Source organism: Pyrus communis, chromosome 13, assembly GCF_963583255.1.
Source record: "Pyrus communis chromosome 13, drPyrComm1.1, whole genome shotgun sequence".
NCBI classification, from domain to species: Eukaryota; Viridiplantae; Streptophyta; class Magnoliopsida; order Rosales; family Rosaceae; genus Pyrus; species Pyrus communis.
The window spans coordinates 2,640,216-2,712,304 of record NC_084815.1 but is presented as its reverse complement, the minus strand read 5'-3'; the positions used below and the strand labels follow the sequence as shown (position 1 = coordinate 2,712,304).

Here is a 72,089-nt window from a genome sequence, read left to right as displayed (position 1 = left end):
TGAATGTATTTTATTCACGGATGAAATCATATATTCTTGTGACAATCTGTTCTTGTATATTCATGTGAGCAACTTATCTAAAAATGTGTCGTACCGGAGGTGCATCTTGAAAGGTTGAATTCTTCCCTGTGATTGAAATATATCGTTATTTTTGTTACCCAAAACAAAATCGTTATTTCATTCCATATTTCGTGATATTGTGATCGCATATTGTAAATTACATCTCCAATATTACAGGTCTTTATAAGTTAGGAACTGTTATTTGCGCTCCAAAAATCTTATTTTGCACTTCTCACAAATGCACTTTTCTTTCCAAATATAGAAAGATTTGAGTGCAAATTGAGAATTGTGAAGTGCCAATAACAATTCCCTATAAGTTATATATTGTTCTCATAAAAACAATATTAGAGATGTAATTTTTTTTAAACAAATTATAGAATATCTACATTAAACTATGGGGAGAGGATGTGAAGGTACACTGTTTGATTTACTCAATGTAGCAAAAATAAATAATGAATACAAAACCTTTTGTGTTCGAAGTAAAATATAAGAAATACTGAGAACAAGAGAGACAAGAGAGAAGGGGAGGATAAACCAAAATATATTTTCCTTCTCATCATTACAGTGCTTATTTATAGACTTGGGTTTACATACAAAGGTTACCGTTTACATAGAAAATGTCCTAATTAATTACATATCACATATTGACCAGAAATGAACAACCACATAATAAATAATATTAAATTTTTTTATTTATTTATAGGATGTTTAGCTTTAAAAAAAGAAAGAAAGATAATACTTGTTTTTTTGTTTATGGGGGAACTTACTTGTCCCCCACTTATGATTAACGTGTCTTCACCATACGAACTTCATAATCGGAACTGTTCATACTCTGTATCATCGTCTAAAGATCATATCTGCAAAAACTCATTTAATTTGGAGATCGTTTAGTCATCTATGCATGTCAACCAATCAACGATTTTGGTAACAAAGTAATATCCTCATGATGAAGCTCCCATTTGTTTGATACATATGAATGACTAAACGGTCTCCAAATTGAATGATTTTTGTAGATATGATATTTATTTGATCATAAAGAGTGTGACAACATTAGGTATAAATGTGAGAGGAAAAAGAAAATCATCTCTCGAAATGCAGGCAAAGCATGTAAACTATTGTGTACAGTGAAGGAGGAACAAAGTCATTCGAATGGAGATAGAACACTAGAAGAATCACTTTGCAATCAAAGTGTTAGCCAACACCCTAAATGAAAAATCAACACCAATAATAATCACTTTTTACTGCCACGAATAAATAAAATTGTAACGACTAATAGCTTGACAACCCACCAAGAAACCAACCATGCTAATTCCTGAAAGCTCCCCATAAGTAACTAGTATTTCCTTTAGATAAACTATCAGTGTTAAGCTTAAGCCAAGGAAACCAAGGTATATCAAATCACATGACTAATTAATATGAAGGACTTTTCAAGGGATATGTACCCAAATAAGAAATTATACGAATATCCATATTTTTAAAGTATCCAAGATTAAACTTACCAACATTAATGAATCTAGGTTACATAGATTGGCATTGACGATGTAAAGGAAATAGTCGGTTCTAAAAAAATAAACTTAGCTTTATAAGAGATATGTGGGATACCGAAATAAAAAATTATATGAATATCCATACCTTAAGTGTATTCGGGGTTAAACCCACTAACATTACGCATCTAGGTTAAGCATGCATGAATTAACAACGATGTAATGAAATTAGCCGGTTCTATAAAATAAACATAGTACACGCTTTCCAAACAGCAAATATGGTAAGAAGGCCCGCCAAAATCTAATGATTGTGTAGCATGAAGAGAAAGGAAAAGGAGTTCTCACCGGATCCTTTTCATAGGGGTTCTATGAATTCCGCGATCGTGATTGTTCATCGTACATCACGCGGTCAGAAATTATTTCAAAATTTAAAATTTGAAATTAAATATAAATAGTACCTAATGAAAACTGACCGCACGATGTACGATAAACGGTCATGATCGCGGGATCCCTAAGAAAAGGATCCGGCGAGGATCCTTTTCCGAAGAGAAAAAGGTTTATGAATAAATGCGTCATATGTTTTAAGGGAATTACTATTGACACTTCAAAAATCTCAATTAACACTCCAAATTTTCTAATTAGAAAGAAAAATACACTTGTGAGAAGTGTAGAATGAGATTTTTGAAGTGCTAACATCAATTCCCTGTTTTAATTGTTAGCAAATCAAACAGAAAAAAAAAACTAAATGAAAAAACTATTTCTTATTCCATTTACGAAATGAAAAAAAGCAAATTACAAATTGCTAAGTCGACTCATAGGGAAATTATTATATCTTGCTAAGGCAACTTTTCTTACTGAGTCACAAGAGGTGCATTTATCAAGACATGGTTACAAGGAAAAGAACAAAACAATAAAAGGAGGTAAATAACAAAGCAATAAAAGGAGGAAAATAACGTTGAACCCTAATTAAAAACAGGAAAGGAATCCTACTTGGTATCATACTAGAAAATCCCAAGACGAAAATTGATGATAATTGTCAAGATTACAACATGATTGAAAGTGCTTTTGATTAAAGTTTTTTAAGTTCTAAAAGCACTTAAAAACACATTTTAGAAGAAGCACCAATTATGTACTTCTTACAAGAAGCACTTCAAATGTTTTTATAGGATTCATTTGCCGTTTACTAAGGACTGGTTTCAAAAACAATTTAATTAAAAACACTTTTAATCATTCTAAAATCATTTCCAAACAAAGCCTACACCTCATAAAGAATTAAATTTTGAATTACAAGAGGTGAATTCATAAAGGCCTGATTTAAAACAAATAAGAAAGTAATCTTGAATCATAGTTTAAATAAGAAATGAATCATGATTCTTATACTACTAGGAAACCCTAAGACGTAAAGTAATAAAAACACCAATATACCGAACTGTTAACTTACTAACTTTTCCAGCATGAATTACTCAACCCATTTTGCCTCTCCCCAACTTTCTAGTATCCATTATTGGAATTCTTTTTATTAACTCTGTGTTTGTAAACATTCACCCACATTTTTATCCCTCAACTTTCCTTGAACAAAGGTAGAATAATCATTGTTGTACTGAAACTTTTTTAAATTTATAAATGAAAAAAGAAAGAAAGGAAAGGGTGGCAACTGTTGGCAGCATATTGATACCTACATACAGATGGAGTAAATTTGCCATTTACCAAATTAAATTGCTTTGCTAGTGACACAAAAGATCACGTAGAATAAAGGCCAAAGCATGTTTGGCATCATGAAATGCTTTATCGATTGTTCATGTTCTATATCTCAGATAGAGAGCCGGTAGATGCTCTAGACTTGATATGTACTTCTCATCATCATGATGAAAATGTTAATGCTTGTTTTGAGCAACCTACCCATGTACTTTTCGTAGGTCATGTTTCATCAATATAAAATGATCAGTTCACTTGCATAATAAAATTATCAGTTCATTTGCATGTATGTGTGTTTGTAAATGTGTGAAATTAAATTTTTGGGGGTACGAATATTTTTTCTTTTCTTTTAATCTAGCCGATCTGGAATTATAGTTAGAGCAAACGAAACCTAGACAAGGAAATGGAGAACAAAATACTATTATGGTTTAATAGCATTGTTTTCTATTTGTAACCCAACACCTAACTCCCAGTATCGTTATATTATATATATATATATATATATATATATTATATAAAACTTCACAAAGTAACTAGTTTTTCATCAAATTACATTTCTTTGCTTAATGTGTGTGACCGACTGTTTGGACCCAAAATAATATTGTTGGGCCGAGAGTAGGTTTATGCGCGGCCCAAAGTACTATGGGTTGTCTGGTGATTCCGGGCCATTCAGCAGGGATGATCGAGTCATATCACAAGAAGGAGTAGTTCAGATAAGCAAAGGGATCGAGGAAGTCCTAATGCAATTAGGATTCTCAACCAACAATGAATAAAGCCCTAAAAAGTAGTGAGTTCAAAGTCCTAGTGGGAGTAGGGTTGTTCGAAGCAAAGTTGGAACAAAACATGAAATCCTAGTCCGCATATGAGTTTAATTCAAACTCAAGAAGGAGTTGGTGCTATAAATACAAGACATCATGCAACAATTCGGGACCTCCAATTCAACATGCAATTGCCCTGTGCAAACCTCTCAAACAACTTGAGATTTTTTTTATTTTCTTTTTCTCGCCGACACACCTTCAGTTTGGATAAACAGAACTTTGAAGGCAACCGGCGAACACCTTCAGTTTGGATAAACAGTATTGTTGTCGTAGAATCAGCCGATTGAGGAGCACCTTAAGTTTGGATAAACAGCACTGCGTCGAGGTCGACTGGTTACCTATCCAAGTCTCAGTCGAGAAGGGTTTTCGAATCCTTATTGGCAGAGGTCATCTTATTAGCCTTTCCGGCGAAATAAGGTGTTACGAGTTACGACATTCGGCATACTGGACACCGAGTGATTTTATGATTGGATACTCACAAGTGAGTTTCAGAGCTCGGCATTCTAACGGCCGAACCACATACATCACCTTTGAATACTTGTGTCCGTACAGTCTGGTGTCGATTCGACGTGCTTATACTCTTACGAATATAATCACTGTGACCGAGTCGGGCGCCAACGATTTGTGAACTTCGCAAAACTAGTAGCCTTCTCTTCAGGCTAAAGAATCCAAAGGCCGAGATTTGTTCCTTCCTCGGCCGTAGTCACAAGATAAAGAAGTCAGCAACGCTCTCAACACAACATCAACAAATTTTACTCCTCGACTGAGCTCGGCCGATCAGTTGGCATGCCCCGCATTCAACCGAAGGACGTAGTTAGCTTATTAGTTACTTGGCCTGCGTGCCGCTTAGGCTTTGTAATTTTTAGGGTCAACATTTTGGCACGCCCAGTGGGACTTCGTGCTAGACCTTCGGAGTTCATGACCATTGAGACACGGTCCGTAAAGAAGAAAACAATCATGGGAAAGTCAACAACTGACTTACCAGTGCAAAGCCTTAGGCAAGATTTGCCTCAGGCACAAAATCCGATCATTGTTGCACCGCCCGAGGCTACAAGTGCGACACGCCGAGATAAGGAAATTTGTCTCGGTAGACAGCCTCGTAACCCAGAAATTCCCAACCAAACGGCAGGAATTTTTGTTGAAGGAATAGTGGAAGATTGTGACAAAGATGGTTGGGAGGGTTCTGATCCGCCAACTAGGTCGTTTCTTCGAAGACGACTCGATGAACAATATCGACAGGTCGAGTAGTCGATTGGCCAGAAAATGAATGATTTACTAGACGCAATACGAAGCAACAGTAATACACAGACTAGGATGCTTGAACTGTTGGTCAGTAAAGTCTTCGGAGATGGCCATGTCGGCCAACCTCGGCAGCCTTATTTTACGAATGTTCTAGTACAAGCCAAGAAAGGATCCGCTCGGCTTCAACCAATTAACTTAGAGAAAAGAGGCGGATCGGGCAATAGATCTGACGGACCAAGCCAGGGAGAAGAAGCAACATCCGTCAATATGACCAAGGTCCAAAGAATGATCGACTCGGCCCTAAAAAAAGGGCCGAAGTTCCCAAATTTCATCCACCCATACCCAGCTTATGTATAAAGGTTCGAATACCCTAAAGGCTTCAAGATCCCCGATTTTAGTATGTTCGCCGGAGAATCGTCTTTATCCTCGTTAGAATATGTGGCTTGGTTCATGGCGCAATGTGGAGACGTCAATAGTGACTTCCATAAGCTACGGCTCTTCAACTTTTCACTGACAGGGTTAGCTTTCGCTTGGTACATTAATCTCCCACCAAACTTCGTCTAGAGTTGGGAGGAGTTGGTCGAGAAATTCCATGAACAGTTCTATCGACCAGGGATGGAAATGTCTGTTTCATCGTTGGCTAGGATGGTTCAAGCGTCCGACGAATCCCCAATGGAATACTTAACAAGGTTCAAGTCGGCCAAAAATTGGTGCTGAGTACCTCTTCCTGAAGTTGAATTCGTCAGAATTACCCTAAACGGCCTGGACGTGGAATATAAAAAGAAGTTTCTGGGGGTAAATATTCGAGATATGTACGAACTTGCTCAACACGTTGAGCAATATGATTATTTGCTTCAAGAGGAAAAAATATCGAAGTCCCCATCTCGGGGAACATTATATAAGAATCCCACGACTGAAATAGTGCCGAAAGCGAGGATCCCCAATATACCAGTGTGGACGCGGCTGAAATAGTGATTGATAAACTATACGTTTGCAAGGCGTTAGCTCAAGTAAGTCCTAAAGACGCCAAGATCCGCTCGGTCGCCGAGGAGATGAGTAAAACATTGAAAGTTTATACTTTCGATATCACCAAAGCCGATGCAATTTTCGACCAGTTGTTGGTAGCAAAGATCATCAAACTTCGCCCAGGACACAACATCCTTAAGGCCGAAGAATTGAAGGGCAAAACATATTGCAAGTACCATAATTCAAACAAGCATGCTACCAATAACTGCGTTGTGTTCCGAGACGCGATTCAAAATTGGATTGAGAAGGGTAAGCTAAAATTCCCAGAGAAACAGATGGTGGTCAACGTCAATCCCTTCCCCTCGACAACAATTGGTATGGTGGATGTTCATCCCCCTAAAAACAAAGGAAAAGGGAAGGCCGAATACTTCTCGGTGCAACATGTCCGTAAGTAGAATAGTCAACCAAGACTGAAGATTGATTTATTTTCAAATGCACGATCTACGGAGCCCTCAGGGCAGGCCATCGATGAATCAATGGTTTTATATGACCATTGTAAAACACGAGTTGAACCTGAAAAGAGGGCATTTTTGGCACCAACTTCAGGCTCACCATCCATGACCGCTACAAAACCGCCAAATGAACTCAGTGCCGGTCCACGACGCCAAGTGTTTGAGAGACTCGGCCCATAGGTATAAGCAAAAGACCCGGCCCCAGTCAAACGGCGTCTTGACTTTGACACACCATTTTATAATAAAGATTATTACTCGCGTAACTCCAACAGGTTCGTCAGTCGATCGAAAAACCTTCAAACCGCCCAAGCCACGAAACCAACGTTGGTACAGTTACAATTCTCTAATTAGCCTATATATGGCGTTATCTAAGTCTCAAAAACGTCGTCTTCAGCGGATAGATTGCATGGCTCGACGAGAAGAAGCGCAGGCCAACTCGGCTACCCGGTGGCAACCAAAAGAGGCAATAAGAAGCGGTGACGATCGACCGACCCTAACTATTATGACCGAATTACTTGAAGGAAAAAAGGCAGCTGCTCGCGACCTTGAAACCACCATTGAAGAGTCCGAGAAACGCATCAAGCTCCTTCTTCGGCCTAGGGAGATGAGAGCTCGTCTCGAGCATTTTAGACAAAAAATCGAAAGGAAACTGTCTCCGCTACCACCATCGGAACCGTTAGTCAAAGTACGGCGCAATCTGCACTCTCCATTCCTCAGTGAATCCTTGGAGTACATGCGGGAATTTCATAAGAAATATTCCGTCAATGACTTATACGGACTACCGAAGGCATGTCAGGAAGCCCTCGACCTAGCATTGACTTACCCTGATGTTGAGCAAATTATCCAAAAAAATTTTGATCCAGCAATGAAAGCTAGATTCCAGCATATACGTGAGGCTCGGGTCCTCGGCTTTGAAGTTGACCCCTACACAGATATCGACACTGCCGAATTACCTTTTTCACTCGAAGATCTTCAGCATTTGCGATATCATTTCGAAGTTTTCTCGGCCGTATCTCTTTTCGGCCTTACGGCTAATGAGGAAAATCGTGTGGCGTGTTTAGACGCATACCTGGACACAAGGAACGCCACATCGCCTACGAAGAACGAGCCCGTAAAGTACTACAAGAATGAAATAAATCTTCGGCAATAAACACGCTTGAGGAAGATAACCAGAATAGGATAGATTCAGTCCATACGCCTCAAGTGCAGGTTCATACCGAAGCATTAAATAGTCCAATTGAAGACGTTCCAACGACTGATACTACGTCTACTACTCTGGAAGACGACGACCAAGACCCGATGGGTCCCTCGATCCTTGAGCATATGGAGATCAGTATGGTCCATGTCCTACCGGCTGAGTTCCAACCAAGCACCCATCAGTCAAATTTCTTGGATGGGAACGTAGTTGCCGAAGAAGCAACACAAGTGGATTTCATCGCTACCGACGACAATGGGGAAGTTCGTAAAGGCGACAACCTTAAGGCAGCCCTGGCCGAATTATTTCCCCGTTCCCCCTCTGTTAATCTCCAACATCTAAAGCCATTATACGTCATGGCTCATATTGAAGGATATCCCATTTCTAAGTTGTTTGTCGACTGTGGAGCCACAGTCAACATTATGCTGATTTCCTTCATGAAGGTATTACGTCGTTCCAATGACGAGCTTATCCCATCAGGGATAACGATGAGCAGCTTCATCAGCGACAAGTCTCAAACCATAGGAGTGCTCCCGTTGGAAGTTAGTGTTGCCAGTCGTCACCATATGACGACATTCTTTATAATTGACTCAAAGACTGACTATAATGCATTGCTCGGTCGCGATTGGATCCACCAAACTAGTTGCATTCCTTCATCACTATACCAAGTTCTCATCTTTTAGGACGACAAATCGGTCGTAGTGCACCCAACCGATAATCAGCCATTTGAGACCAACATGATTCAAGCTCGCTATTATGACGATCATGTTGGTTATATCACCCTCCAGGGTTTTAACGAGGATGGACGGCCGACCAGAATTTCGATTCAGAAAGATATCGAGGTAGGCGCTGAGACTGTACAACAGGATTCGACGAGACTTGGCTTAGCAGATCTAATTACCAATGCCGATGATTGACGCCACCAAACAAGAAAGGCGTCGGGCCGTGGTTTCGTCAACCATGAAACGTCTGCTGGCCCATTGGTACGCCATTGCCAAGCAACCACATTCCGACATAAACTTAATCGAATTTAGCGGATAAGGGCCCCGTTCTATAGTTCGACAAAGTTCAGGCCGCACCGACCGAACTCGAAAACAATCGGCCCCAGGTTAAGAACCCATTGGAAGAAATCAATGTTGGCACAACCGATGAGCCTCGACCATTGTTTATCAGTGCATTATTACCACCTTCTATGAAGGTCAAGCTTTGTACATTGCTTCATGAATTTAAAGATTGTTTCGGGTAGAGTTACCATGAGATGCCAGGCCTTGACCGAAACCTCGTCGAACATGAGTTACGCATCAAAGATGGGTGTAAGCCTTTTCGACAACCCCCACGCCAGTTCTCAACCGAAGTACAACTCAGCATAAAGGATGAATTAGTTCGGCTTCTGAAAGCCGGGTTTATTCGGACTGCTTGGTACGTCGAATGGTTGGCCAATATCGTCCCGGTGTTAAAGAAAAATGAAGCCCTCCGCATTTGCATCGATTTTCGTAACTTAAATCTAGCCACTCCTAAAGATGAATACACAATGCCAATCTCGGATTTACTAATTAATGCCGCAGCCAATCATGAAATGCTGTCCTTCATGGACAGCCATGCCGGTTACAACCAAATCTTTATCGCTGAGGCTAACGTCCACAAGACCGCATTCCGTTGCCCGAGGGCACTCGGTACCTACGAATGGGTTGTCATGCCATTCCGATAAGTTTGAGTGGCGCCGGATTTTACGCAAATCAAGGTGTCCCTTTCCACGCCACCAGTACTAGTTCCGCCTTGTCGAGGTAAACCTTTCAAACTGTACATTTCGGCAGCCGCTGAGTCCATTGGTTGTCTCCTCGCGCAAGATAACGATGCTGGGCATGAACAAGCTATCTTTTACCTCAGCCGTAATCTGAATTCGCTGGAGCTCAATTATTCACCTGTCAAAAAACTTTGCTTAGCTCTGTTTTTTGCCACTTCAAAACTTCGGCACTATATGCTCCTATCAGTTACGTAGGTCATTACCCAAACAGATGTTATTCGTTACATGCTCACTTGGTCTATCGTCAAAGGCTAAATTAGGAAATGGACAATGGCTTTATCAGAGTTCAGTTTGCAATACGTACCCCAAAAGGCCGTCAAAGGCCAAGCTCTCATCGATTTTTTGGCCCAACACCCTTCTCCTTATGGCTTTGAGGGCAGCGACGTCGACATCGGCTTAATCACAACACGCGACAGCCACTGGACGATGCATTTTAATGGTTCCAGTACCTCGACCTCGGCTGGTGTTGGTATTGCCATTCAATCGCCCGACCACTACCGTTGATATTTTTCTCTCAAGTTAGATTTCGGCTGTACGAATAATCAAGCCGAGTATGAGGCTTTTATCATCAGCCTTCACGTCCTACACAATTTACGAGCAACCCGTGTTCTCGTCCTTGGTGATTCTAAACTAGTGTTTAACCAACTCAAAGGCATTTTCCGTTGCATGAGTTGTACTTTGGCGCCCTATCACATGGTCGCCATCTATTTGGCCGAGTCGTTTGAACGAATTACATTCGAGCACATTTCACGTATTCGAAACACTGACGCCGACGAACTCGCCCAAATCACCTCTGGAGCATAACTCACGGGGCTCAAGCTAAGCCGGGTAACACCCACAGTCCTGCGATCGTACCCAGCCTTGGTCAATCAGCAAATTATCCTGAGCAATCACGTGATACACACAAAGGTGATGTCGTTACCATCGTTACTAGAGCGGGGAGAGCCCGTAGAAGTATGTGCCGTCGAGACGCTACCGGACGATTGGAGAAAGACAATTCTACGATATCTCGATAACCCCAACAGGAAACACGACCGGAGAACGAGGATCCACACCACGAATTACATGTCATACCAAAATGAATTATACTGAAAGGGTGAGGATGGGTTGCTATTACTGTGCCTCAGCCCACAAGAGGCTGTCAGAGCAATGGCTGAAGTACATGAAGGAATTTGTGGAACTCACCAATCAGGACGCAAAATGCGCTGGTTGCTCCGACGACACGGCTACTTTTGGCCAAGTATATTAAAGGATTGCATCGAATACGCACGAGGATGCATACCGTGCTAGATTCATGGACCAGTGCAAAGTGCCCCGGCCGAATTACTCCACTCAGTTACTAAACCATGGTCGTTCAGGGGATGGGCAATGGACGTAATCGGCAAAATCACACCATCATCAGGAGTGGCAAAACACGCGTGGATAATAGTAGCAACCGATTACTTCATTAAGTAGGTCGAGGCAAAATCATACGCCGAATTAACAGCCAAAGAAGTTTGCAGTTTTGTGGAGGAAAATATTATGACCAGATTCGGCGTGCCAGAAATAATCATAACCGACAATGGCACAATCTTCACGGCCGACAGGTTTAGGGAATACGCGGTAAGTCTGAATATCCGACTTGAGCAGTCTACGCCGTACTACCCACAAGTGAACGGGCAGGCCAAAGCAAGCAATAAGGTATTAATCGGCATTCTTGAAAAAACGGTAAGAGAGAGGCCTGGGATGTGGCATTTAAAGTTAAACAAAGCATTATGAGCATACCTAACTTCACCTCGGTCCGTCACCGGAACAACTCCCTACGCGTTAACTTATGAACACGACGCTATGTTACCAGTCGAGCTAAGTATAAACTCATTACGAGTAATCGAGCAGAGTAGTTTGTTCAGTGCCGAATATAATCAAGTTATGAGACAAAAGTTAGAAGACTTAGAAGAAATTCGAATCGATGCGTGTAATTTATTAATAGCACAGAAGAAAATTGTCGAGTGAGCTTATAATCAACGCGTCAAACAAAAAACGTTCGGCGAGGGAGAATTGGTTTGGCAGACTGTGTTGCCTGTAGGGATTAAAGACCCCAGGTTCGGCAAATGGTTGTCGAATTGGGAAGGATCATTCATCGTCCACAAAGTTCTCGGCAAGGGGGCATATCATCTTAGAGATCGGACCGGTTTAATTCACAAATTGTCGATTAATAGGAAATTTTTAAAGAAGTATTATCCAATCACATGGGAAATGTAAGAATGAATATCATTGTCTTAAATTCATAAAAAGGGCGAACAGATACATTCAAAGGGCTCCTAAAAATTCTAAGGGGTCGAATGGAGGAAAGTCTCGAAGGCAGCCTTCAACTCCAGCCACCTTACTTCGCTCAAAATTATCTCAGTTTGCCTCGTCTTCTTATTAAGTTGCAGTTGCTGGATGTGCTTTACGCCGGTAGCAAAGGTCGTAAGCCGAGCCTTATTCGCCTCAAAGTCTCTCTCAAGCTCGGAAACAGTAGCTGACCTTTGCTGTTGAAGCTCAGCAATTTGACGTTGAAGCTCAGAAATCCAGCGATCAAACTCAGTCAGCTGCGCCTTCTTCGTTTTTATCGCCTCCACCTCTGCCCGACTAGCCTCATGCGCAATCTTGGCCGCCTTCAGGTCGTCCTCGGCTCGTAAAGCTTGTTTAAAAATGGTGAAGTGTTGCCGAGTCCGCTCCAGAAGGTTAGTCAGATAAGCGATATTCTCCGTGCTCAGAAAACCGCCATTGGCAAGGTCGTTCAGGCACTCCCCAACGGAGTCAAAACCCTTGCATTAGAGGACCTGAGAGGCAGAGAGGGACAGAAGCTCTTGTAACCTAACAAAAGCTCAGGCCTCAGCCACGACCTTCACTAGTTCGGCAAGGGCAGCAGAGGAACTGGCCGCGCGAGTAGTGCTCTGAAGAAGAGCATCGGGCTCGACCTCCAAGGAAGGCTGCACAAAGAGGAAAATTTGTAAGCAAAAGGAAAATTAGATGGAATGCATAACAAAGGGAATGTGTGTCTAGACCTGCCGAGAGGAGACCTCGGCCATGTCCTCTGGTTCATTGCTTGAACCTAGAGAACTTAATGGCCGAGCCCAGTACCTAAGATCGCTTCTCAATTCACGCGGCTGATGGAGGTTATCTACATTTGATGGCTACTGAGGTGGCCAAGAGATATAGACAACACCCTTCGGCGCATAAAATTGTCGGTGAAATGAACGTTGGGCACCTGACATTTAATATTTTCCTGAGTTCAGATGCGTCATAATAAAATTAATAAAGAAATGAGGGTGAGCCTTACAAAGGTCGAGGTAACTTCTTGTGGGGGAATGTTGAGGTCTTCATCTTGTGGATGGAGCAGCGTTTCGGCCGTCACCTTAGGCTCAACCAGGGCCTCTTCCCACGGTCAGTCATAGGAGGATCCGGTTGAACGGCCGCCTCGACCACAGGAAGAGGATGGACGAAAGAAAGGTTGGTTGATCGAGGGTGACGTTCCAGCGAAATTTTGTCGCTCTCGTCTCTCTCATCATCCTGAAATAAAAGCTGTTACGACTTGAAAATCGAATAAACGAAGATCATTAGCAATGGAATCATACCTCTTCCAGAATGATCGTCGGTCGTTGGATAAGGGATGCCTCGACTGGTGCGGTCGTCTCCTCCAAGACAGGTGCAATGACCGGCTCCGAAGCCACAGCTGGAGCAGCAGCCGGTTTAGCCATAACCCAGTCGTCGGTACAACCGGGGGCAATTGGTCAACTGAAGCCTGGACAGCCGGGGTGGAAGGAGAGACGACAGGAGCGGTCGCTCCTGTAGTCTGGCTGGAGATAACGTGAATCTCCCGTTCCTTCTTTTTCGCCAATTTCTTGACGCGTTTCGAAGGGCGATGAGCGTCATCTTCCATCTCGGCACCCTGATTGGGTCATTTGGTCGACAGGGTTCGCCCGGTAATTTTAATCTTCTTCGAGGAGGGGACCGACTTTTTCTTGGCCACCGCCGCGGCAATCACGTCCGCTCTCTTAGACAATCGACCATCTGAGAAAACAAGATCACATTAGAAAATGACTACCAGACAATTGAAGAAAGAAATAGAAGAAAGGGTAGCCGTCTACCTCCGACCGGCTCTTTGGATTGAGAGGCAAAGATTCTCCTCGGTCGGTTGCCGAAAAGTCTGTCGGTGATGTTTTCGACTGTAGCCCCAAAGAAGGCTCCAGTGTATTCTTCCCACCAGTAACCGAAGGTGTCCGTGCCGAGGGATTCGGGGAGAGCTGGTCGAAGGTGAAATGTTTTGCACCGATCTTGAAACTCTTTCTCAGAATCTCTGCACTCCTTCTCCGATGAACTGGAAATACGCTCTCGGTTGAGGAGGGAGCGAGAAGTGAGTAGAGGGACCGGACAACCTTGAAGGTATCCAAGTTGACGGGCCATGAAGTGGGGGTGGTAGACTTCTCAACTCGTTCGCCGAGGATCACAGCCAAGGGGAAGGTCGCGTGCTAACACGATCGACCCCCAATTCTGGCAGAGGGCAGCATCTTCACTATCATTCCAGGCTGATGATGGAAGCCTGATGGAGCAAGGGTGCTCTCGACGACGACATACTAGAAATTCGTCGTCGGAGAGGACTTCTATACCGAAAGGGTATTTAAAGACTTCTTCGGTCTGGTGAGGAGGCAACAGCCGAGATGCCAACTGAAGGTCGAGCGAAGTAGTAGGTTGAAAGACAGAGACATCCGGTCGAAGCGTGGTAAAATATACTTGTAGCCAGTGTTGGAAGACCCAGAGATGACCATTCTAGTTTGGGTCAATTTTTCCAATGGTCGCTTCGGCCAAGCAGCGGAAAAAATTGGCGAGAACGGCCAAGCTAAGCGCCAGGGTGTGACCACTGGCCAGGGCCTCGGCCACAGGCATGTTCTCGACCAAACACTTATTTAACCGGGTACAACAAATGAATTTGTTGTACCAGTAGAATAGGAAAGCTTCATGTTCTCCCTTCCTAAGACTTTCCTCGCCTCGGCTAGCGAAGTGGAGAATAAGGGTGTTGTAATTGAAGAAGTTCTTGTGTAGCTTCTGAACCTCTTTTTTCGAAGGCTCTCGACCATCTCGACTCAGTGTTTCGACGGCTCGATCTTCGAAGAGCGCCTTAAGGTCGAGATTCGACGGGTGCCCAAAGAGAGCCGCATCTATCGGGATGCCAGATTGAGGAGTCCCGAGAATAGCCAAGACGTCAAGGATAGTAGGGCCGAGAGGGCCAAAAGGAATGACCATGGTGTTGGTGGCCAAACACCAGAAACTCAGTGCTGCCATAAGGAACTCTTTATCCATGGTTAGCTTCATAGTCGAAAGCTTGATGGCGTCATAGATACCAAGAGCCTTCCACTCTTGGCCAAATAAGTTGTCCATTCGAACGACCCAAGCCACCCAGTTGGCATTGGTCGTGGGCCAGGCTCCGTAGGGCCTCGATAGGTCCCATTTTGACCAATCAAACCCTTGCAGCAAGGGTGTCAGGTAGTGAGCCTTGAAGAGAGTAATGATTGACGAAGGAACCGCATCCTTAAAGAGCGGCCCCAGGATTTGGTGGGTGGTGCTCTAGTCACCCACGAAACGCAGAGTTTTGATGACGTTCTGATCGATGCAGCTCTTGCATTTGCTGCATTCGTCGCTGAGCTTGGAAATGAAGGTGCTGGAACTCATTTTGGAATTTAGAAGAATGCTTGGGAGGATTTCTGGGGTAGGAGTTTGTTTTCTGGGGTTTAGAAAGCAAAATGGTTGAGAGAGTCTTTGAAGGTTTCTGGAAACGTGAATGTAAATAAAGGGAATTCAGGTATTTATAGGCGTTCCAGAAAGAAGATCAAACGTTTGGTATTCATAAGCGCTAAATTTTTGAATTTGAGGAAAAAATCGACCGGGAAATAGCCAATCATTTCGGATATCTGGGGAATCTTTAAGGGTAGGATCAAGGTTTTCGGGGATTTGGGACACACGATTGTGTGCGGCAGCGGTTTTAATGCATTGATGAAGAATAGACGTTTCGACGGGCCCATGTTTTCGAGGGCCATGATTGAGAGTTGTTAGGTTTATCGAAGAATCGACACGTGACAGTATGTCGGGAGGAACGAAGATCGTGCAATCATATTCCATAACTGTGCATGGTAGTGGTTATCGAGAACAATTAAGTCTAAAGGAAAAAGATGTTTTCGCTTCTTCAAGGTCGAGATCCGACCAAAGGTTGGCAGTCAATGACCTCATAAGCGAGGGGGCAATGTTTGGGCCCAAAATAATACTGTTGGGCCGAGGGTAGGTTTGTGCTCGGCCCAAAGCCGTGTCCAAAGTACTATGGGCTGTCTGGTGATTCCGGGCCATTCAGCAGGGATGGTCGAGTCCTATCACAAGAAGGAGTAGTTCAGATAAGCAAAGAGGTCGAGGAAGTCCTAGTGCAATTAGGATTCTCGACCAACAATGAATAAAGCCCTAAAAAGGAGTGAGTTCAAAGTCCTACTGGGACTAAGGTTGTTCGAAGCAAAGTTGGAACAAAACATGGAATCCTAGTCCGGATATGAGTTTAATTCAAACTCAAGAAGGAGTTGGTGCTATAAATACAAGACATCATGCAACAATTCGGGACCTCCAATTCAACACACAATTGCCCTGCGCAAACCTCTCAAATGACTTGAGATTTTTTTTTCTTTTTCTCGCCAACACACCTTCAGTTTGGATAAATAGCACTGTGAAGGCAACCAGCGAACACCTTCAGTTTGGATAAATAGCACTGTTGCCGTAAAATCAGCTGACATAGGAGCACCTTCAGTTTGGATAAACAGCACTGCGTCGAGGCCGACTGGTTACCTATCCAAGTCTCGGTCGAGAAGGGTTTTCGAATCTTTAATGGCAGAGGTCATCTTATTAGCCTTTTCGACGAAGTAAGGTGTTACGAGTTACGACATTCGGCGTACTGGACGCCGAGTGCTTTTATGATTGGATACTCACAAGTGAGTTTCAGAGTTCGGCATTCTGACGGCCGAACCACATTCACCATCAAGACATACATCACTTTTGAATACTTGTGTCCGTACAGTCTGGTGTCGATTTAACGTGCTTATACTCTTACGAATATAATCACTGTGACCGAGTCGAGGGCCGACGATTTGTGAACTTCGCAGAACTAACAGCCTTGTCTTTAGGCTAGAGAATCCAAAGGCCGAGATTTGTTCCTTCCTCGACCGCAGTCGCAAGATAAAGAAGTCAGCAACGCGCTCAATGCAACATCAACAAATTTTACTCCTCAGCCAAGCTCGGCCGACGAGTTGGCACGCCCCGCATTCAACCGAATGACATAGTTAGCTTATTAGTTACTCGGCATGCGCGCCGCGTAGGCTTTGTAATTTTTAGGGTCAACACCGACACAAATGCTATTTTTTTACCCAATATGTGTGTGAGTGTGACAGTAATACACACAAACTTTTTTACGTGTACATATTCTTTTTTGTCCACAAGCTCACCACCATGGTTGAAATGGCATAAACGGCGTAGGCAATATCTAACGACTAACCGTTGGCGCCATGGTGGCTTTCTTTGACCAAGAGGAAGCTTAAGTAAGGAGTAACTCTGACCGTAGAGACACCAATGAAGCCTTTATGAAAAGCTACAGAAGGAAGAACACCTTTCTTCCAAGCAAGGAGGGATGATTCATGACAAGGAGAAGGGATGTTTTTGTTTAAGATTTTATCTTTCATTTCTTCTTCTCAAGAAAAATAAAGAGGGGTCGGAGGTACGATTGTTATTCCCAATTAATGTTAGCACGAAAATTACTTCAGAAAAGAAATAGCACATGTGCTTCACCTCAAAAAAAATTTTGGTGAATTATATAGAATGACCTTTCTTCTCGAAAGATATTATGCCTTTTCAAACCACTCTCAAACGGACTCTTAGATTGATAGTTGATATCATACTATTAATTTGTTCCAAGACTATTTGACAAGAATTGGGAATCCCAACTTATATCAAATTCAACTGTCCATCATACAAGTGGTCGTCTTATTCTCAAACATTGTTTCCATAATTGTCAAATATTTCAGCAACGGGAATAACTAGGTATCATAAACATGGTGCGTACAAATTGTGATAAAGCACATCTGGAACGTTCAACACTCTCTCTTCTCAACTTGTTTAGTGCATATTGCTGGCCACTTGGCAAAGATTCCATGCATGAACAAAGAGTAAAAAATTAACGGAATGTGATCCATTAGTCTAATAGATAGGACATTGAATTTCAACTTATGGTCTGAAGTTCGAAACTTTCTTTTTTTCTAAATTATTATAATAGTTTTGAATCATTCTTCTTCCCTCAATAATAATAATAATAATAATAATTAGTAAAGAAAATAAAAATTTAAGGAGAAGTGCCTTCACAAAAAATAAATAAATAAACAAAAACGAAGAAAATTATGAAAATTAAACCGACCACCAATCTGTCACAGGAAAATCACGGATCATAATGTACATGTAGTATACATAAAAGGAAATCTTTTTAATCTCCAATCCTAAGAATCTAAAAACATACTAAAGAAAGAAAGTTTCAAAAGAAGCAAAAAGACACTTCAAAAGAAAAACCACCTATCAATCTTTTGTTTTTCCTTCATTTCATTTTCACAACTCTTGAATTTTGAAAACAATACGTCTATCGACAGATTCAAGAAGACCAATGTCATCAATCGATTGACATTCGGAACTATCATCGTCATCAAATGAAATGTTCAAATCCAGAGACACACAAGGGCTTGTTTCCTCTAAAGCAGCAATATCCCTATTATCTTCATCATGAGGCCCTTCTGACAATTTTTGCTTGATAGGAGGAGAGCAAGCTCTCGATCTCGAGCTGAAGCTTTCGCAGCTCAAAATAATGATAGCATCTCCAAGACCAACTTCTTCGCCACTCGAATTGGTTATCCGTCCTCGTTCAATTGCTCTCTTAAACCCCATTTGCGAGCAATAGTCCGCTTGCTCCACATCTTCGACTAAAAACACCCTATGGGGATTAGATGACACTGCCTCTGCGAATCTTTCGACATAACTGAAACTTTGCTCGTCTCTCAATCTCTTGTTCCTGCAGTTCTCGGTTGAATCAGCTCGAGTCGATGAGAAACTGCTTAGTGCAATGGAAGTGAGGTTGGTTTGGGAACCGAAAACAAGCCTAGCCAACTCCCTTGCAACTTTTAACTTAGCTTCCATATCAAGCCCCTGAAAGAACAACCATGTTTCCTGTTTAGTGCCATCATTGTAACTTCCCATCTTATTCCCTTTTCTTCTAACCATGCCTGACCTACATTTCAAGATTGTGCTTGAAATTTCGGGAATTATATCCTTCTGCCATGGGACTTTGCTCTCCAATGCAGTGCATAGGATTTTGAGATTTTCGGTATTTAGCTCCTTGAACCTCTGGATATACTCATCAGTTTCCATGACAATATCACTAGATGAGGCTGAAGTAGGGGTAGAATTGGGATTTGATGAAAGTGGTTGTTTTGGACTAGTATTGTTCTCTGGAATGTACATTCTCAAACTGGGCTGATCATCAACAGCCTTGTTGCAATTAGATCCAGATATCCAGAAATGTTGGTGCCTCCATGACTGATGCTGGTGGTGCAAATTAGGGTTTTGTTGTTGTTGCTCATATGAAAAGTTGGAAGTAGAGGATGAGGGTGAGAGAGAAGAGATTAATGTGAGGGTTTTCTCCGAGGAATTATTGGAAAGTTGTTGGTGCATTGAACCGCAAGTGGAGTTCCACTTTTTGCAAAGGTCTGAAATTGTAACAGAGTTCTGTGTACAAAAAAAGAAAACAAAATAATTGCAAAGAAAAAAGTTAGTTTTGTAGTACTTCTATTAGTGCTAGATGGGCCATATGAACGTAGATATATAGGTAATAATTGTGAATAAGTTGAAGAGGTTGAGATATGTTATAATTAGAACCTGATCATTAGCACTGCTTAGTACTTTGTTCTCGTTTTTGTACTGTTGGAGCCATGCAGGAAGGCTTGAAGTGGTGGATTCACTGTTGCAAATGCTGCTGCTTTGTTGTACATTTCGAGCTTCGGCTTCAAACTTGGCGGAGCATTCTGCGCAACAAGTGAGCTGCTTCGGATCTCCACCTTCAAGCATTTGCTTGTTGCTTCCAGTTTCAGCGATCTTACTTGTAGACTGATCACTTTGTAAGTCATGGCTGTAAATACAAGTTGATGTTAATAAAAACAATAACCTGACTACGTTAGTATTCAAGGAGAATGGGTACTGCTAAAGACTGTAATTAACAAGAGATACAGTTAAAAGAGGAGTCTTAGTAAATGTTGAAGTTCTCCTTGTTCACAATTCCCCGTCCAGTTAAAAAGGAAGATAAAAATAAAGTGCATGGTGACTTAGAGAATAGAGAGGTTCACGAATTTCAAAAAGGGAAATAGATAGGAAAAAAAAAAAAAAAAAACTTAGTCAATAGTTTGCAAATTTCCCTCAAGATAAACGGATATAAAGATTTAACACATGAACATTTTCTAAAAGAGAGTAAGGGAGATGAAATGAACGTATGCAAAAATGTTGTAAATTTTTAATTACCATTACTAATTAATTAGTTGCTTAATTTATACCTGTTGGTGACAAGACTCAAACGCAGGCTGCTTGAGGGAATTGTAAGAGGGTGAATACCCCAAACAGTCTCCAGAGATGGATGGCCAGATTTACATCTCATGTAAGTTTGGAAGGTAGCCATCCCCACAATCCAAAGCCTCCCATTCGAATGATCTCCATTGTTAATGCCACAAAGCAAGTTCCCAAGCTCCATGATCATGTGTTCCACAGGACAATAATACCCCCTTCCCTGATCACTTGAACTACTAGCCCTATATTCGCTAGTCCACCTGAGATCTCCCACATACAAGATAACGCCTTTGGTCACACAACTTCTCACTAGGCTTTTGAGTTCTTCAAGCTTCTGCTCAACCTGTACTCTAGACATCTGTCTAAAAGAGGAGAGAGTACGGGTTATGAATTTCACCTCTTTCAAAGCCTCAACAACATCTCCCCTCTCAACTTTGTCCATTACTCCTCTAACCACACCCTCAACACTAGCAAGACACTCTCCCACAACCACAATACTTTTCCTTCTTTTGTTCACTAAGTTCTGTATAACACATGCCACATCCTCTTTCCTAATACTTGGATCTACAGGCAGCACTGGCTTTCCATCTTTGACTACTCTAATTTGACTACCAATTGAAGGAAACTGATGAGGGTTGACTACCAGGAGATTACTATTGCTTTCCTTGGACTTGCTACTCACAGAAGGTGTTTGGGAATTACATATTTCTAATGAGACAGCTTGTTCTACATTGCTTTTCACTTGGGTACTAGAGAACCCAGCTTCTCTCATGACTCTACTAACACTTGGATCATCTAAGATGGAAATTATGAGTTGCTCCAACTCTATTTTCACAGCTAAGAGGGGCTGCTGCTGGTTCTCAATTGAACCACGCCTTTGGTGAGCTTGAGCACGCTTGAAAGCCGCAACCAAGGCGTTGGAGATGGAAGGGTGTTGGGGGTGAGAGCCCAACATGGGGCTAGAATTGGAAGCTGGGAGGCGGTTGAGGGCAACATTGAAGCAAAGCTCAAGGGCTTTGCATTGGAGAGGGTGAGAGTGTGATTGAAGGCAAGCGGTTCGCAACAGACCTGTTGAAGAAGAAAGCATGGTGCTTGCAACGTGGAGAGGAGTTACTTGGGCATGGCCACGATGCCTTGCTAGGGTTACTGCTTGCTTTACTATGTTTGCAGCCTCTGTGGTTAGACCTTGTTGAAGTGTGCAACCTCCTGCTCTCATCTTCAACTGTTATGATCACCGATCACCTGCCTTAATAATAAGAAAAGGAAGGTTAAATTCGATGGTGAATCTGTAGATAGAGAACTTGTTGAGATATTAGGTTCTTGGGCTGGTGATCAGTTTAGTGGATAAAGAAAGAAGTGAGGTGGATTTTGAAAGAGACTAAGGAGTGTTGGAACTCAGTTATGTGCAGCTAGATCAGTTATATATGCAGTGCAGTGGTAACGAGATTTTGTTATATAGCGATCTAGATGATAGTATTGAGAGAAAGAGAGTCAGGAGGATACACAAGAAGATCTAGAGAGAGATAGGAAAGAGAGAGTGAAGGCCAAGGGGGTGTGAAATTTATGGGAGAGAAGAGTGGTGCTTTTCTTGTAGGTGAGGTAAAAATTGGGGTCCAAAGTCGATTTGTAGTGGAAAGTGGAATGCATGTGCTAACAATGAAGCAGGACTCTAATGTTATGCACCAGTATCAAAGGCAACTCAGCTTTGCCTTCTCTCTTTAATTCTATCACACATCAAACTTGATAAAAGATATGGTATTCATTTCGAAGTGGGTCTCTCTCTTTTATGCAAAAGAATTTGTTAAATAATAAACATTAATGATAGTGTACTAACCTAGAAACAAACACCCTTATTATTTATAAAGCAAATCTTTGATAGGAAATGTTCTCCTGTCAAACATCTTTAAGTTGTATGTAAATTTTAACTATTGGTCAGATAGATTCTTACTTTAGTATTTATAATCCAGACTCAAAGCTTAATATTTACAATATGTAAGAATGTAAAGTGTTGTTCTATATCAGAAACGATGGAAAGTAAAAAGACTTTGATGTGCTTAAGGGAGTTGGGCTAGTTCTTATATTGTCAATTAGTTTTATGATAGAGTTATTGTCTTCATGGTATTAGAGCAGATTGACTCACGTATAAAAGTCCAACAGCCACACAAACTTCATATCACCCAATATGTGTTGTTTACGTGTTTGGCTTGAGTATCAACACATGTGAGGGACGTATGAGAATGTGGAGTGGTGTTCCACATCAACTGATCTACATCACTCAAATTGTGGTATCCACGTGTTTGGCTTGAGTATTACCATGCATGAGGGAGCATTTGAGGATATAAAATGTTGTCTCACATTAAAAAGTTAAGAAATCTTGCATCCGCTTATATAAAATTGAGTTAATTCCTATTTTGCAAATTAATTTTATGCTGCAATTTCAAACTTCCTTCACAATATACATTTTTATGCTGCAATTGAGTTTGAACTGCAGTGGCAAACTGATCTAGGAAAAGTGGTCTAAATTTACTTTGCTAGGTGCCTGCACTGCAGATGAGCAAATGATCAAATGATCAATCTCTAAAGACAGTCATATCCTTGTTTAACAAATATCATGTACTAACTAGCTGGTAATCTTAACGTTAATATATAATTTCATTATATATTGGTGCCACACGAGGATAAATAGTTCAGTAATAATCTTATTATCATGATATTTATTTAGGTATGATTAGGTCATACGGTTTATATTAGAGGGACTATTCCTTGTTTTCTTTTTGAACACGAGAACTGAGAAAGCATATGATATATATGGATCCGCCAAAACCGAGGGCCTGAAAAGAGAATGGGGACTATGTGTCTCAAGGAATCGGGAACTGTGTACGATTTTCTTCCAGACTCAAAGACATGGAATAAAGTTTAAAGCGTCCCACCATTTTAGTTGTACATATTTTTATGGATATACAACAAAGCAAGCTATAGCTGATGAGTGATGAGCTTGACGCTTTAAATGCCATGTGTTGCATCATGCATGGGGATTAATAACAACTCTCAGACATTCCTTCCTCTACCATTCTCCTTTATTACATAAAGTTCAGCTTTTGGACCCCCTTTAATTCGTTTTTTCATTTCAAAACAAAAAACACATAACCACCATGTAAAGGAAAAAAAAATTAATTGACAAATTACAATGATAGCATTTTTGCATCTTAATATTGCCCAGTATAATTTTCAATCACTACCTTTATTGGTGAAAAAAAAAAACCCTAGCTAGCATTTAAAAAGAACAAGGAGTAGAGCGCTTATGCTTCCTCACTTCCCCTCTTCTCTTTTTATTTATTTCTTTTCCTTGGTGTTTTCCTTGAGGGAAAAATATTCTCTTGTGATAGTTTTTCTTGTGATTTTCCTTGTGGTGATTTGATTTTAGCCGCATTCAGACTTGGGTTCCTGATCATCATCACTTTCTGCTCTTTTTTCATGCCAGGTCTACTTCTAATATACTTTTTTTCAATCTCTTATTTTGCTTAACTTTGATCATCACTAGTTTGAAGAACTTTGTTGCGATATGCTCTTATAAATGCATTTAGCCTACAAGTTCTTAATTTATGACGATATGTGATGAGTACTATGGGGCGAGACTTCGATTCATGGTGGTGGTCAAGGTTTAGGGTTATGAGATACTTTATGGTGGTGTTATTGTAGGTTGTATTAGAGTTGCTTTGAGTTTTGCTTAAATGTCGTGATGTAGATTAGTATACTTGACATGTATATCATGATGTATAATTTTTTTTCTAATGAAATATGATTTCGTATAAAAGATTATTCCTATAACATCCAATTCAAAATTAATCAACAGTACATTTAAATTTCGTTATTACTTATACGAAAAGTCCAAAAAAACTTTAATTTTAATAAAAAATGACAAATAAAGGTGTAGTGAATAGTACAAAAAAAGGTAAAAATGTAGTTTTTCATTAAAAGTAAACAATACTTAGAGTGTTTCGTTAAAACTCCCTAAAAAAATAAGATAAAAAACTAAAAGACAATGTTCCAATCCGATATTACTTTTTAAAGAGTTTATTGGGTAAGATTTAACGACTATAACCCATGAAAGTGAAAGCATTGTTAGCAAATCAAAGGGTTGAAAAGATAAAGAACTTCTTTGCAAAACTTTGAATCTTATTCTGTAGATACAAAAGAAAGAACAATACAAAACTGTGAAGAAGATTATATCACAAAAAAAAAAAAGGGTAAAATACAAAAAACTACCTCAACTATTGGTGACACACCCCGACCGAGATCAGGGCGTGCTGGCCGTCACACGAATGTGACGTAACCATGTGCACGTGCGGAAGCTAATAGAACAGTAATATAAAAAGTACGAATAATTAAAAACTAGCATGCAAGGTACTAAAACAAGTGCTAGCGTAAGTGAGATACAAATTCAGAGCAAGACTACAGCAGTCCAAAAGAAAAGTTGCGACAAAAGTACACCCGAAGGTGACCCTACGCTGGTGAGTATCTGTCAGAAAAGCCGGAAGAACCCTCTGGGAGACCACCGAAACTGCTAAGTAGCTAGAACCTGGAGGGGCGCAAAACAAAAGCGTGAGTGGGCAAAAACAAATCTTTCTAAAACCATTTAGCAAAAATACTTTCTAACCTCTCTCCGTAAAACCTGTATACTTCCCAGAAAATAAACATATATACGTATGTACAAATATGCCAGACATGCTCAAGGGTATATCAATCATGCTTAAAAATGTGCCATGTCAAAGCCTCATAATGAAATGCAAGTGCTCAGGTATAAATCACATCAATAGCATAACATCTGGCAGCCGGAGTCACCTAACGTGACCTGTACGGCTGCATATAGAGCTCAAATCTCAATTCAATAACTGAACCTGCCCACGAGTCGGAACCACCTAAAGTGGTCTGTACGACAGGCCTGGGTGTAATACATATAAACGCTCTAGTGCTACGATCACGTGAAGGCTGTGCGAATAATCGCGGGTCACCTACGAGTCGGAACCACCCAAAGTGGTCTGTACGACAGGACTGTGCACCTAACTTGGATCCAAGCTGAGCGTGTGGTGCGGGAGGTGAACATCACGTGAAGGACTGTGCCCTACTCTGGGCGGGAGCACTAACACCGAGGGTGCAGGTTATGAGCTCTCTAAGCATCTCAAACCACTACTGAAATGTAAACATGAATACCACTTACCTGGCACCTACCTGTGCGTCCATAGCACCAAATATGCATATGTATATGTGTACCACTACTAATGTATGCAATGATGCATAAACGATAATAATATGGTGCATGGCATAAAACACTTAACCCTTTTTAAACAATTTCTGGGAAAATAAATGTATATATGTATATACGGAAAAACAAAAACCCACTCACTAGTATGTGGAAGGGTCGTAGCCCCCCTGCCTCGAGTGACCACGCTCGTCCTCGGGGTACGTGTCACCTATATGCGAAATAACTATAAAAACGTTAACTTTAAAGCACATAACCAACTTCTTGTAACAACGTCTCATACATTGCTCAAAATGGACAAATGAATATACCAACGTGCTCTACACAACCTCAGGATCACAACCATATTTTTAGAAAAATTTTCCTCCGCCGCACGCGCCCCCACGCGCCGGCCAAGGCACGGCCACACACGCCGGCCACGCGCAGGCACGTGCGGCGCACACGGACGGCGTCAACTGACGCCGTGAGGAATATTCCGTTAGTTCTAATGGATTCCGTCAACGGCGTAAGGAATATTCCGTCAGATTTCACGGAATATTCCGTCACCTTCTCCGGCGACGTCGCCAGCGCCGGAAAACTGGGAAATCTTAAAATCGTGTTTTCTCACTCATTTTTCAACCATTTTTCATGATTCTTGAACCAAATTGAAGCTTAAGACTAGTAGAACCACGTTAGACCACTTTTAAAGCCTAAAAACCACGCGATCATACCTGTCTCAAAACTCAAAAACCGGCCAACTTCGAACCAGGTGATTCCGACGTCCACTTCCGTCCAACTAAGTACTCCGAGGCTCCTTGGGACCTCACTAAGACATCTATGAGCTTCAAAATCCCAAAAACGAGCTAGATTAATGTTTGCATGAACAATGCTCAAAACGGACATCGTCGAATCGACGTGAAAACGACGAATTTCTTACCTGAAATTGGTACGGTTGTGCTCCCACGAACTTCACGATCACAACTGTGCTCTTAGTTTCCTCGATCTGCTAGTGTTTAGGGTGTTTGTGGGTTTGTTCGTACGCACACAGTGGAAATGGGAGAAATGGGAACACGGGGAGAGACAGGGAGAAAGACAGAGAGAGAGGGATAGGGATAGTGTGTGTGTGTGTGGCCCAACACATGCCAACACCACACAAACAACCAAACAACATGACGGAAATGAACTAGGGGCAAATTCGTAATTTCACACGTACGTTAATATGAATTTTGGGACGGGATTTCACAATTGGTGTCACGACACTTTCATACCTTATCTTTTAAAATTGACAATGTCATACCTCATCTTACGAATTTGTGCCAATGTCAGACCTCCGTCAGTTTTTCTGTTACTTTTTCTATTAAATGCTAACGTGGCCAGAAACATGACCCATTTTTATTAAAAAATTAATTAAATATTTAAAAAAAGTAATTAAATATTAAAATAAATAAAAAAACCAAAAAACGAAGAAAAAAAACCCATCAACTCATGTCCCCCTCCCCGAAAACCCAGATCCCCTTATCTGAGTTCTCTCCCACCCAACCCTCTATCTCGTCTCTCTCTTCTCTCTTCCTGCAACCTACATTCCTAAAATCCCAAAACCCAGAAATCCTTCCCACCTGTCCCCCCCTAACCTTCCTCTCCGATGCACCGACGACAACGCTACCTCTGTCGTTGACTCCAGAGATGACAGCCACGACCCACAATCGCCCCCAAACCCTAACTCTAGCCACAACCTCCACAACAACATTCCCTTCTCCTCCTCGCCCCCGAAGTCTGTTCCTTCGACAATTTGCAAGAGAAAAACAAAATAATAACAACAACAACAACAATCCCAATAGAAAAACTCTCCGTTTTTCCTAGAAAATTATGAGATTTTCCGAGAAAATCAGAGGCATGAGAAATAGAGAGAGAGTTGTGATCTGAGAGTGGCTCTCTTTGGTCTGAGTTTCCGATAAATGGTGTATATAGGCGGGTCAGATGAGGAGGAGAGAGTGGAGGTGAAGTCCATGGCGATGGGTTCTGAGAAGGCGAAGCCTTTGCACAATCTCAACTTGCCGTGTTATTTGAAGTGGGGGAACCAGAAGCACATGTGGTGCCAGAAGGAGAGCTCTGATGCCAACGGGAGTGGCAGGGAACGGTCTGGGGTTAATCGGCGATCGTCAGCTCAGGGGATTGAGAGCTCGCCGGCGATGATGACTCGGGTGGGAATGGTTTCTGGGTTTTGGGATTTTAGGGATGCAGGTTGCAGGGAGAGAAAGAGAGGAAAGAGAGGGTTGGGTGGGGGAGAACTCAGAGAAGGGGATCTAGGTTTTTGGGGAGGGGGGACACGAGTTGATGGGTTTTTTTTGGTTTTTTGTTTTTAGTTTTTTTTTTTTTTGTTTTTATTTTTTTTAAATATTTAATAATTTTTTTAAAATATTTAATTTTTTTTTAATAAAAATGGGTCCCATTTTTGGCCACGTCAGCATTTAACAGAAAAAGTAACATAAAAACTGACTGAGGTCTGACATTTGCACAAATTCGTAAAATGAGGTATGACATTGTCAATTTTAAAAGATGAGGTATGAAGGTGTCATGACATCAATAGTTGAGGTAGTTTTTTGTACTTTACCCAAAAAAAACTACATTTTACCAAGACTTAATTCTTACGAGTTACATGAGGTTTATTTATTAAGATCTAATCCTGAAACAAATATGAGAGAAATCTTAATGTATAAAATACCAAAAATACTCTGGGTAAAAATACATTGACATTGCTAACTTTTCCAACAAACATCAGTTAATAAAAACTGACGGAGGTCTAACATTGGCACAAATTCGTAAGATGAGGTATGACATTGTCAATTTTAAAAGATGAGGTATGAAAGTGTCATGACACCAATAGTTGAGGTAGTTTTTTGTACTTTACCCAAAAAAAAACTACATTTAACCGAGACTCAATTCTTACGAGTTACATGAGGTTTATTTATTAAGATCTAATCCTGAAACAAATATGAGAGAAATCTTAATGTATAAAATACCAAAAATACTCTGGGTAAAAATAAATTGACATTGCTAACTTTTCCAACAAACATCAGTTAATAAACTTAGAATTTTGTGAAAGAAAGCTGTGAAGCTTCTTCAGAAGACTGTATATACATCCTTCTCTGGTTTCCATTATCTAAAACTAGATAAAATTCATGGACATTATGTTATGTATTAGCTGTAATGTATCATGTAAATTTTCCAATTTTCCAGTATCCAAAACTGAATAAACTCTTCTTCTTCAGCTGTATCAGTCACACTTGTATTTTTTTTTTTTTTTTTTTGTGGGCACTGTGTAAGCTTTTTTGGTGGATGGATCAGTTGGTCTTATTCCATATAGCACGAAACATACAAAGCAGAGCTAAAACACTACTCGCCACCATGGCTAGATGTTTAAGCTAATAACATTATAAAATACATGCATTAAAAACTAAAACATATGTACATATATGCAGAGATCCTCACACATAAAAGAAGAGATCTTCCGCGACGATATAAAGAAATATTGTAATGTAATTTTACTGAGAAAAAAAAGTTCCAATGCCCTTTTTCTTAAAGGAGATAGTAGAATTTCTCATATATATATATATATATATATATATATATATATATTGTTTGAGAAAATTTCATGCATATATAAAAATGCGAAACAAATATGCAGTGGAGTTTGTATGATATAGGGGGTAGGGACCCAAACAATGCCTATACAGGTATAGATAATCCAAAAATCTCTACTATTCATTCTTAGCTCATTCATTCCCCAGTCAAAAAGTTTTTTCTATCTTTGTTGGCCTAAAAAGACATAGAAAGGAAATCCACCAAATAATTTGAACACAAAGCACTCTGCACTGCTACAAAAGGAGCGTTTGAATGAGATGAGGAATATCTACGATTACTTAGAATACACCCTAACTCTAACTCGATCTCTCTCTCTCTCTCTCCTCCTCCTCCTCTTCCCAAACACTAGTAACGGTTAACTTGGTTTAAAGAACGAAAGAAGGAAAGAAAAGAAAAGGAAAAGCCATGTCCATATAACTGTAGAAGTACTAGTTGTTAATCTGTGGATGGACACCCATGAGATTTGTGCCAAAGTGCAAGTTTAAATGAGGGTTTTGTATCTTTTCTCTTTTCCCTTCTTTCACTGTCAAGTGCTTTGATATATAAGTTATGGGAACACAAATGCATTTAGAGAGTTGGTAATATTTTATTAAATTTTTTTCTTCTTCTGGCTCCTCTCTCTTTTGCTTAAAGTAAGGCACTCTCTCATAAAGCCATAGTACTAAAAGTAAAATATGGCATTATCTACTCAAAAGGGCCGCTCATTTTATGCTTTTGAGCTTCAAATAAGAGCATCTTTGCCCTATACGTGGCCATGTGGGAGAAAGCAATATCCAAGTGAAGAGAGCAGCAAACCAGAAATCTAGAGAGAGAGAGAGAGAGAGAAAATAGTGCATATAGATATAGTATATAGTATATAGCAATATATAGAGGGAGGCCCTGGACGGCCAGTCGACTTTAAAGGTTAGGGAAATGAGAAAAAGTTGCTCAAATTTTGACATGACAGCCTTGTTAATGTAAAGGCGATGGAATTACGTACCACACACACCTTTTCCCAAAAGTTTCCATTACTTTTTCGCTATTGGTGCACTTAAACTAGTTAAATCTTTCATTATTTATACTTAAAAGGCGGCATCAAACTCACCATGATTCATGAGATAATTTAACTAGATATTAGACATATGCCTACTTCATCAGCTGCAAGCTTTATATTTAGTGAATACATTGTCGCTACTATGGTCATAAACCTATTCCATTTTTGCTACAATGAATCAGGATCATGTTGCACTATGCAGGTGCAAGCTATATGATGAACACTCGTGCTTCAATTTGCAGATGGTTGTGCTGTACGTACTCAGCTGCAGGTTGCTGATCAGTTTTTTACTGTGAAAGAACAAGGACCGCACTGAAGCACAAACTTTCAAAGCACGAGCTTTTGGTGCACTTAATTTGCCTCAGATGAGTGGTGTCCAGTTGAGTTGTGATCACTTAAAGCACGGATTTTCCTGCACTTGATTGCAGCAATTTACATTTTGGTATTCTGATTAGCTAGGCCTGCATTCAACTAAAGCAAGTTACTTTGCCAATTTTAAGAAATGTCTCAAGCTCAAATCTCTCGTACTCCAATATATAGACACGAACATTGTTTTTAAGAAACTATTATGAACATGTATTGCAAAACAATTACGTCCATTTCTAAATATGTTTTTCACGTTTAGGTGGATGTTTTTGCTTCTAATTACAAATCAAACCAAAGTTAGAATTATTTTTAATTGATACAACGATATATTTATACTAGGAGAGAAGACTCAAGATTAGCTACATTGGACTCATCATCTACGAAATTCGAACCTAAGACCTCTCACTTATAAGTGAAGAATAACAACATTAACCGTTATATTAAAGTGGCAAACCCAAGTCAGACTTTAGAACATGCGAACAAAATGTTTTTTTTCTTTTCTGAATACATACAATATTTTTACTCTTAACTACGCTAGGAAAAGGGAATGGAAAATGGTTTGAACCCGAGAAGCACAGGGTTGAAGAAAAAGGTTGAAACCACCAGCACTTGCATGAACCAAATGCTAATCTTTTTGTTTCTTGGCAATACTAGTAGTGTATCAAACAAATTGTTTATCATTAATCGTTTGCGTTCCCCTACCATTTATCAGTATCAATCAGAAAAGATTGTGTTTAAAATGACGATGACAAAAAAAAAAAAAAAAAGAGAAAAACAATCGCGGCTAAAAGATTCTTTGTGCGTTAACATGGAAGAACAAAGATGATTAATTTCTTAATCATCCAGGATGAAGATATTCGACGATATTAATAGTAACAAAAAGCGCTTATGGTTATCTGAAAGCCATTTTAGCTCTCAATTTCTAACACATTCGGTGATCAGTACTGATCTATTATTATAAACAACTACTGTAAATACAACCCTTTTATGTGACAGTAATAAAATTTGAAAGAAAAAGGTGAGGTGAAAGACAGAACTCAACTGAGATTGTTGGCATGCTAACTTACAACAGCAAATAAAAGCTTCACTCGTCTTCGGTCTCTGATAAATTTCCATGACAAGTACTCTGCACGAGAGGAGCAAGTACGCTCTCGACAGAGGATCTCTGCTTCCTCGTTTCCTCAAGTATTGACAATCGAGCAGCTTCGCAAGCCTTGGCATTCGGAAAACCAAGTGTCCATCTCCCATCAGCCACATGATTGGACATCCCCGAACGATGGCCCTTAACTTTACTTTTATGGAGTTTTGGTTCAAACTCTCTTATCTGAAGATGCAACCATGTCGGATGATCCTCGTCTATTTTTGGCTGTTTCAAGTGAGAAACCAGATTAACTAGGTAGAAAAATAGCAAGGACAAGAAAAACAGTAAAGATACAATAATCCAAAGTTACTAACATATCTTTTTCCTCATCTGTTCTTTCCCACTTCTAAACAGACCCTATAAACCCTAAAGCCAATAATTCTCACTTCTAACTGCAATTGACCTTTTAAAAAATAAAAGGATACCTTGTCGCCAATTCATCGACTGTCAGATTGTGAGCCTCTTTGTAACACTATATTGTCTTTTGTTCTTATGAAACTCAAAAAACTCATTTCCCAAAAAACAGGAAAGGCTTTGCACAACTCTATTTCAAGCCTGTATCATAAACAACTCTTCAATATAACAATTGGACTCTAATCTAGCATAGTGCAAGACCACCAAGAACACCGGCCATAACCATAAGCCTAATTGACACAATTGATCAATGTGAGAATCATAACTAATCAGCTTAATTGACCTCTCACGCTAAAGTCAAGAATTTCAGAGTTGAACTTGATGTTGATATACCAAACATGGCCAGGACAAGAAGCAAGCATATACTATTTTTGGACTTACAATTAAACCAGCCAATGGCGCAATAGCAAGTACAATTCCACGTTGACTACGGAAAGGATGCTTCTCTGCAAGAATCACTTTTCCAGATGTTTTCCTTGACACGGGTATCAGGTAGATATCCCTGATGCCAGCGTTGGAAAATGCAATTGTACATGGAATTCCGGATACTGCAAAAATTTGAAGGAAGTGAGAATATAAAATATACACAGATCATTCAACTATTGAACAATACCCACCTAAAGCAACCTCCGACCCAAAGCTTGCAGATGAACCATCTGAAGCACGTGTATCACTTGAATCAGCAAACGCACTGCTGTCCAGCAAGGGTTGGTCAAGCAATTCCCCTTTGAAAATAGTTGATTTAAGTTGAAGATGTAGAATAAAAACCTAAAATTACACCAAGGGAACTTTCAACGAGAAATCAACATAAAAATAGGAGGAGATTACTAGTACAATATTACAAGAGATGTTCAAATTGATACTAATAATGAGGATTACCTTCACATCGTCAACCATCCTTTGCCAAGCAAAGTATGAAGTTGCATCACCTGCAATATCATATTTCTCTATCATCTAAACCCTTTTCTGAAGCTTTACGACAACAAAAGTACAAAACCATAAAGAAATTTTTTAAATAATACGAAGAAATTATGTACCATCTGTAGTTTGTTGGCTAACGTCAAGTTCTAGGAGAAAAAGAGGATCTTTACACTGGGATGATTCCTCGAGAGCTGTACGTTCGAAAATAGATAAACTGAATTTAGTAAGTAGTTCCATATTCCATATCAAATAAAGTCGTTTTTTGCCCTACGTTGGAATCTGAAATAATTATTGACACATGCTAACAACTGAAGCTTCACATGATATGAGAGAGATATTTTTAATTCAGAATTCATATCCGGCTATTTCAACCTCTGAACTTATAATGATCTCCTGAACTTATAATGATCTCCACACATGAGAGAGATTTTTTAAGAGTATAAAATGATTTTTAGCATACATCTTAATAGTTTAAGCTTTTGTCAATAGTGTTTGAGATAAAAAAAAAAAAAAATTATGGAATAATATCACGAGATCTTGAGTGCAAACCCTTGCAACTACAAGCTCACAAATTATATTGGTACCCATGTGGATTTCACCAGGAAGGGAAGGTATAATATGAAAAATGTTGGTCTATATCCTAACAGCTTAATGTTTTGGGAACAATGGAACTAAATTACCACCACCATCCATAAAAGAAACCATATCACCTCCTACCTGCTTTACATTTTGCCCATTCGTTCCTGAAAGCCTCTGGGATATGATCAAACCAGCATCCATCAAGCTCTTTCTGAAGACATTCACGGGACCGCTGATATGACGTCTGTCCACATAAACTAGAAAATATAAAACTTTAGAAAGTATAAGACAGATTTACACCGTATCACATCATAGACTACTTGATCATAAGAAAAAATAAATGTGTACTTCAGGCTTGCTTTTCAATCTTACCTCAGAAAGGTCAGACAGCATTCTTCAAACTCTATTTACGTTTATTAGCTACATAGCGCCCAGGCAGATATGAATTTCAAACCAACAGACCTATTTATCTGTAACCCCAATTTACCATCTGTCAAACTTTTTACCTTGAAACCTATAGACAATCCCACGGTTCCCACCATACAGTGTGGTATTCCAAAGCTAGGCCCTGGGAAGGTTGATGTGGTACTATTCCTTCTCAAGGATTTTAAAAAATATCCATCATTATCTCCTCTGGATTTAGAAAGCTCAACCTCAAGTTTTCTAATTTCGAAGTATGAGCTACTTCAAACTCGGAGCTTCAACCAATTACTGGTCATTTTCAGTCTTACCAAGAAAAAATGAAAAACTAAGAAGGTATCAAAAAACATAACCAAAATATAGTGAACAAGAATCATTATCCATTTCATTTTATATACAAGTGCTTCTACCAAATCAGTTAGATCCTTACATTGAATAGCTGGAAGTTATGATGACTAAGCCCTTTTCCATGACAAATCAAAAGCTTCCGCAAGAACCACCCTGTATGCCATTGGATTAGTATAGAGTAAGGTGGTTGACTTGCTAAAACCTTCAATAATGCATTTAATATCTGTAAAATGAAAATTCAGTTCATCATGACACTGAAAGCCACAAGGGTCCAATTTTAAATGGTTAAATTGCTGACCCAAAATGACTAACAAATAGAGATATATTATGTAAATAAACAATAATTATCAAAAAGACACTGTACCTGATCCATATGCTTCCCTAGGAGATTTCCAATATTTTTATCCACATCCTGTCGGGAAATAAAATTTGTCAATAGATTGTTTCAAGACGGTGGAAGGAAGTAAAATGAATCTTCAAATTGCATATACAAGACTAGTAAATGCAGAACGTTCAAACAAAAATGTCAAGTAAGGTATGCATAAACAGGAGAAATGGTTGTCAAGAAGTTTCAAAACTTGAAAATGAAAATCAATGTAATGGTCTTTAAATGCAACAACAAATACATAATGCGCAGAATAAGAAATACAGCTTCAAGAGACAGATAGACATAAGGATTAATCACCATCATACAAAGAACTATTATACAGTAACTTGCTTTTATTAGTCGGCAGACTAAGTCCTCACTTATTACCAGCTGCAAATTACAGAATATAGAAAATGTACATTGAAAAAATTGAAGTTACTAACTCACAATCATATCATGCATTCCACTTAATCCAATCATTTGAGCCAGCAAAGGATGAAGATCTGCATCAAGAAAATACAAGATATGAACGAGCTCAGTCAGTTCCAAAAAGGCAATCAGACTGATGCATTGAAGTTATGTCTTCTGTACAACACCAGATTCTAAATTAGTACCTTTTGTTTCTGCTAAAACAAACAACAAGAATAGTGATGCTAGCAATAGACTATGATTCTCGGAGAAAATATGTGCTAGTATTCCACTCCTGCACCAGGAAAAAAATTCATAATAGTCAAAATGTATGTAAGAATTATCAATTGTTATCATTCTTTGATATAAGAAATCATTAAATGACCTGTTAACTAACTTAGTGAAATGCGAACGCATTGGTTTTTTTAGTCTTATCATTCAAGTACCCCTGCCAAAAATAATGAGAAGGAAACTACATTTCTCTCATTTCTTTGCTCTCTTTTTCCTGGAGAGGAGGTTATAAGAACTAAAACAGAAATTTAACAACCTTTTAATAGAGACAGTATCAGTAGGGAGGCTAGTGTTTTCTGCTCCTTCAGTCTCAGGACTAGAAGATACTACGTTTCCCATTTCACTCAACAGAGATTCAGCATGACCATTGCTCTTAGTTGAGTCCCTTTGAACAGCATCTCTCACACTTGAAGTCATATCAGGATATAAAATTACTTCGGCGACAGAATTGAACATACCCTTTCCACCAATGACTTGAAGAAGACGAGAAACAGTATAGAAAGACGTAACAGCAGATAGATTTGAGCCCTGGATCATAAATGAAATGCTGAATGAATACAGCATAAAGGAAAAGTATATGATTGCGAATAGCACTATGTAATATGTACATTACAACAAATGCAGCTTAACATTGAGTTAGCGATGCTTGATCGCGTTTTTTGTGATTACTTTTCAACATATATTAATTGGTTTCAAAAAGAGGGGTGTGCAGGAGGTCAAAAAGGATGTGCAGAAATCATTTCCCAAAATGTAAAGTACACAATTCTAGGTTTTCCAATAGGAACTATCTACCAACCAAAAGTTTGTTCCTTCTCATGAAGGAGATAAGAATGTGAATGAAGCAGATACGAGGAAGAACATCTTACATTACTCTGCCCTATCTGCAGTAATGGGAGTAATATGGGAAAGATTAATATTCTGAGAAGATTTTCAGTTACTACTCTACTCAAACGAGATTCGCCTATACCAAGCATGTCCTTCAAGTAATACAGATCATCGACTATCTTATCAGTTTCCAGAAGTATTTCTTCTTTCTTTTGACTTGTACGCATCCTGCATCAATATTAACCATTCAGTTTTGCATATACAAAGTACCCGAATCTTGTTTTACCAAATTGAAGTACGCATACTCTGCATCATGGACCAGGGAATCTAGATGAAAGAACTGCTTGCTTAAGCTTGAAACCAAATCTGAGAAATACTTCGAGACGGGAGGAGTTGTTATATATTGATAAACCATATCATCCCTAACTGCACAACCAAAAAATACTGTTTAAAATTATGGAAAATGTAATTGCAACCAAATTTCATGAGTCTCTTCTGTTAGCAGGTTAGGAAAGGGGGAAAAAGAGAGATAATAACAGTATACCATTATATATACTGAGAGTTAATGCACGTATAGCTGTCCGAATCATCGTATCCCCATGGTGGGCAAATTTGAGAGCCTCATTATACAGAGGAAATGAAACTACAGCATCCTGTGATTGGAGGGAGACATGGAAATGAAAATTAATTATGGGTCATGCATATCAGACATGCACACTAAGTAAAGTTCCCACACTTTCTAAATGCCAAAAACAATTTAACAGCACACTAAATAAATGCAGCAACAAAGTAGTGACCATCTTTTAATTATTGATCAAGGTATGAAACAGTGACTGTCATTTCTTGTAACTCATTATTGCTTCTGCCCTTACAAAAACAACATAAATTATAAAAATTAAAAATAAAAAAAAAAAAATTAAAACATATCACTCAAGCCTAGATGATGATGAAAATAACAGATAAGACCCCAAAAAGAGGAAATGCATTACAGTTCTCCAGAGTCCACACATGACAATGAGAACTGAGAAAAAGGACTGGACCAATCCTTGATGGCCCTGCCTGAAACCACTTGAGAACAGAAAATGAGAACATGGGACACATGAAGCGACCTACATGCTGTAGTCTAACAGGCTCAACCTTGAGGCCGAAAACCAAACATTTATAGCTATTGGTTCTTAAATATAGTATGATCCCACTGAAAGTGTACTTTAAACAACGTTTTCACATCCATTACCAATGGTATGCAAGATACAAATACAATTTCGACTGCCATTGCAAACAGAACTGCATCTAACAAGTAAATCATGAATGGTACCAAAAATTTAAACAATAAACTCTAACTTACCCCATGAACCTTCAGAAGAAGGCAAAGTGTATCTTTGTTTAACTTATTGCCAACTGCTCTGAGGAGATAGAAACAAGGGAGTTAGACAAGAATAATAAACTTCACAAGTAATGACAAAATCAACCTTACACTGCATCGCAACTGTTTTAGCAAATAAGAGTTAAATACATAGAGAGAGAGAGAGAGACCTCAAAAAGGAAACGTAATATAATGCTAGATCTCCTCCAAATTCGAACTTATGTCCTATAATATTGTTGATGTAGTCGTTGCTAAAACAATAATCTGCAACAGAAAAACCATAGATCACTAATAAGTACAAGCAATAAGCTTAACCAATGACACAATTGGTGAAAGACAAAAATAGAAAAACAGGAGAAGGCATATTAGAACTGATTTTCCACCATGGTTGCAGCTACCAAATCTTCGGTAAACTAAAAATTGAAGGAGTAAATGTAAATATTGATTTGCATTTAGAATCTTACAAATTGAATGGTCACTATTCATGTTTTGAATCATTATACTCAGATACTGAAGCAACGGTGCCTCAATTCTTGAATTTCTACTGATCTTTAGCACACGCACAAATTCTGCTAAAACTTGGTATTCCATAAAATATCTGCATATAAATTATAAATAACAATTAGAACATGAACAAGAAAAAAAAGCGTGCCCATATAGAAACTTTACCATGAACAACAGTTCATACTCAAAAATTAATGGGTCTTGTCTATCTCCATAAGTAACTAGCTCCACAATGGACTGTAGTAAATCTATGATTAATTCCTGTTCGAGAGTTGGAAAAGGAAAAAGAGAGATGTATGAGTTAAAGGGAAGAAAAAGGTTGATGCTTTAAATTAAATTAAATGAACTTATAGAAGAGTCAAACGAAAGTTACCCTATTATGCCCGTCCACAACTTTGATCTCCCGCAGTTCATTGATTACGTACCTGTATCCATAAAAAGAAAAAAGAAGTATTATTATAAATACTTGATGATGATTATACGATGAGGATACCTATAAATCAACTGTTCTACATTTTCTTCAAATATACAATAAAAATGAAACAATGAGATACACTCTTTGGGCAAAACTTCACTTAACTACTAAATCATAGATACACTGTAGACATTGTTACCCCTTACCTCTACATTTCCAGAAATCGGGTTTTTAAATTGGTCACCGAACGAGTAACTAAAATTCACCCTCTATGCCCTCAATCTATCATATGATACAATGTAGGCATTACCTCCACACTTCCAAAAATCAAGTTCTGAATCTGGTTAGAGGACAAGTATCTATATTAAAATTCACCCACCACTCTTTATTCCTTCAAATATACATCAAATTACTAACATCCAAGATTTATTTCCCATATACCATAGCTCTCAATTTAGTTCAAGAGAGCCCAAATTCGACTATTTTGATTACTCTTACTCAAATTTACTAACAATTGTTTATAATAAATGACGGACTAGTCTAACAAGTTGTAAACCCCTAATTTATACAAAACCCTAATTTATGAAATTGGGAGAGAATGCAGAAGTTGAAAAATTGGAGAGAGGAAAACGAGGGAACTTACTTGAAGTACTGGAGCGAGAAGCGGTCGATGGAGCGCCAGAGAGAGCGCCACATGGTGACGGCGGCGGCGGTTAAGAGACTGACTGACCTGAGCGATCAAACCGAAGACGGCTCGGAGAGCTGTATTCTTGGTATTTTGGTACAAAGGGAAGGGAAGGAAGGTTGGAGATGGGCGTTGTTGTTCGTTGTCGTTGGCTGTTTGGTTGGGGGGCACAACTAACGGTCAACGTTCCCTTCACATTCCCTAAACAAAATACTACACGTGTTCTCCACGCTCACTTCTTAGTAGAACCAACTTACATGATGACGGATTTAATTATAACGTGGTGTTTCGTTCTTAAAATGTATTTTAGTGTAAAAAAAAATTTTATCGTACTAATAATAAACTCGTTTCACATAAATTGTTTTCCATTTTAAGTTCTCTATTTAATTTGGTTTAAGTCTCGAATCCTTTTATTACATAATGAATCATTGTAACATAAAAATTCAAATTGTTTTGATTTAGGTCTCAAATTAGTAGAGCAAACAAATGAATAAGTTCATTTAAGGTATTAAAGTAATCTCATCACCTAAATTGTAAGATTATAATGGAGGTACATTTACGAGGTGTATTCAATTGAGATTGAGAAATTTTAGTTGATTTATAAATTCATGGATTTTGATAGAGTTTAATTGATTTCTAAATATTCTTAATGGAGGTGTAATCAATGTGGATTTCAAAGGATTTTAATGGATTTTTTTTTAGGTGACAGATTTTAAAGAGTTTTAATGGACTTTACAATTCCATATGGATTTTGACAAATTTATGTGGATTTCTATTATAGATTTATATGGATTTGTATGGATTCTTTCTTAGATTTCTTATGATTTAAAAAAAAAATTAGAAATCACACCCAAAATTGTGGGATAATTTTTAATGAAATCATGTGGCTGAGATTAACCTTTCCAATTACTACAATTGAAACCCTAATTGTTATGTGAATTCTACTACACCGTCTGAAATCACGGTCCTCAATCCAGTGATTAGTTAATTGCATATTTTCATACCGTAGTAATAGCACAAATTAATAACGTTTAGAATGTATACGGGTTGGAGGAATTGATCCAACCCAAGCCAAAGAATATGTGTTTCGAGAGTGACGTTGGTTGGTTTTAACAATGAATGGTGACATTTCAAAGGCACCAAAGCAGAATTGAAAAAGGTGTCTTCTGCAAATAAAAGTACAACAGAGATAGGAAGTAGTTGGAGGGAAAGGAAGCGTCAGCAAGGGAATTTACGTGAGATGTTTGGGCAGTCGGTGAAGAAAGAAAAAATATGTTGGTGGTGCTGGGACATCTTCTCATGCCTGCAAAGATTTTAAGATCAGCCATGGAAGTCCAAAACGGCTGAGTTCGCAGCAGGTCCTCTCAAATGGAGAAGACTGCTCGTCTGGCGTGAAAAGAAATCTGAGGGGTAAGGATTGGATTCTTGATAGCATTTGGTATTTATACCACACACCCTCAAATCCATTAGAATTCATCACTCATCAAAATCCTAGTAAATCCATAGTAATTTCACTAATCCTAGACATCTGCAGACTCATTTAAAATCCTAATCGACTATTCATGAATTTCGATGTATTTTTTAAAATCCTCTAAAATCCTAATTTGACTACACTCTAATTTCAAAATCTTTTAAAATCCTAATTGAATATATCCAGATTTTAAAATTCATTAAAATGCTATCAAATCCTAATTTAACTATACCCTTCTAAGTAAAATTTTGAGTGAATTGTCTCAATTCTCAGGGGAGGTGAAATTAGAGAGGCTTAAATATACTACGAAATCTCCCCCAACTCCTTCAAATTCCCCACTTTTTAAAATACCTTAAAAATTAATTTCTAATTAAATATACACCGGTAATGTTATAAACTTCTTTAAAATTCAAATTGAATACACCTAAAACTTTCAGAGAATGACTTAAAATCCTGATTAAATAGGATTTGTAAAAACAATTAAAATCTCTCACTAAACCAATTGAATACAACATATTTTGAGGGATTATAATTGGTTATTAGTGTTAGACGATTGATTTTGATATATAACCAAACTATAAATAGGCAATTTAATTCGGTTTCGGAATTTTCGAAGTTGAATTTTTTTTTTTTTTTCAGTTTTTCTTCGTTTGAACCAAATTCAATAAAAAATTTGGATAAACTAAGGAAGCTGCAATAACATTCAACAAAACTTTCTGTACCAAATTCATATCACAAACATACAACTCCAAAAGTGAGCACTTTGAGGAAGCTTTTCATATTTGCAAGAAAAGAAAGGGAAGAAAGAAATTCCCAAGGCCATTTGATTGTTTTTGTCCGACCGCGCTGCAAAACTGTCGGCCATGGTAGTGGCCTGGCCATATCCGAAAACGATCAGTTAGCTCTTGGTCTGCTTTTCTCGTATCCATTCAACAAAATCGTCAAGGATCGAAGGCCATGCAAGTTCAGGATCGTAGTTGCTAAGATCTGGAAAACTTATCGAATCGCAAAACCGGTAAAAACCCATCCACTGATCCATGCTTATGACTTTGTAATCACTCTGAATCTTCAGATACTGAGTAAATAACTCAACCTGCGCTGGATATTGGCATCCCAAAACAATATTTAACAACTCGCACATCATGTCTAGATCTATGCCCTTCTGTTTCTCCTCCGTCAAGCAATATCTGAATGCATAGGAAAAGAAATCCATGAAGTCTGATGGCTCCCCCTTGACCGTTTTCTCTAGCTCTGCAAGTGCATTGTTTAATTTATTTTCTTTGTTTATCTTTACACTATGTTTGGGTGAAGAAATTTAGGATTACTAAGGAATTTAAAAATGACGAAAATTGAAATGACGAGATTTAATTTTCTAGAATTTGTAAATTTTCTTGTTTGGTTAACCTAAAATAACAATGGAATTGAATACGGAATTTGTTATTTTTAAACTCTCAATCATAGAAATTGAGAAATGACACCTATTTACATGGAATTTGAACTTGGGATTTGGTGGTCCCAAATTCCAAGTTTTTTTACCACGCAGAAATTCTAAATTTATATGTTTATGAATCCAAACAAGAGAATTGGTGCCTGTCAATTTATAAATTCCAAGTTTTACCAAAATTCCATGTTTATTTCCCTCATCCAAACATAGTGTTAGGGTTTTAAATCCTTCTTGCCATTCTTCTAGGGTAAAGTATCCCTGTTTTTCGGCTTTCATCTTCCATGCAAGCATCAACATCCTTACGTCTGTGTGATCAACTTCGATATCTGAACAAAGACGTTCGATCCCCTCTGGCTCGATCAAACCAGAAGACGCATTCGCGTATGAATTAAAGGCGGTATCAACCCGTTTGGCGTTGCGTCCCATGTCGAGCTTATAGGAATGTTTTCAGTTATGATCTTTGATCTCCTTGTGGAGTGCACATAATTATAAGGATACAAGCATTCCTTGTAGGGCAAGGAAAACAGTAATTCCTAATCCATTTAGAATAGGAAACAAAAACCTCCAAGGAAATCAAATAGAAAGATGTAATTACATTCTTATTCTAATTCGGACTCGCGTGTACCAATATATCTTTTAGACTAGGAAACAAAATCCTACAAGGAAATAAAATATAAAATATATCTTACATTCTTATTCTAATTTGGACTCACATAGCCACTTAATATTATGATCTAGTGATATTTTTCTTCACTTGGGAATGATAGGTATTAAGTTTGAATCTCGTAGATGGCGAATTCGATATCAAATTAGGTTGCCCATTGTGTGGGTTAATTGAATTCTCCCCCCTTAGTGTAAAAATATATCGATATACTAAAAAAACAAATTTCGACTCATGTAGACAAATATATCTTTTAGACTAGGAAATAAAATCATACCAAGGAAATAACATATAAAGATATAACTACATTCTTATTCTAATTTGGACTCACGTACACCAATATATTTTCGGATAGTGCTTGTGTCTTGTCTTCTGTTAAAAATGAATCTTACTTTGATAGGAGAAGGGACTGTGTATGGGCTTATAAAAGGTTGGGCTACTCTATATATTGCCAATTGGTTTTAAACCTCAACTTTCTTCATGGTATCAGAGTAGGTTATCCCACGTGTGAAGCCAAATGGCCACATGTGCTTCATGTCACCCCGTTGTGTTATCCACATGTTAGGCTCGAAAATTCGCCACACATGAGGGGGCATGTTGAAAATGAGTCCTACATTGATGGGAGGAGGGACTTTGCATGAGCTTATAAGAGGTTGGGCTACTCTCCATAGGCTTATAAGAGGTTGGGCTACTCTCCATATTGTCAATTGATTTTATGGTGGAACCTCAACTTTCTTCATCCACCTATGATTAATGCACCTCTACCATACAAACATCACAATTCGAACCGTTCATTCTCTTTTCATCATATAAAGATCATATATGGAAAAACTCATTCAATTCGGAGATCTTTTAGTTCTTCATATGCGTAAAAAACATAAACGGTTCATTATGAGGATTTTTTGCAGATATGCTCTTGAGACGATGATAAAGAGAATGAACGATTCAGATTATGATATTTGTATGGTGAAGATGCATTAATCATAGATGGAAAAACTTGAACTGCCATGGCGGAATACAAGCATTATTCATACTTTTCTACTCGTTTGTTTAATGTTGATTTTGGGTTCATCTATACTTTAGTTAGAGGTGAACACATTCATACTGTTATCTATGTTATCACAAACTCGTATTTTAACATAAGTGAATTTGTAACACTCAATCATTAGATACATTTACAACGGAAGAAAAAAAATTCTAATTCCGTGCATTGGTTGTTCATGGGCATCAAAAAGTTCGCAGCCTGGCCGGGACCCCAATGGGCTTTGTTTTAGCCTGACCCATTTAGTTGGGAGAGTCTTAAACTTGGACTTTAACACTTTGCCCGACCTTGGATAGTGAATCTGGTGACCCATTGAGTTCATGCTCTCTGAGTCTCACCTCAAAAAAAGTTTGTGCATGTGCAATATCCTTTCTTTTCTTTGAGGAGAGTGTCTGGACAAGGGATTTTTTAGTATAAGAAGTTTTAGGTTAAAATTAGTAAGAAATATGCATTACAGGATGTTAGATAGAGATCGAAAATGCATTAGTGAACATCACAAAGCCAATAAACAAAGGAATTCAAATGACTCTTTCTATAAAAATTAAAAACAAAAAAAAATCGAGGGACAAATGACTCCTTTCACATAGTCATTTACAAATTTCTCTCAATTCTTTGCATTGACTAATTTATATGCCTTTATCTAATGTATTGTGAAGCATTACTTAGTAATGTAGCTTACATATTACTTGGAAATCACTCGTCCAAATAGACTATAAAAGGCCAATTAGTGTGGTTTGAAAAGGACCGCTCTCTAGCTACGATCAGATTTGTTATGTCCCCATTTTTGTTAGTGAAAGATTTGTTTCCTCAGTTTATCATTTTATGATTGAGATAACTAACTAAAATCTTTCGACTACAATCAAGATTAGGTTGGAGCTTGAATTGACCTAGCAAAGAGCACCCTGAGTAAGACGCACTAGTGAGTGACTTCCCTTCCCAATAACAGCGCTATCATGCACCTTTGGCATTTCTTTTTGGTATATTATGCCAAATATGCATGAAGAACATAAATGTACTATATCACCTTGATTAAGCAAAACATTAAAACATAAGATGGTCAACATTCGCTATCATTTTCATGATTTCCTTCTCGACAATTAATTATAAAACTTACTCAAACCTTACCCGTCCTTCACGGCCTGCTCAAATTACCTTCTTACCTAGACTATAAGACCAACTCCAACCCTTGGTGTAAGTTCTAAATTTTCCCTTCTATTCCCTTTACACCCCACCCCAAAAAAAAAAAAAAAAAATCATTCCAACCCTCGTTCTAAAATAGGGTTATGTCTTAAAACTAAAAATAAAATAAAATAAAAAAAAATAAAAAAAAAAAACCAAATTTAGGTGAAAATTTAGGCCAAGGTTAGTGATGAAGCCCACATGTGAGAGTGAAAGAGAGAGAGTTGGACGACAAGCACCCAAAACCACTCGCACTACATGAAGGACGCACTCCAACATTTATCATTGCTGCAAAGGGCAGCCCCACCCATGTGGGTGTGTCCAACAAATGTCGGCCAAGAAAAGTGAGTCAACGGCTCTTTTGGATGATCAACGGCCGAAATTCAAAAGGGCCGTTGGTTATCCAACGGTCCACATTTAATTTAGTTAATGTTTTTGTTTTAAATTTATAATTTCATTAAATTCAACAGCTGATATCTAATATAATCAAATCCAACAATATAAAAAAAAGATCTAACAGGTCAAATTTAAATCTAACTGTTAAAATAATTAAAAAAATTATTTAACTCAAAATTCATCAAAATTTAGTGATTTTTCACTATTTATCAGAATCTAAATATTTTTAGATTAAAATGTTCATAAAATTAAATTAGTATAGTGTACATAATTTTTTTTTAAAAAAAAAAAAATTAGCCCAAATTTATTCTTTAATAACCTCGGGCTAAAAAATTTAGGTCAGAAGGGTTGGAGTAGAAAAACTATTTTTGTGTTAAAACCTAAATTTTATAGGCTAAAAATTTAAAATTTTACTCCAAAAGTTGGAGATGGTCTAATCATGCATAATCAGGAACAAGAAGTTTATATAACCTTTGCTACTTTTCTAGCCTGTATAAATGAGACGCGAAAAGACCATGTTATGGTGTATGGTATGTACGAACACAGGAAGGTCAAGATCTTTTTTATTTTATCTGGTCAAAAAGTCTGGGCAAAAATGTACAATCCGGTTTCATCCCAAGTAGCAAAAAATTTATTTAGTAGGATACTACAATTTTGTTATGTGATGTTACTAATTAATTCACGCATACTTTATCATATGAATGAAAATGCGTTTGTATTCTAAAATATAATATTAATACCACATCGTTGTGTTCTACTAACATACAGTAGTTTCTCATACACCACTGAAGGCCAAGATACTAATTTGGATAAAACAAATATCTTTGTATATGTATAGGTAACTTCTATGATATTTCTGTGAGTTCAACCGTATAGCTCCAACTTATTTAAATAGTCACTGTAAACATGCAGCATCCGGGTCCCAATATATCACGTGACAAAATTGTAAGGAACTAAATCCATAGCTAGGTTGTTCTTTTGTACATCACGAGCGCCGGTTAGATGTAAACCTTTTTGTCCAAGATTCTGTGAATTATTTTACATTAGGAAAGTAAAGTGTTGTAAATTGTATATAACGTATAATGTACCCAACGCAATATTATGTTGTTTTACTTTCTATTTTTTTGTTAAATTAATTTTGAGTTAGGTATTTTTAATTTCATCTACGTCAATGTACGTCAATTTCTATGCGCATGCATACATGAATCGATCAAACCACAATTACGTAAAACATAATTCAATTACTATTCAGAGTAAGTTTGATTATGCAGGCGAGCCCTATAACTATTACATGAAGTTTGACTGATGCGATGAGACAAGCTAAAAAAGATTAATTATTGGATCAAACCGTCCTTTCTTGTCATGAGAAGGTGATCGAACATGCCATATGCCTAGTAAGCAGTACTAAAGCACCCCACAAAACACTTCCTTTGGCAAATAATGGTTGGTGCGTGGAGATTCCAAAAGCAAACCATAGGTCGGGTCCTTATTTGGTGACTCATTTCTTTTGTTCTTTTTGAATCACGTGCATGTCTTTCCAATCTTCAAGTATCTCACTTATCCTTCACGACACGTGCATGATTTTCATACCCTCATTTTCTCCTCCCTAGACACTCTTATTTATTTTTTACCGTTTCAGATTGAATAAGTCGGAGCAAAATCAATAAAATAAATAAATAAAAGTGTGTAGAAGGAGAAAAAAAAAAAAGTGTTTGAAAATTATTTCTCAAATTAAAACTACCCAAGTTTTGCATCGATTAAAGACTTTTTATACAATTAATAATACGATTTAGTTGTATTTCTCTTTATCTGAAAGTGAGAGTTTCTTACTTTCGAATTTGTGAATGACGAGTTCAATACCACTTTACTCTCCCATTACTTTGTGTAAATATATCGTTGCATTATAAAAAATAAAAATAAAAAATCATTTCACTGTTCAAGCTCCTCTCCATTTTAAGAGTCTACGGAAAAGCAATTGGAAGTCTTCAAAAAACATAATTTCAAAATTTTCCAAAAATGTCCAAGCAATGACCTATAAGTTTATAACATCCATTCCCCTACCGGTAAAAATATAACATCATTCCCCTACATCCAAGTCTTGTAGTGTTCTTGTTAGCACTTGAGAAAATGACTACCGACCAAAAACGGTGGAAGAAATCGTATGAGAAATTTAAAATCTGACCTTTGAAAACTTCCTGCACTAAGCACATGCAGTGGATGAGAAATAGATGGCTATGGTCATCCTCCTCATCATATATCAAACAATTTGACCCACTCTGCTATGCTTCCTCGAATTTTTGTGGTCCTAAGCTACTTATCCATGCGTCTGTTTTCTTCCTTGAGGAGTTACTAAGCCTAATAAATAGTATGGGGTTCCACCCTGGCCTGGTTATTTTTGGGACCTGAGTAGTTCAAATTAGCAAACGCTTGCACATGAATTATATGTGTAACATATAACTGCGTATGTATGTTTTATGTGAGAAAGATGATAAATTTTGAGCAAATGCTTATATTGATAGATTGTAAAATTAGACATCACGTCAAGATATAAAGAATAAATCTAATCAAGAATCTAGACTTAGTGTACAATTTAGGTATCTTTATGTACGTTGAAATTTGTAGTGTGTGAAGAGTTTAATAAGGCACCTATAGCACATGTATAGTCTGGTGTATTTTACTTTCTTGTTTGTTACAGCTGTCCATGTAACTAATCCTAGATTAGTTAGTTAATCAGGTTTAATTAGTTACTAAGCTATTTTCTCACATGTATATATAAACTGATTGTAATTTCTTATTCATAAAAGAAATGAGAAATCCAAGAGTCATTTCTTATATGGTATCACTCGCCTCTCTGCTCACGCACCGATCCTAGCTTCCTCTGCAATCTTTGCCTTCTCCTCCCAAATCTTGTCTTTCTTTGCACAATCTTGATTGACAATGGCGTCTTCTACTTCTTCGCCTGCAAATCCAGAAGTTTTTGCTCAGAATCCCTCTCCTCTTTCATCAAATCCCACTCCGATAAACCCTAATTCTTCGATTTCTTCAATTTCCATCCAAAACATCAGTTGTATGGTTCCTACAAAGCTTAAGAAGGACAATTATCTCGTCTGGAAGGCTCTTTTTGCTCCAATTTTCCGGCGTTACAAGCTTACAGGTATCATCGATGGCTCGGAGACTTGTCCATCGCCTTTTCTTCTCAATCAATCTGGTACAAGTACTGCAGTTCCTAACCCTGATTTCGAGATCTGGTTTGAAAAGGATCAAAATATCCTCATCTGGCTGAACTCCACTCTCTCTGAAGATCTTATTCCATTCACTGTTGGCGTCACCTCGTCTCGCGAATTATGGCAGATTCTGGAACAACGTTTTGGCGGAGTCTCGGCGGCGCACATTCACCAGCTCCGATCGCGTCTTCATGCGGTTCAGAAAGGAGATTTGTCAATTTCTGATTATCTGCAATGTATCAAAAGCATCTCTGATGCTCTTATGGCTGCCGGTGCACCGGTGTCGGAACCAGATCTCATCGCTGTTACCCTAAATGGACTCTCTGATGATTACGAATCTTTCATTGATTCGATTCTGCTTCGAATTTCATCTACATCCTTAGATGAACTTCATGGATTACTTCTGAACAAAGAGCTTTTCATGCATCGCAAGAAGAAAGCTTCGTCCTCGTCTCTCACTGAACCATTTCAAGCCTTTGCTGCTCACACTTCATCTCTTCAGCAAGGTCTTTTACCTACGCCTCCTCCCTCACAGGCATATGCTCCTCAACATTCCACATATAACAATCGCAATAATTTCCAGCGTAATAATCGTGGTCGAAGCAATTTTCAGAAAAACAATCGAGGCCGTGGCCACTATCGTGGCAATTATCCCAACTCTGGCCCTGGAAATGGTTCTTTTTATCATAATTCTGGTAATTTCAATCGCAACTCTGGTGGATTCAATCGTTCTTCTGGCCATCGATCTCCCTGTCAAATATGCAATTCTTCAGATCATGAGGCTCTTGACTGCTATGCTCGGATGAATCATGCTTTTGCTGGAAAGATTCCCCCTGCCAAGCTTGCTGCTATGTGTGCCACTACTGCTTCTTCTTCTCAGCCTACCTGGCTTCTGGACTCTGGTGCTACTGCGCATGTCACCAATGATATCTCTGCAATATCTTCTCCCATTCCGTATTCTGGTGAAGACAAGGTTTATGCTGGTGATGGCCAAGGTATGCCAATTCACCATACAGGTTCTTCTATTCTCCAAACACCACATGCTGCTTTTCAGTTACATAATGTTCTTCATGTGCCACTGATGAAGTTCAATTTGCTCTCTGCATATCAATTTCTTCGAGACAATTATTGCTCTTTAACCCTTGATTCTGATGGTTCTGTCATCAAGGACCGTTCCACTGGGAAGATGCTTTTTCGCGGCCCAGTTAGGGATGGCTTCTATCCTCTGCAAGGCCAGCCTTTTCAAGCTTCCTATTCTGCACTTGTTAGCATTCAAGCTTCGTTACAACAATGGCATAAACGCCTTGGTCATCCTTCCACAGCTATTTTCAGAAGGATCTTACGTACTAATAAGCTTGTTCCTCATACTTCAGCTTCTGTTCAGTTTTTTTGTGCAGACTGTGCAATTGGTAAACATCACAAGCTCCCATTTTCTTCTAGTACTACTATTGTCTCAGATAGGTTGCACTTAATTCATGGTGATGTCTGGGGTCCCTGTCCAGTTTCATCTGTTAGTGGCTATCAGTACTATGTTCTCTTTGTGGATGAGTATAGCAAATACAGTTGGCTGTTTCCTTTAAAACGCAAGTCCGAAGTCTTCTCTACTTTTGTAATGTTCAAAGCTTATGTTGAAAACTTACTTGGAAATAAAATCAAGATCTTTCGCACAGACTCAGGGGGTGAGTTCACTGGTTCTGCTTTCTCTTCTTTCTTGCTTCAACATGGTATTTCTCATCAATTTAGTTGTCCACACACTCCTGAGCAAAATGGGTGTGTGGAACGCAAGCATCGACATCTTACTGAGACTGCACGGACACTTCTTGTTGCTTCTAAAGTTCCTCACCAGTTTTGGGTCGAAGCCTTTTCTACTGCCCTGTATCTTATAAATCGCATGCCTATTTCTGGATCTTCTCAGTCTCCATGGGAACTTCTTTTTAACAAGCCTCCTGATTATTCCAAGTTAAAAGTGTTTGGTTGCTGCTGCTACCCTTGGCTCAAGCCTATCTGCAATCCAAATTGGATGGTAAAAGCAAGCCTTGTGTGTTTCTTGGTTATAGCCTGCAACACAAAGGTTATCGGTGTCTCGATGTATCTTCTAACCGTGTCTATATTTCCCGGCATGTTCTCTTCAATGAAGATCATTTTCCTTTTCATGATTCCTCTTTTCTTCACCATGGTTCTTCACAGAGTTCTTCCTCTGTCCCTCTCTCTGTGTCACCTGAGTTCTCCCTGCCATTTCCTCAGTCCAGCCTCCCTGCCACCACATCTTCTTCGCTGTTCTCTTCAGGCCCTCGAGACACTCCTCCTCCATCTACTGCCTCTCCCTCTCCCTCTCCCCAGCCCCCTCCCACTTCTTCTTCATCTCCCGAGCCCTCTCCTGCTCCATCTCCCACTGTTTCAGTTCCAGCCAACTATCATCCCATGCTCACCAGATCTAAAGTTGGCATCTTCAAGCCTCGAGTGCTCGCAGCTACCAAACACCCTATTGATCCTAGTTCATTTGTGCCCACTACTTATTTGCAAGCCTCCAAGTATGATCACTGGCATAAAGCCATGCTTGAAGAATTTCAAGCCCTCCAATCCACCGGCACCTGGACTCTTGTCCCTTCCTCTCCCAATCAAAACTTGGTCGGCTGCAAATGGGTTTTCCGATCAAACGGAAACCTGATGGTTCTATTGATCGGTACAAAGCCCGTCTTGTTGCTAAGGGCTTCCATCAACAAGAGGGTATTGATTTCCAGGAGACTTTCAGTCCGGTTGCTAAACCGGTTACTATTCGCATTCTTCTTACACTGGCAGTGCAATATGATTGGTTTTTACACCAACTGGATATCAGCAATGCTTTTCTCCATGGCAATCTTCAAGAGGATGTGTTTATGCAGCAACCCCCCGGTTTCATTGATCCTTTACAACCCTCATCTGTTTGTAAACTTCACAAATCCCTCTATGGCTTAAAGCAAGCCCCTCGGGCATGGTATGACAGGCTGTTTCAAGCTTTGATCTCTCTTGGTTTTACAAACTCAACCTCTGATTGCTCTCTGTTTGTGAAGCTTCAACCTTCCCCTGTCCTGGTTCTTGTCTATGTGGACGATATCCTTGTGACTGGTCCCAATACATCTCTGTGTCAACAGTTTATTCAGCAACTTCGTTCCTTATTTCCTGTTAAGGATTTGGGTCCCTTGCACTATTTTCTTGGCCTCGAAGTTCACAGATCTGCTGAGGGTCTTTTCCTGTCTCAAAGCAAATATGCTTTAGATCTCTTAGTCAAGACCAACATGGCAGGTTGTAAGCCCTGTTCTACTCCTCTCGGATCTCAGAAGCTTGATCATGTTGGTGATCCTTTGGCTGATCCTAAAGACTACAGGTCTATCGTTGGGGCTTTACAGTATCTCACTTGGACACGTCCGGATCTTTCCTTTGCCGTGAATCAAGTCTGTCAATTCCTTCACTGTCCACGCGATTCCCACTTTCAGGCAGTTAAACGGATCTTACGGTTCTTAAAAGGCACCTTTGATCAAGGCATGTGGTTTAAGAAGGGTCCCGTGCATCTTACTGCTTACTCTGATGCCGACTGGGCAGGTTGTGTGTTTGATCGCAGGTCCACCAGTGGCTATTGTATATTTTTGGGTCGCAACTTGATTAGTTGGAGCGCCAAGAAGCAACATACAGTTGCTCGATCTTCTACAGAGGCCGAATATCGCTCCCTTGCCCACACAGCAGCTGAACTCACCTGGATTTGTAAGATTTTCAGAGATGTTGCTCTTCCTCTCACTACTATTCCTACTCTTTGGTGTGACAATGTTTCTGCTATTTCTCTGGCCTCAAATCCCGTCTTTCATGCTCGTACCAAACACGTGGAAATTGATTATCATTACATACGTGAACTTGTTCTTGCCAAGCTGCTTCAGGTGCACTACCTCAATACTCAGTCCCAGCTTGCTGATATCCACACTAAATCTCTTTCTAAAGCTCGGTTTCAACTCCTTCGTTCCAAGCTTTGCCTCGGCCCTCCTCCGTTCAGCTTGAGGGGGTGTAATAAGGCACCTATAGCACATGTATAGTCTGGTGTATTTTACTTTCTTGTTTGTTACAGCTGTCCATGTAACTAATCCTAGATTAGTTAGTTAATCAGGTTTAATTAGTTACTAAGCTATTTTCTCACATGTATATATAAACTGATTGTAATTTCTTATTCATAAAAGAAATGAGAAATCCAAGAGTCATTTCTTATAGAGTTCATATGGTTATTCTTTCTTGTAGTGTTTTTTTAACGATATAGCCTAATATTAAAACTTTGAAAGTCTCTTATCCATACATGGCTAAGATTATCAAATTGAAAATCTTAATTCATTCCCTAGTACTTAATCGGATTCGGATCAAAATCGGGTTTAATTACATTAGGGTAATGAGGTTCATGTCTTGTTTTTGGTTCAACTAATAAAGTTCATGTTTTAGGTAATGTGAAATTCACAAATGTGTCGGACGGTGCTCATATATGTATATGCAGCTGATTAAATATAAAACTCTCACCTAAAAAACAACAGATTTGCCAACTGTGGAGTTAAGATGAAAAGGTTGCATTTGCCGGTGATCTAGGGAGCTGCTAAACATGTATCAATATTCTACTTGTCTAGTTTCGCTTAATTACATACCTATCTTCTTTAATCCTAATTAGGTACTATTAAAATATTGAACTGCTAAAGGAAATAATACAATAGAACTTTGAATGCTTAATTGTCTAAACATGAGAAATTTTTTAGTGTGCAGAAAATACAACTTGGAACACTAAGTGTAATAATACAATTAGTTGAGTTTTTTGAAGCTTTTAACTAATTGTATTATTATATTTGATGTATTGAACTGTGTTCTCGATACACTAAAAAAAATTTCGTTTAAACATAATTAAAATAAATGGTATGAAAATAGCGTTGCAATTGCAAGGTGTAGTTTTGCATATTATTAATTGTTAATTAAGAATTGCATGAAAATATAGATTAAGCTAGGGTAATGAATTGGATTGTTGACCAGAGAGTTAAGGGGCAAGAAAGTTGCGGGGAAAGTGACAGGAAGAAAAATGATTCTGGGAAAAACAGATTAATTTACAAATGAAGATATGTACGTACATTTGAATTTAATTAAATTGACTAGAGTAATGTAGTACATCTTCTATGTCACACCCCGATCCAGAAAGTCTACTTGGACCCTGAATCGAGTTGTGCTGGCCGACACCTGGAAGGTGACGAAGCCATAAAATGTGATTGTGTATAAAAAGTGAATAAATTTGAATCTAAAAGTATCTAAGTACCAGAGTGCGCTACGAGTGGGAGCGAACCCATTTCACACGCGATGTCAAAGCATAAGTAAGGTACAGTAGTGTGGGTAAGAATCATACCCTTAAAAGTAGCCACCAAAACTAAGATTAGCTATATATATCCTCGTCGATACGAACTCAGCAATTAAAACCTGAAGGGGTACAAAACAGAAAGTGTGAGTAAGCTGTAAAACCAAGTTTCCCAAAACTATTACCTTTCTAACAGTAATAACCCCTCACAGTAATCCCCTTATCGTTTTCTATAGGACAGTACAACATATATACATATATCCAAATCATGCTCAGAAATGACCAAAACCACGGTTTGCCATCAACGCTATCATACATTAATAAGTATGCCAAATGAATTTAATCAATACAAAGTGATACATCAGTCAGAGTCATCTAAAATGACATGTACAACTTATCCATATCTCATCAATCATGGCTAGCATATAAGTCGGAGTCACCTATAGTGACATGTACGACTTATCCATATCTCATCAATCATGGCTAGCATATAAGTCGGAGTCACCTATGGGGGAATGGTAAGCCCAAAGCGGACAATATCGTGCTACGGTGGTGGAGCAGGCCCGGGAAGTGATCCGCCCCGGGCCGGGATGTGACAAATTGGTATCATAGCCTAACCCTGGCCGCGTGTGTGCCGACGAGGACGTCGGGCCCCTAAGGGGGGTGGATTGTGACATCCCACATCGCCCAGGGGTGTGATCCTTAAATGTATATTCCCATCCCTACCTAGCACGAGGCCTTTTGGGAGCTCATTGGCTTCGGGTTCCGTAGGAACTCCGAAGTTAAGCGACAAGGGGGCTAGAGCAATCCCATGATGGGTGACCCACTGGGAAGTTGCTCGTGAGTTCCCCAAAAACAAAACCGTGAGGGAATGGTAAGCCCAAAGTGGACAATATCGTGCTACGGTGGTGGAGCGGGCCCGGGAAGTGATCCGCCCCGGAGCGGGATGTGACATTCTACATCTAAATTCATATATCTTTCTCGTAATTTAGGAGAATTTAACGTAATTATTTTCATCTCTCTCAAAAAAAAAAAATTATACTCATTCAATTGGCGCATAATAATTTAGTAGATACAAATTTGGTCATTAAATAGCCACGACTAATACTAAAAAAAACAAAACAATGAATGAATTTTTTAGAGTATAAAAATAAGAGTATTGAATAAAACATTGATGATATGTTTGGTGCATAAGGAATATAGTATAGGGTTTGATAAATAAGGAATATAGTATAGGGTTAGGTGAATACTATCATATTATATATTAAATATATTATTTGGTTCCGATTCGAAGATGGATACGAATCTCCGAATTCGGATTAGGAACCCTATAATCATATTCAAAATCATAATCGATAAAAGTTCACGAATTTTCCTATATCCATAATATATCCAAATTTTCGTATCCAAATCCGCTCAATTCGAGCGGTTATCCATAATTATCAGACGTAACGGTTTGGATTGTCATCCCTATTAATTCTTCAGTTCTGGAGATTAAAGATGAATTAATTCTCAGAGCAACCAAACATCCCTAGTTCTTCATACCAAACATCCTTCTTTTACCTCTCTCTGCCCACAGTCCGCTCCAGACCTGCAAAAACATTGCAAATTCTTTCACAAACTAATTGAGATCAAATGGTAAGATCAACTCTCTGGATTGATGATGACAGGTCGCCGTCGTCCATAACGGAGGACGACGATCACAGTCGCTGTAGAAGAAAGGGATGCATGAAAGAGGGATTGGGGTCACCGGAGAAGAGAAGGCTTGCTGGTGGGCCGCCGGAGAAGAGGGATTCAGTGTTGGATGAGGGAGAAGAAGAATGTTTGGTTGGAGAGTTAAAGGTGTCTTTATTGTATTGGACTGTTGGGAGGTTAGTAAAGTTAGTGTGGCAATCGGTACTCAAGTATTATCTTTTTAAAAATGATTGAAAATATTTTTAAAAAAATAATTTTGAGTCTCAAAAACACTTTAAAATGTTTCTAACAAGAAGCATCAGTTATGTGCTTTTTATAAGAATCATTTGAAGTGTTTTTTCAAGATTCATTTGCATTTTTACTACGGATGGATTCTAAAATTATTTTCATCAGAAACACTTTCAATCATTTTAAAAACATTTCCAAACACATTGAGTTGTCATGTACAAAAGAGAGAACTTTATGCATATTGATAACAATGTGAAGCTTGACAATGCTGATTGAAGCACTAATTTAAGCTTAATTTCTGCAATCGAGAAAGCAAATTAAAACTTCTTCTCCATCGTGAAAAACTATCACTAATGTAAAAAAAAAAACACAATTATTATCCTCTCTACAACTTGCCATCATCGTTTCTCGTCACTGCACAAAAACTTGTTTTGCACCCTTTATTATTCCTCACGTCACAATAACGGTGTAGCCGTTTCAAGTAAATCGGTCTAATGTGACGGAGCCTCATCATTTACAGTTCTGTTTCCGGAACCCAAACCTGTCATGCTCCAAATCATACTCCACAAAAAAATTCTGCTGCTGATAATTCCCCAAAATAATGGCAGGTCCACCATTACTCTCTGGACCAATAGCCCCATCAGTAACAATCGTCAAGCACACAACCCCCGAGCTCGAAACCAGCGAAAAGTAATTCGTCAATGGCAGCTCCATCTTAGCACCCCCTTTGAACTGGAAAACCAATTCCGGAAACTCCAACTTCTCCTCTTTCGAAATATCGAAACAGGGTCTCAATCCCGTTTTGGTTTCCAAGTCCTTTGCTCTCGTGTAATTCGCCATCTGTGACTCAAACTCTTGCGCCACGGCTTCGAAAACCGGCTTCTCCATGAACGTGAGGGTCGATCCGGAATCCACGATCGTCCCGCCATTGCTGTCGGCTCCGGGGATGAGAAACTTGTACGGAATATTCACGTGTTTCTTGCCGACGATGATTTTTCTGAGCAGTACGTAGTAGTACTCGCGAAATGCAGAGTTTGGAGGACCTGGGTTTTTCTGAAACGGCGTGTAGCTCGAAAGCTGAGCTTTCGTGTCGTTTCTTCGGGGTTCGTCGGCGCTGCTGCCGCCGGTGTACAGAACAAGGTCGCTGCTTTGTGGGGTGTCGTCGAATTTATGGGAGACTAAGCAGTAAGAGAATTTGGAGAGCCCCATTTGGGTCGGCAGCGATTCTGTTCCGCGGCCGAATCCGGCGATTCCGGCTGGTTGCCGGACGGAGAAGAACGAGCAGCCGACGAGAAAATCAGGGACAATTTTCTCGGGAAAATTTAGGGACTCAGAAAGTAAAATCCCAGCTGTTATGCCGGAACCGTACTGGAGTATGTACTTTGGGCAGGCTTGGGAGCAGTTTTGGCGAGTTGGGCCGTTGCAATTCGGGCATTGGGATTCGACTTCGGGGCCGAATATCCAAGCGCATTTGGGGTTTTTGCAGCCGACGATTTTGGTGGAGGAGGAGAGTTTGGGGATGAAAGTGGGGATTTTTGTGGGGTCGATGTTTGGGAACTGGCATTGAGAGCAAGTGTAGTGTTTGGTGCAGGGGAACCAGACAAGACTGCTGCCGGTGTCCATGATGAAGGAGGTGGTTTGCGGCGGCGTGCCGAAGCTGAGGGAGACGGAGTATCCGCCGTAGCTGTGGGGGAAGAGGGGGACTTGGGTGGAGGGAGAAGGGTGGGGGGATTTTTCGGGGTTTTTGATGTGGTGGGCTCGGGAGAGGGAGGCGGCGGCATGGAAGTTGAGGGATTGGAGTAGATCGGTGGACGGTGGTTTGGGGAATGGGAAGAGAGGGATGGTGAGTTTAGATGAGAGAGAAGGGAGGAGGAAAGAGAGGAGAGTGGTGAGAAAGAGGAGGAGGGAGGTGAGATTTGCCATGGGAGCAAGAGACGGTACTTTCCCAAGGTTTGGTTTTGGTGGGGCTTCTTTATAGTGAAAAGGAGGTAAAAAAAAGGGGAGAATCAAGTTCGATTTGAGCTACAGAAACCACCCTTTCTTGCACGTATATTACCAGCACATGCCACTTCCTTTGCTTAACTAAAATTTACATGCATTAACTGCTGATGATCATCTTTTTTTTTCAAAAATTACAGAGTCTCTTGAAGATTAAAGGTAATTATTGAATATATATTCGATGAATTGCCTTATTTTTACACATTTTTTCATGGAACATTACTTTTAGAGAAATCAATTTCTTAGCTGATGTAATTGGGGATACGCCACTACATATAATGGAATCTCCATTATACGATATACGATATGTAGGATTATAATGCAATCTCCACCACATAAACAGTTCCACCACTTTAAACTTTCCTTAAGGCTTCAAGCCTTTAACCAAGAAAGAAGAAAAAAAAGGTTTCTTCAAAAAAGTTGCAATGATTTTAAACTCTACACTCTCTTTACCAAAGTTTTGTTAGAAAAGAAAGCACTTTGTGTCACTGCCCCCATTAAGCTTCCTTCTGCGTTATTTTTATTTTTATTTTTTTGGTAAAAAAAAAATTGGAGGTTAGCGAAAATGTGAACGCTCCATTGGTTGTGTGGGAACACGATAAAGAATAGAATTAAGAACAAGGATATTCTAGATAAAGTAGGAGTGACAGTAATTGAAGATAAGATGAGAGAAAATCGGTTAAGGTGGTTTGGACATGTGCACTGAAAACTTACAGATGCATCGGTTAGAATATGCGACTATAGATGAAAACTCAAGACCAAAATGGTGGAAGACGGCCTAAGAAGGTTTGGAAAGAAACGATAAGAGAAAATATAAGTACTTAGAGCTAATGACATTTTAATATTCATACAACTGACCACACTTAGTAAAATAAGACTAGTTATTATTTGTTTTTTGTTTTTTTGGTAAAAATTGCCCATTTTTAATTTGCAATAAACATAATTATTAACTGAAAAACCACAATATATGGTTGGAAATTATTAGGACAGCTTAGCATGAGAGGAACCTTGCTCTTGATGGGGCACAAATGTGGGGTACCCTTGTATATATGCCTTAAATTCCTGCTGCAATTTTACGGCGTTGAAAATTATAACGGAACGACCTCGAAAAGTCTCGGATGAAAACAAAACAAGACTTGTAGCCGTTGAAGTCCCCCTTGACTATCGTTAGTGTCTTGCATACCGTTAACAATACGCATACGACGTGGCGTATGCAGAGAGGCTAATAATCTGCACGGTGGGACCCCATCGCGGCGGTGCTTAGAGCTAATGAACCGGACGAATTGGAAAACAACGGCATCATGACGCGTGAACATGGGGAGCGCCGTGGTGTCGCTCTCACAACTTTATTTATTTATTTATTTATTTTAAGTATATCGATGTTTTTACATTAAAAAGAATTAGAGTTCGATTAAGTTACACAATAGACAACCTAATTTTGCCATCTACGAGATTCGAACCTAAGACCTCTTCAAGTGAAGAGGAATACCACCAGACCGTATTACTGAGCAACTATTATTTTTTATTTATTTATTTATATATTTTAGTTTTTTGGTCTCTCTGTGCTCTGTAGCATGTAGGTTTTTTGGGATCTGGCTTCTCTGACCTCCCAGTTCTCATACACTCTCATCTCCTCCTATTGTGCGATCACGGTTAAGTTACGTCAACATTTTATATCACTATTGTTTTTTGTCTTATTATCTCTATAAAAAAAATCAATATAAAATGTTGACGTGGTTTAACCGGGACCACACAAAATAGGAGGGGATGGGAGTGTATGGGAACTAGGAGGGCAACGAAGCCAGGTCCGATTTTTTGCAACAATATGCAGAGGAAATCTTATTTTCCAATTTATATGAAAACCTTAAGGGTGCGTTTGTTACACCGGACTATCTCGAACTAAACTAGCTTCAGGGACTAAGCTAGACTGGCTTAAACTAGACTAAACTGGACTAACTTAGTGAAGCGTTTGGTGCAGTGTCGAACTAAGAAGCAGAATAACTATTAATATTTTATCATTAATCTATCATTTTACTTGTTTCTAGAAACACCTATCTAATGCCCAGTATTTTTTTTTTCAAGCATATCACTCTAACCCATTCCTCTTTCCTCTGCTGCTCTCTCCCTTCCCTCTCCCTCTTTTCATCTGGTTCACCATTTTCTAGAATTCTTTTCCACTCTCCGTATACATCTCTATATTTTCCTCCATCCATCTCCCTCTCATCCCCTCTTTTCCACTGTCCACTCTCTCCCTAACCTATGCAGAGGATTCATCAGAGCTCACCACCCAACCCCTCCTCTGATTTTCTGGTGATTTTTCTTTTTTGTTTTGAATTTGTTTGGGAGATTCGTCTGCATGTGCTTTTGGGGGAATTTTAGATGTTGAATTTTGAGATTTAGGCAGTAGGTGGGGGATGGGTTTCAGATCTGGACAGGGGCAAGGTTGTAGGAGTTGCAGATGACAAAGGTGTGCAAACGATGTTGGAGACGGGATTAGCATTCCTGTGGTTTTTGTGGGGTCTCACTAGGACGACTTAGCGAAGCTCTAAGTCAGAACGAGTTCGACTTAATCTGTCCAGCTTGCACCAAACATGGGTTTAATAGTCTTAACAAGGTAGTCCGATCCAGTGAACTTTAACGAAGGCAAACAAACACGCCCTAAGTCCACAAATTAGTCAATTACATTGGACCACCTAACTGAGCCCCAGGATACACATGTGAAGGTTTTTTTAGGACTTTTGACTATTGGTATGGATTTTTTTTTTTTGTGCCTATCAAATGTTTGACGTAATGTGCTAGATATATCACGGTAGTATTTAACAAGCTCCGTCGAGTGCACTTGACAAATTCTCTAGATGGCACTCGTCAGATTGCTTCAGCATATGCCGATATCTGTTGACATGTGTGCAACATGATTAGGTTGATGATAATAAGCCTACAAAATGTTCGACGAAATACCTTAGTGAATAAACTGAAGTTTTTTATGTGCGCATTGCATTAGGTTTCTATTAAAAAAACTTAAATATTTAATACTGAAACTCTTTGTGTTCGAATCTTAGATTCGCCACTGATGTGGCTCAATGTCGAGGGCACATCTGAACTCTGAAGCAAACAACATGCATACCATACGATCAAATAAACGTCTTCTAATTTGGTATATTCCCGACCCTGAATCATAAGTCCATCATCACATCCTAATCTCCTATTTGCCGAGGAAATTTAGAAAAATAATCAAAAATTGAACTACATATTGAATTATAATCATTATATAATAAATAAAAAATGAAAATACGAAAACCCCCTTCATGACTAAAGCTTTTTACAAAACAAATCTAAAGAAATTCAAAACCTCACGTCAGCAACTTCGACAGTTCCAGCCTCTCAAATAGCTCAGCCAATTTCTGATTATCAACACCAACAGCTAAATTTCCAGCAAACACCTTGACCTCCTCCGATGGCTCGACATTCAACTCCTCCTCACTCTCCTCAAAGACCTCTTCTTCCTCGCTGCCCTCCGCTCCATCAGTTGTAAGCGCGTTGTCCTCTTGAACCCAGTCCGAGGTCTGGGCAATGAAAGCGACGACGGGAGTGAGTTTTGTTCCAAAGGGACCGCTCGACAAGAAGAGCAAAGAGGGAGTGTAGGAGAGGTGGAGCTTTATGGGTTTGGAGGGAATTGAGAGAAATGGGTTGGTGGTTTTGGCGGCAGAGAGTAAGGGAGGTAGACTAGGCATGCGTCTGCCATTGATATGGTCTTGAATAGATTGGAAGTTGCAGAAGAAGCCATAACCATTTTCTGTGGGAGAGGAGAGGAGAGGAGAAGCAGAGTGAAAGTTTTCGACGGTCAAAAAGCGCATATGAGAAGTTTAGAGTTGTTATCAAGAGAAGTAAGGGTATATTAGTATTTTCAGATAAATTTTTTATTATGATTCCTCTTTTTAAAAAAGGAAAGAGTGGCTATAATTTTAGTTTTAAATTTTGATTATTTTTTCAAATTTGTCAAATCAACGTCTATATTGAAGGACAAAGATTGTCTGCCCTTCCACTTTCTATGTCTTCCCGTGCCTTTCTATTTGTATGGTTACGGTTAAACCACGTCAACATTTTATATTATTTTTTTATAGAGATAATAAGATAAAAATGAATAGTAATATAAAATGTTGACGTGATTTAACCGTGACCACACAAAACAGAAAGACATGGAAGAACACCGGAAGTGAGAGGACAAACAATACTTGCCTTATATTGAATACGATCACATTGGTCCACCACTCAATTGAACATTCAAGCCCACGTTGTCCAAGTTAATTGTGACAATTGAAGAACAGATAGCATGGGAGGTATCATTAATTAGAAAGATAATATGACATTGGCAACTCCGTTTTTGTACCACCATTAAAATATCAAGCTTAATTGTTGGGAACAAGGCCCCCAAAATGCCATGCACCAGGTCTCTCATGATCAACCATTTAACTCTCAAAGAAAATGGACTCCTCCATTCTCTCTCTTTTTGGTCAAACTCCATGAATGTGAAGGGTGCCCCAATTTCAGTTATAGTCCCACCATTTCCTTCACATTCAAGTGTTGGAAAAGTTAGGGTTTGATATTTTTGAAGTGTTTTTAAAATAGTTGAAAGTGTTTTTGAAACTAATTTTTAGTAAAAATGCACGTGAATTATGAAAAATCACATAATTAGTATTTCTTACAGGAACTTCAAGTGTTTTGGAAACCAAAACGTTTTTTTTCCTTCTATAAAAGGTTTCAATCATTTAAAAGCACTTCCAAACGAACCCCTGCTTGGCTTATTATTATGTTGTTTTTTCGGTATTTTATGTCTTAAGGTTATCTTGCATAATAAGGATTTGGATTCCTTGCCGATTAGGATTAGGATTTAGTTATGTACAAATAGGATGTTTTGTAACTTTGGAGGATGTAAGTCTAACAAGATATAGTCACTTCGGGTTATGTGGCCTTCTTGACAATTTTGTAATGTTGCTTTGTTTTATTTAGTTAAGAATTATTCATAGTTTGCTAATCCATTTGTTCGTATGTTCTGTGTACTTTCATTTTCATCAAGAGCTATAAATAGGCTTAGGATTTTGAGTTTACAAGTTTACATATTTATGTGATGATTGATTGTAGCCACATAAACCATGTTTTCTTGCGATGCAAGTTTTACATAGTAGTATTCTGAAAATTTTGAACCATAATCAATTCCTCCAAACATTAAGTTTTACCAAACACAGCATTCTGAAAAGTTTTATCCAGTTTGTTAATTTTTTTTATTTAAATTACATAAAGTATTTCAGTGCAACTATCTCTGAGATATCATAGTTACAACTACGATCGAATTGGTCATATTTGTCTGGTTTATTTGCAGTCTCTTTCGAACTATGATCACGTTTGTAAAGTCGGCCAATAAGCCCATGAAAATGGGGATCATACAACCAAAAAGAGTGCACGGCCCATTACCTGCTTCAACAATGGGCCAATGTAGTGAGAGTTTTTTCTTCTTCTTTTTAATTCTTTTTTTTATTGGATTATACTTGCATTTTTTCATGGGGAATGCACATCTCACTTCTTACAAATAACGTATATTCACTGTATAAATTTCATACGCGGAAGCATTTAATTTCATAGTTTTCATGTAAAGATCATCCCTGCAAAAATCATTTAAATCTCCACGCAAACCTTTGGAACAAATTGATGGTGTGAATACCAAGTAACATATTAATGTCTAACCGTCCATTTGTTTGATACATTCGGATAACTAAATGATCTCTTATTCAAATTATATATTTTTGTATGAATGATCTTGATTATTTAACGGTTATGATTATAAAATTTAAAGTGTGAAGATACGTTATTAGTAAGGGGTGAGATATGTGCATTTCCTCATAAGAGATACAAATATTATCTTTTTCTTTATTTAATAAAACTCTCCATTGTACTTTTAAGAAATTTTTATAGGGTCAAGTCACATAGTGTTTCGCGTGTTATAATAACATTAGACGACATTACATCGATGATGTTATATTAACACGTGGTATTACCAATCATCTCTTGTTATAAATGTGTGAATCTATTTACTAATACTTTACAATAGGAAATAAGAGAAATTTTTTTAACGTTGAAACATTGAGTCTTGAAGAATGAATTCTCGTTCTATAGACATTCATCGTATTGTATCTTTTCTAGAAAACTATCTAGAGAGGAATAAATTCTCATTCCATTGACACTATATAGACATTCTACAGGTAATCTTATCTTTTTATGATCAAACACATTGGAAAAGATATAGCTCTTAAAATAAGCATATTCTGTATTAGTTTTCATATTATTTAGCAAATCAAAACAATAACTTATAAACCAAAACCATGTGTCATATTGCAGAAACATGTTAGTTTCTCTTTGAGTACCGTTGAATGATCAAGATTTAGGATCTCACTGGCCACTAAAATTGTGCCGCCAATTAATGCACGTCCAGGAACATTATTCGCGTACCCTTTCTCACTTTTCCTCCAAAGTCCAAATATGTGTATGTAATATAATATATACACTTTGAATATATGTTATGGGTCGAGTTTGATAGAGTAGATTAGATTAGATGTATCATGTATGCAGTTGCAGATGTACGTTGAGATCAAGATGGTTTCAAGATCATTCAAAGTTTGAGGAATATACATGAAAAAGTCTTATGAGGACCCTTCGAATGTTTAGAACATGTCATTTTAGTGCCCACTAAGTGTTTGACGAAATTCCGCTCACAAGTTGTATCGAAAACACTCGATAAATTCTCTCAATAGCACTTATGAGATTGCTTTGGCATATGTTAAGATATGTGTGTAACTTGGTTCGGCTGACTATAACAAGCCGAATAAGTGTTCAACGAAATGCTTTAGTGAATAAAACTGAATTTTCTTGCGCGCTTCGTACTCTATTTCTATCTAAAAAGTTTGAAACTTTAACACTTGAATTCTAGATCCGCTACTGCACGGATGTGACATATATAATCAAATCATTTTACATATAAAATACTTTAGATTAAGTTTTGGCCGACCAAGTTTAAGGCATTGACATGTTTAGCTAAGAATATTAACCACTATCTTTTGTATACAACTGACAAATAATCGCTTTTTGATTAATGAATTAAAATTCTAAAGTTGATCCCAAAATTATTTATTTATTTCCAACTTATCTATCTACTATGCGTGTTTGAAATCTCGATCGAAGTTGTCTGTTTAAGTCGTTAATAACGTAATGTTGGTCAAAAGATAATACTATAACGTGGAGAAAAGAAGATTGTTCCAACTTCCAAATCATTGCATATGCCACTATATCTTTGTTTGTGAAAACGTATCTTGATTGGCGATTTCGCTTGTTTCTAGTCACTTTTAAACTGGTTTATATTACTTCCTTTATAACTAAAGTCCATAACATAAAATTACGTCAAACTTTCACATTTCGGTCACGAAATGGAGTAATGGCTGTATAAAAAATAATAATAATTAAAAAAAAAAAAAAAAGAAGAAGAAGAAGAAGAAGAAAAAACTAACATTAATCAATGTATAACTAGATTTATTTTCTCTGATGACTGATCAAGCAATTAGTCACATATATTTGCGCGCTTGAGTGACTAAGTTTATCACCCATTTTCAAAAAGAGAAAATGTTAAACTTTTTAGCTAAAATAGATTGGCATAACCCTTCATTTGATCTTTGATATTGAAAATCGATAAAAGTGGTCTCTGAGTTTGTAAGCCGTCAATCATTTTGGTATTTTCGTAAAAAATCCCCATTAAATAGAAAAGCAAGTAAAGGGGTGAATGGATAAAAATACCATCAATTTAACGGAGATTTTCCACAAAATGACTAAAATGATTGACAATGGAAAAACTCAAGGGCGTATATCGATTTTCAATTTCAATGACCAAAATGAGGGGTTATGTCAATCTCAATGATTATTTTGGCTACAAGGCCGTTGTAATACATATATGCAAAAATTGATCTTTTTCTTCTTTCTTTAGGGTATGTTTCGGTGGTAAGTTTCCAAATTTCATGGGATTTTGGCACAGTAATGATAAACTGATCACAAAAAGTTAGATATGAGAGGTTACAAATTTGTCACATAAGCATTATAAAAGACATGAAAAATTTACAAATATCTACTGATTGAGTTATTTATAAATTCCTCATACATATAACCGTAATGTTTATAGAGCATATTTTTAATGGAGGCAGATTGTCTGCCCTACTCATGTCTTTCTATTTGTGCGGTTACGGTTAAACCATGTTAACATTTTATATTCTTATTGTTTTTTATCTTATTATCTCTATAAAAAAAAATCAATATAAAATGTTGACGTGGTTTAACCGTGATCGTATAAAATATAAGAACATGAAGAAGGAACCATATTAGTAGGGCATAATCTGCCTCTATTTTCAATTCCCTTCACTTAATTTTTTGTGATTTATTTCTTCATCACTCTATCGAAACTCCATAAATTTTTAAAAGTTCGTTTTAGCTTGGACTGAAGGTCAAATTTTTGCTTAGCTAAACGTGTCACAGACTCACCGACGCACAACTTCCAACCATGAAGTAGAGTACCTGGAGTGGTGCATTAAAGAGTGAAGGTGACAAGGTGCATTGCAGTTCAACTTTGTCTGGAGATGATCCCATTCTTTTTCGGAATAGAATCCGCTACAGAACTTAGCGTCTAGAGTCCAATGACCAATTTATTTGAACTATTGATTGATGTGTAAAAAAAATTAAAATTGTTGATTTATATATGATAGACCAGAAAAATGAATTAAATTTAATTTGTGTGATCCAAATTAGTTGATTCTTAGTTTCTAGACTTTAAGGTCTAATTCCTTCTTTTTCCACCATCATAATCATTACTCTTTGATTGATTGAATTTGATGTGTCTGGAAATTAAATGAGACAATTGTACTTTATTTAATGAATCAATGATAACACGAGAGGTAGATTGTCTATTCTCTTATTTTCATACTCTTCTTATACTGTTTGGTTTGTGTGGTCACAGTTAAGTCACGTCAACATTAAATTCTTATTGCATTTTGTTTTATTACTTTTATAAAAAATTAATATAAAATGTTGACATGGTTTAACCGTGATCACACATCATAGGAGGGTATAGGGAAAGTATGGAAATGGAAAGGCAAACAATCCACCTCCAATAACATGAATACTAGGATACTCCTCACAGTTTAACGTTAATTTTTTTATGTTAATATTATAAAATATTGTACAAAAAATATAAGATAGTAGATAGTTCATAAAATCTTATTTTTGGGAGAGTCTCCTTAACATTTCTACGAGACTCTCTTAAAAAATGAACTTTCTCAGGATTCTCTATCATCTCATGTTTTTTGCACAAAAATTGACGTTAAATTATGTTATGATAAAGAATCCATAAAAAATTACATTTTTGAGAAAGAGTGCCATTAGCATTTCTGTTTTTAGAAGCTAATGAAATTCTTTAAAAAATGAGATTATTTATAAATTTTTTAACATTGTTTATACAATAATTGACGTTAACTGTGAAGAGTATCGTAGTATTCAACTGTGGGGCCATCAATTTCCCAAAAAAGTTCGGTCTTCAACTGTTGATCAGCAGTAAACTACTTATCAGCTTTTTTACTGAAATTACACGTGGATGTACGCGGGCCGAAGGATGTACATACCATGACGTAAGATGCATTTACGATAGACAACAGAAAGCAGGAAGGAACACGTGCGGCAGGCCGCCGGCAAGCAACCGACTGCGGCTGCAGAAGGGAGAGGATTGCTGATGGAACAAAAACAAGAGAAAAGATGGAAAGAAAATAAGAGAAAAGACATTGTGACAAAGGCATGTTCTTTGACTGATGGAACTCTTGTCTTGAGATTTGCAATTTCTTTTTCTCATTCATCTATTGTTCTTTTATGATGCATTTGTTTGCACTAGCTAGCATTCATTAGACTCAATTAGATTAAGTAGGAATGCAATACCGTGTTTGTTCTATGCCAGGACAAGCTTCAATAAGACTTGCCCCGACTAACTAAGACTAATGGCTTAGGATCTTAGCGAGACCCTCCGAAATCGACTGGATTGCTAAGGCCAACTCAGGCCAACTCCTTACTTTGCCCCCTCCTCTTCCTACTTGTTCCTCGCAAAATTCGAAACCCATATCCCATTTACCAACCCTAAAATGCTTCGCCCCCTCTCGTATACCATTTTCAAACCTAAATCCCTCAAAATTCGAAAACTAAAAAAGGAAAAAAAATTATGCACTCTTTCCATTCTCAAAACTAGATCTAAACCCAAAATTCGATACAAATAAAAAAAACAAACAAAATCGTTGTGCATATGAAATGCATAGCAGTCGTCCATTCACACATGCACAAGAGTCATTCTAATTACACATACACTCCAGACTCCCTAATCACATACCTTCGTCGTTGATGCCGGAGAAGCAGAACGATGAGTTACCATATGACTCAAACTCTGATATGGGTTTTGATTTGCCAATTGCGTCTTAGAAAAATTAGAAAAAGAAATAAGGGAGATGAATGGAGAAAAACAAGAAGAAAAAGGTGGAGATGAAAAGGGAGAGGGACAAAGAAAAAGAGGGATTAGGGACGTAGAAACTTATGAAGGGTGAGAGAAATGAACAAAAAAGAAAAAGGAAAGCACTACCGAGGTTCCTAGATAGGAAAAATATAGACAAAAGTAAGAATAAAATAATAATAAACCTGAATTAATAATATAAAATAATTATAGTGAATTAAATACTATAATATTATAATTTATTATTATTTTTAGTTTTTAGTCCGACTTTATACCAAACGCTTCATTAAGTTAGTATAAACTAGTCCAACTTAGTCCCCAAAGTTAATCTAGTCCGAAATAGTCCAACTCAACAAACACACCCTTACTTTTATGCTATGTACGACAAAATATAAGAATATTGAATAATCTGAATTTACTTGACAAAAAAAAAGAGAAGAGAATAATCTAAATTTACGGAGCGACAATAAAAAAATTAATTTAAATCAATTTAGGTCATTGAAAGTTAGTGGCATGTAAGAATTTCAAAATTTATAATAATTTTTTATTCAGATTGTTGCATGTGAACTAAATTTTTAGCTTCTTCACACACTTTTTCTTAATGTTGTCCACTCTTTTTGGTTGACTTATTCGATTTCATTGCCTTAATTAAAAGAAGTGTGTGAAAACTGAAAAAGTTATGTGAAAATCACATCTCATTTGTTATTTATGTTATGTGAATTTTCTAGGTGTTTGAATTTCGTCAATTTAATAAGAAGAATATGTCTACAACGCTCTATTTTTTAGTAGATATTCTACACTAACAGAGAGATGAGAAAGTAGAAAACTTAACTATCAGGATAATCCACCACTTACATATCATCTTTATACTTAAGTTTAACTTTCTCTTCCCATAAAGATGAATTTTGTTTAAAATATCAGTAATATGAAAACATAATAATGTTTAGGCCTTTGGAAGCATCCCGATTTTATTTTTCAAAATAATAATGTAAATTGACCCAAGAAAAAAAAAAAAAAAAAAACCCATTGCGGAGAGACTTGTGGAGGGGATAAAATGACTTCATACGATCTCCATAAACTATAAAGAACTAGATACGGAAGTTCTTGTCAATCCTTAATACTCTTTTCCTCCTCTGACCAAAGATATAATCAAATGTACTTGCATACTTGCATGTGAACTAAATTATTATGATGACTTCAAAGATCTAATTGATGATGTTAAAAAATAAAAACCAGATAATGGGGGATATTTTTCTAATTGTTATAGTAATATTTATTTCGGAACATGATTGTGTAAATTTAAAAATATGATTTCAATAGGATTTGAGAAATCTAATATGTTTATAACTCGTATTACTTGTGAAGTAAGTAAAACTTATCTAAGCAGTATAAATAAAGACAAAAGATTGCAAAGACGTCGTGCAATTTCACAACAATTGAGCTTTTTCTTTCTCTTTCTTGCCGTTCCTCACTACCCTCACCATACAAATTTTCCTTTTAACACTAACTTATTTTGAACGATAAAAATTATGTTTGTCTAATCGAAATAAACTGCCGAAATATAATTAGAAGTTAAATTCTTTTAAACCAATCCACCGGCCAAAGCAAAATCCCAAGTTCCTATTTTTTTATCCTTATAACAAATTTTTATAGATAAAACTGCAACATCACAACAAAGAAGTCTACAAAATAACAGAAACCATGAATTAGAATGTAGAAGCAATTGACGTTAATAGAAAATAAATGGAGGGTTGCACGATGTTGAATTGTATATTCCAATTTAGCAATTATATTGTTTTTCATGCTCTCAACTCTCAAGTGGCTGCCGCACACAAAAGAAATAGGGTTTTACACGTGAAACTGCATGCCGGATAACAACGGAAGCAGAAGTCATCATCCTACTACTCTCGCGAGTAAATTAGTCTCTCTTCGTTTGGTCGGTACAAAAAGGATTGTGCTAGTCACACTTTCATTTTCACTTTTTATGCATTTTTTTCAATTTTTGATAGTCAAATCGAATGAATAAAGAAGATCAATAAAAAAAAAATTAACAAAGGTGTGTGGAAAGTAAAATTGAGTATGGGAATAACACTACCCTATAGAAAATGAGGATTTATTAAAGGCTAGTTTGGTATTGTTATACTTTAAAAAAAAAACTGCTAAACTAAAGTTTTTGAGTGTTTGGTGGACTTTTTTTTGGTAAAATTGCTTTTAACTAAAAAAAATTTTACAAGAAAAAATGTTGAGTGTTTGGTAAACTTTTATATAAATTGTTGTCAATATGTTAAATGACTAAAAAATATATGGTCTTTAATGTGATACAATAATTGTCAAAGAGAATAATATAGAAGTAGTGATTGTAATTATGTAAAATACAAGGGGGCTATACTTTTCATTTAAAAATTTCATTAAATTGACATCGATTACCATGCTTTAAAAAAATAAAAATACGTTTTTAGAAGTACGAGTCATGTGCAATGGGGACAAAATTTATTCTTAATCCAAATAGATGGAAAAATAGTAATTTTCGTTAAAACTTTTATTAGAGTTAGTATCTAATTTGAATTTGCCTTTTCTTTTATCACATTCTCTTTTGGCTTTATAACAAAAATAGTCCATCAGATTAATATAATTCTTCATTTTGATCTCCAACATTTTTTTTTTTCAAAAGGGAGACAACTGTTGTGCTATGAGAATAAACAGATGTAAACTAAAATTTTTGAGTATTTGGTAAACTTGTTTTTGTAAAACTGCTTTTAACAGAAGAAAAAAAGTGTCTAAATGTTTGGTAAAATTTTATATAAATTGTTGTATTGTAAAAAAAAAAATAATATAGAGGCAATAATTGTAATTATGTAAAATACATGATGGCTATACTTTCCATTTAGAAATTTCATTAAATTGACATTAATTATTATGTTTATTTATTTATTTTTTTTTGAAAAAAAAACACGTTTTTAGAAGTATGAGTCATGTGCAATGGGGACAAAATTTATTCTTAATCCAAATAGATGGAAAAATAGTAGTTTTCGTTCAAAAAAATTTATTAGAGTTAGTATTTAACTTGAATTTGCCTTTTCTTTTATCACATTCTTTTTTGGCTTTTTTAACAAAAATAGTCCATGAGATTAACATAACTCTTCACTTTGATGTTTAACATTTTTTTTTTCAAAAGAAGGGACAATTGGTGGCAAGCCATGGTTATCCACCCATTTCGGGGCCCGGGAAGACTCATAGGCATTTCAGCCCACCCCTGGCCACAAGTCTGGCTTCCACACAAACAGTTGGTTTCTAACATAAGACCTCCAGTTTTTAGTTTTAAGGAAGCCTCATAATCCGCCATTTACCGTTGGACCACCAGCTTGTGGTTGATCTCTAACGTTGAAAATTGATACAAATGGTCACTATATTTGTACACCGTCAAACATTTTATTCATTCCATAAAAAATCTCCATTAAATGA

At 38.0% G+C, this 72,089-nt stretch overlaps 5 protein-coding genes across 5 annotated transcripts; all 5 read right to left on the bottom strand.

The window, feature by feature from the left end:
• Positions 1-18,262: 18,262 nt before the first annotated feature.
• Positions 18,263-21,954, bottom strand: LOC137713875 (protein SMAX1-LIKE 3-like). The gene is made up of 3 exons (XM_068453228.1): positions 20,408-21,954; positions 19,740-19,989; positions 18,263-19,589 (listed from the first exon to the last, which is right to left on the bottom strand). Exons 1-3 carry the CDS (start codon positions 21,631-21,633, stop codon positions 18,420-18,422), a joined length of 2,646 nt encoding a protein of 881 aa, XP_068309329.1. The 5' UTR covers positions 21,634-21,954; the 3' UTR covers positions 18,263-18,419.
• A 9,573-nt stretch (positions 21,955-31,527) lies between these two features.
• Positions 31,528-39,520, bottom strand: LOC137712887 (protein TRANSPARENT TESTA 9-like). The gene is made up of 20 exons (XM_068452070.1): positions 39,337-39,520; positions 38,652-38,703; positions 38,463-38,539; positions 38,239-38,372; positions 37,945-38,038; positions 37,757-37,814; positions 36,956-37,064; positions 36,717-36,837; positions 36,453-36,639; positions 35,843-36,114; positions 35,502-35,590; positions 35,335-35,390; positions 34,885-34,932; positions 34,603-34,743; positions 33,891-33,996; positions 33,290-33,364; positions 33,132-33,181; positions 32,870-33,020; positions 32,634-32,800; positions 31,528-32,063 (listed from the first exon to the last, which is right to left on the bottom strand). The coding sequence occupies exons 1-20, from the start codon at positions 39,387-39,389 to the stop codon at positions 31,782-31,784; spliced, it is 2,322 nt and encodes a 773-aa protein (XP_068308171.1). The 5' UTR covers positions 39,390-39,520; the 3' UTR covers positions 31,528-31,781.
• A 2,227-nt stretch (positions 39,521-41,747) lies between these two features.
• LOC137713378 (uncharacterized) lies at positions 41,748-42,719 on the bottom strand. Its single transcript, XM_068452665.1, has 2 exons — positions 42,509-42,719; positions 41,748-42,142 (listed from the first exon to the last, which is right to left on the bottom strand). Exons 1-2 carry the CDS (start codon positions 42,717-42,719, stop codon positions 41,748-41,750), a joined length of 606 nt encoding a protein of 201 aa, XP_068308766.1.
• A 13,548-nt stretch (positions 42,720-56,267) lies between these two features.
• On the bottom strand, positions 56,268-58,019 carry LOC137712618 (probable aspartyl protease At4g16563). The gene has a single exon (XM_068451725.1). The coding sequence runs from the start codon at positions 57,980-57,982 to the stop codon at positions 56,570-56,572; it is 1,413 nt and encodes a 470-aa protein (XP_068307826.1). The 5' UTR covers positions 57,983-58,019; the 3' UTR covers positions 56,268-56,569.
• A 3,388-nt stretch (positions 58,020-61,407) lies between these two features.
• LOC137713376 (RNA-binding protein CP31B, chloroplastic-like) lies at positions 61,408-61,911 on the bottom strand. Its single transcript, XM_068452664.1, has one exon. It carries the CDS (start codon positions 61,909-61,911, stop codon positions 61,408-61,410), a length of 504 nt encoding a protein of 167 aa, XP_068308765.1.
• Between the last annotated feature and the right edge of the window lie 10,178 nt (positions 61,912-72,089).

Bases quoted from the DNA above. Each gene is read 5' to 3' on its own strand.
- LOC137712618 (XM_068451725.1), bottom strand. From the start codon at position 57,982: ATGGCAAATCTCACCTCCCTCCTCCTCTTTCTCACCACTCTCCTCTCT.
- LOC137713378 (XM_068452665.1), bottom strand. From the start codon at position 42,719: ATGGGACGCAACGCCAAACGGGTTGATACCGCCTTTAATTCATACGCG. The intron at 42,143-42,508 runs TAACACTATGTT...CCAAACATAGTG, and splicing joins GCAAGAAGGATTTAAAACCC to TAAAGATAAACAAAGAAAAT.
- LOC137713376 (XM_068452664.1), bottom strand. From the start codon at position 61,911: ATGCGCTTTTTGACCGTCGAAAACTTTCACTCTGCTTCTCCTCTCCTC.
- LOC137713875 (XM_068453228.1), bottom strand. From the start codon at position 21,633: ATGAGAGCAGGAGGTTGCACACTTCAACAAGGTCTAACCACAGAGGCT. The intron at 19,990-20,407 runs GTATAAATTAAG...TTGTATTTACAG, and splicing joins TTGAGTCTTGTCACCAACAG to CCATGACTTACAAAGTGATC. The intron at 19,590-19,739 runs GTTCTAATTATA...TTTTGTACACAG, and splicing joins TAAGCAGTGCTAATGATCAG to AACTCTGTTACAATTTCAGA.
- LOC137712887 (XM_068452070.1), bottom strand. From the start codon at position 39,389: ATGTGGCGCTCTCTCTGGCGCTCCATCGACCGCTTCTCGCTCCAGTAC. The intron at 36,640-36,716 runs GTATGCGTACTT...ATATTGATGCAG, and splicing joins TCCCTGGTCCATGATGCAGA to GATGCGTACAAGTCAAAAGA. The intron at 36,115-36,452 runs GTAAGATGTTCT...TTTATGATCCAG, and splicing joins TGCAGATAGGGCAGAGTAAT to GGCTCAAATCTATCTGCTGT.